Raw genomic sequence first — 71,883 nt, 5'->3', positions numbered from 1 at the left:
TTAGTTTCTTCAGTGAACTCATCCCAACATGAGTAAGTCTTCTATGCCATAGCCACCCAAGTGTTGTTTTGGTGAATAGGCATATCTTCAAGTTTGCATCTTCGGAGGTGAAGTCCACTAGATATAGGTTGTTGTATCTAAATCCTTTGAATATCACATGATCATCATCCTTCTTGGATACAACAACCTCCTTCTTAGTAAACAAGCATTGGAAGCCAAGATCACATAATTGTCCATAGGATAACTAGTTGAAACTCAATGAAGCAACATATAGCATATTGGAGATGGAATGATCATTTGATATTTGCCACTTTGCCCAATCCTTTGACCTTACCCTTTGAGTTATCTCTAAATGTGATTCTTTCTTGTCCATCTACTTCTTTATCTAGTGAGGTGAACATACGAGGATCACCGGTCATATGTTGTGTGCAACCACTATCAATAACCCAATAACTTCCATCGATCTTGTAGTTCACCTACACACAAGAGATCAAGCTTTAGGAACCCAAACTTATTGAGGGCCCTTCACCTTCTCAATAAGTGACTTTGCAACCTAAATTTTCTTAGGCATATTCTTGTTGGGAGGACCTAAGAACATCACTCTCATCTTTTCACTAGAATCCTTTCTAAGCATGTAGTGAGCATTGAAGACAAAAGGTCTAGCATGCTTGGGCAAGGGTTGTGGTGGTGGAGTTTGGCACTCATGAGCAAAGTGACCTTCTTGTCCACACTCAAAACATCTCTTTGGCTTTGACTTTGACTTATGTTGTTGTTGAGCTTGAGCCTTTTTCTCTTGATTTGCCAAGTACCCAATGCCACTTCTATCCATCTTTATGACGGTGTTCATTAGTAGCTCACTTTGAAGATGCTTGCCTTTAGTGAACTTGCTCAATCCAATCTTAAGATGCTCTTTTTCCAACTTGAGCTTCTTGTTTTCTTCCTTGAGAGCATCATTATTTTTCTCTTCCTTGAGCTTCTTGTTCTCATCTTTGAGCTTCTTATTTTCAAGGATCAAACCATCATCATGAACAATAGTTTCTAGCACAATAGACTTGGTGGTTTTGAGTTCTTCAAGATCTTTCTTGAGCTTTTCATTGTCATTCTTGAGCTTGACAAACTCATCATAATCATTGGCTTCAATCACTTGCTTGCCCTTGCTACTAGAACTTTGCTCAATGCTCTCAATAATCAAGTCATCACATAATGTAGCTATATCAATCTTAACAACATCATTAGTAGCATCATGTGGCTCATTGGATAAGAATTCTTAAGCAATAACGAGATTATCATGATTAACCTTAAGAGTAGTATATTCTTCTCTTAGCTTATTGTGGCTAGTGATGAACTCATTATGTGTCATCTCAAGTTTATCATGTTTTTCTTTAAGCTCTTTCTGAGAAGATTTGAGCTCCTTGAGTTTAGATGATATAGCATCATTTGCTTCTCTAAGTTCAACACTAGCCTTTTCTGCTATATCATATTTGGCTAAAAGAGAATCATTTTTAGCTTCTAGCTTTTCATTTTTAGCTCTAGTTTTTATAATGATCTTAGTGTATTGTTTTAGCAACCTAGCAAGATCATCATAAGAAGGTGATTTATATTCATCATCATCACTATCGCTATCATCATCACTAGCATGCTCATCATCACTACTATCATCATTGTTAGATACCTTGCGGTCACCCTTGGCCATAAGGCATAGGTGTGTAGAGGATAATGACGGTGGTGGCGATGAAGATGATGAAGAGTTGATAACAATTGTGGCCACCTTCTTGTTGTCACTATCATCATTGGATGAGGCACTAGATGAATCAATGTCCATGAGCCAATCACCGACAATGTATGCCTTTCCACTCTTCTTCTTCTTATGGAAGTCCCTCTTCTTGCCATCTCTCTTCTTGTATGGCTTGTTCTTCTTCTTCTCTTCTTCTTCTTCATTGCTTGAGTCATCTTTCTTACCCTTGTATTTGTTCTTGAACTTGTCTTTCTTAGGCTTAGTGCATTGGTGTGCTAGATGACCAAGTTCTCCACAATTGAAGCAATCCATCTCAGAGATTGGCTTCCTTCTAGAGCTAGTGAAGAACTTCTTACCATCAAACTTGATGCCACTCTTGTTGAATTTCTTTAGCATCTTGGCAGTCGTCTTCACCATGAGAGCAAGACTTTCATCATCAACTTCATCATCACTTGAGCTCTCATACTCAAGTCTTGCTTTGCCCTTCTCTTGACTAGCTTTGAATGCTAAGTCCTTATCTTTCTTCTTGGTAGATGATGAGCCATCTTGTGGCGTGATGTGCATGTACATCTCATGAGCATTGATCTTTTCCAAGATTTGTGTCGGTGTAGCAGTAGAAAGATCACCTTGATGAAGCATGGTCACAATATGCCCATATTTATCAATGGAAAGGACACTCAAGATCTTTCTTACAATATCGGATGGTTGCATTTGAGTGAGTCCAAGCCCATTGACTTCCTCTACAAGAACATTCAAACGTGAATACATTTCATTAGCACATTCTTTAGGAAGCATTTCAAAAGAGTTGAGCTTTTTTATGACAAGATGATAGCGTTCCTCATGCTCACTCTTGGTTCCCTCATAGAGCGCATAAACATCCGACTATAGTGCATGGGCGTCTTTGTGGTTCCTCACCCGATTGAATACATCTTTGCAAAGGCCTCTAAAGATGGTGTTTCGAGTCTTTGCATTCCACTTCTCGTAATTTATATCATTGCCTTGTAGGTGAGTAGAATCCTAAGGTTTTGGGAAGCCTTGTGAGGCGGCTCTAAGAATACCAACATCTAGAGCTTCTAGATACGCCTCCATGCGAATTTTCCAATAAGGAAAATCATCTCCCTCAAAGATAGGAGGAGGTCCATCCCTGTGAGACATCTTGCTCTAGGCGGTTAAGCCTAAATACGTGAGCACGAGGCTCCGATACCAATTGAAAGGATTAAGATGCCCAAGAGGGGGGGTGAATTGGGCTAATTCTAAATTTCTTTGTAATAATTAAATCCTATGGTTAGCCCAATTAACCCCTTGTACCTAGAAAGTGTTTCTAATTGTTCTACCATACAAAAGACTTACAACCTAAGTTCCAATCCTACTCTAGCATGGCAATTCTATGAATGTAAAGACAAGAATTGAATTGCTCAAAGTAAATGCTCAAAGTAAATAGAGAAGAAGGAATGCGGCGATGTTTTGCCGAGGTATCGGAGAGTCACCATTCCCCACTAGTCCTCGTTGGAGCACCCGCGCAAGGGTGTAGCTCCCCCTTGATCCGTGCAAGGATTAAGTGTTCTCTATGGGTTGATTCTTCGACACTCCATCGCGGTAAATCACCCACAACCGCTCACAACTTGAGTTGGGTCATCCACAAGCTCTTCAGATGATCACCAAGCTCCTAATCACCACCAAGCCGTCTAGGTGATGGCGATCACCAAGAGTAACAAGCATGAACTCTCACTTAACCATGGCAAGCCTAATGAGAACAGTGGATGCACACTTTGCTACTCTTGATCTTCACTAATGAGGGCTCTCTTTGGGATTCTCAAATCCCAATCACCTCACTAGGACCTTGCTCTTCTTGGCACTCTCAAACATGTTTCTTAGCTGTTGAAATGAGCAAAAGTACCCCCACACACGAGTAGAGGTTGTATTTATAACACCGACTAAAAAATGAACTGTTATGTGCCTCTGCAGGGTGACCGGACGCTCCGATCATATTGACCAGACATACCGGTCAGTACACCCCAAACTCTAGTGGTTAAGTGTTGACCGGACGCTGGCTGGCGTCCGGTCAGCACTGACCGAACGCGTCTGGTCAGCACTGACCGAACACGTCCGGTCACGTTTTCCCTTCACTAGAACCTTATTGATGTCGACTGGACTCTGGACCCCCAGCGTCTGGTCGCTTGCTGAGCAGCATCCGATGAGTAGTCGGAACCTGATCAGTGTCTGGTCAGCATTGACCGGACGCGTCCGATCAGGATTCTCCCTCTCTGGGACCTTACTAGAGTCAACCGGACGCTGGCCCTCAGTGTCTGGTGACTTGACCTCACAGTGTCCGGTCACTTCCAGATGCTTTCACCTTGGTCAAATGAACAGACCGGACCCTAAGCCAGTGTCCGATCACACCGGAGCCAGCGTCCGGTCAGTATTTGACCCTCCATTCACTTCCAACTCTCGATCATATGTGAATGAAGTTTGCTCCATTAGATCAAAGGGCTATTTTGGAGCTACCTAGTGCTAGTTTTAACAAGTGTGCACCACACCTAACTCACTAGACTCACCTAGGTTAAGCTACCTATTCATACCTCCCTTAATAGTATGGCCAAAGGAAAAATAAAGTCCTAAACTACTCTAAGTGTCTCTCCAACTCTAATCGACACTTAGAACTAGTCCATCCTTAACCTTGTCGTCCATCCTTTAAAAACCGAAATGATTTCCATCGTAGGGGCATGACAACCTTGATTGCCCATTCGATCTCCATTACCATAACCTAACTTAATTGTTTCTACAAAACACACATTAGTCACAGTAATCACGTATTGTTATTAATCACCGAAATCCAACTAGGGGCCTAGATGCTTTCAAGCACAATGGGAAGTCCTTGGACCTTCTCCCAAATGGACTTGTTAGCACATGGGTAGATCTTGGGACCATATGCAATCAGAAATCTTGCTAAAGTATAGCAGTCATGGACCATTGTTTTAGTGGGTATCCTTTCATGCCTTAGTCAAGAAATGGCATGTGAACAAGGTATACCAGTGAGATCCCACCTTCTATAGTCACATTGTTTCAGCCCAATGTTAACTACTAACTGATACCCCCTATCCTGCACCTGAAATATACCATGTCCAGAAGGTGCTACAAAATAAGTATTGGTAAACTCTGAATTCTTCTGAAGTTTCTTCCTAATCTTCAGGCAGATTGGTCCCTGCCACACTTGTCCAACATCTTTCTCCTTGCTGTAGTACCTACTCATCAGTTGGCCCTTGATGTGCTCTAACATACCGAGAATTGGCATTTCTCTAGCATCCAATATATAGTTGTTGAAAACCTCATAGCTATTGTTTAAAAGTATGTCACACTTGCTGTAAGTGCTAAAAAATGCCCTCACCCAAGTGTTTGGAGCCATCCTTTCTAGCCACTCATATGCCTTCTGGTTTAGTGCCCTCATTTTTTCCATGTTTCTATTCCATTGATCCATAGTGGTGGACCTAGCACATTTCCAAAGTTGTATCTTCAGGTTCTCACCTTTGAAGTGCTGCTGGAAGTTGTTGTACAAATGTCTAACACAGAATCTATGCTCAGCTTTAGGGAAAACTTTGCTACATGCTGGAATGAGGCCCTGCACATAGTGAAAAAATGAATTAGGTCTAGAATATCAGGTAAATAACAATAAGATTTACTATAACAACAATGAATAATCAAGTTCTCACCTTTTGTTTGTCTATCATAAGTGTCCATGGATGTGTTTTCAATGCCAAGGTCTGCCTTCAAAGTTTCTAAGAACCATTTCCAAGTTGCTAGTGACTCAACTTCAACAATTGCTAGAGCTATTGGATAAATACAATCATTAGGATCAATACCTATAGCTGTCAGCATTATCACCCCATATTTGGTTTTCAAGTGACATCCATCCAAACATATTAAAGGTCTGCAACCCTCAAGGAAGCCCCTCTTGCAAGCATCAAGTGACATATAAAGTGAGGTAAAAAGATTACCATTAAGGTTTAGATATAATGTGCTGCCTGGATTGGTCCTTCTTAGCTCTTGAGCATAGTCCCATATTTGCTTATATTGCTCTGCTTCATCACCCATTACCCTTTTCATTGCTATTCTTCTAGCTCTCGCAAGCTTTGTCCTAGCTGGTGTTATATTCCACTCTTTTTGCACTATTCTAGCAAAATTTCCTAGTTTCATCTTCTTATCAGCTCTGAAAGATTCCAAGTACTTATCAGCACGCCAATTGGATGTGCACCTCTTTAATACCCACTTCTTGTGGCAGTTGTGCTCACCACAAAAGTCTATCATCATCCATGAGCCCTCCTATCATCTGAAGCATACAAATTCCAAGGACATCCTTTCTCACATATGGCTCGCAGCCTCTTCTTCTCATTCCTTGGCATCTTAATATCCACCTTGTGCTTCATACTATATTCTGTAATAGCCTTCCTTAGCAACTCTACAGACTCAAAGATCATTCCTACTTTGAACACTAGATTGACCAAGTCTTTATGCTTGAATGACTTGAAATTGAATGTGACATTGTTTTCAGCATCAGAGTTTGGAACCATTAACCCTTCATCATCAGTTGAGAAATCCTCATCACCTCTGCCCACCACAACTTGAGCTCTCTTTCCCTTGGGTACCTTCTTTCCCTTGGCAACTCCTTAATCAACCACTTGGTCATCACCATTATCCATGAATAGATCATCATCTTCATTAGCTAGATCATAATCACTATCTTCAAAATATGAGTCATCTTCACTAGAACTATGCTGCACATAATCTTCATAAGTTGCATCCACATCATCAGGAATATTGTTCATGTTCCTATTCTACACTCCCACTCTATAGGGGCTCATAACCTTGGGCAGTGAACTTATTGGGTTTGCCATAATGTCATCCCAATCCAAGCTAGCTAGAGAGTCATCATGATCAGCATACGAAATAAATGTCCTCACTCTACCTACCAGAGAGGCCATCACCAAGGTATCTGAGTCACTAAAAATCAACCTAATGCCATCTGAAATGTCTTTCCCGAGTAAAAGCCGGTACATCTTCAAATTTGGGTTCTTCGGGTAGTGAAGCATGAACAACTCATTAAACCACACTGGAGACCAAGTGCCTGCCTCACAATGATCAAAGCAGTGAACTTGAACACCAACATAGGCCCAATTAACTTCTGTTCTAGTAAAAAAACCTCCATGATGCATCTCAACCATAAACTCACCACTATCAGCTCCTAAAATTAGAAAAATTGCTAACAAATTAGATCAATCCCAAACCCTAGACGAACCAAAATCATAAAAGATGGTAAACATTTGTCATTCCGATTCACAACACCATCTAACTACATTCAATGCGAAGACTAAGATTACCACAAAATGAGCTCAAGGGGATTCACTCACCATACACAGGTTAGCCTTGCCCTTTCGGCCGCAACATCACCACCATCGCATAGATTCACCATGACCACCACAGGAATCCAAACACCACCGGGCTTCGGCATCACTCCTCCGCCGTGTTGGCCTCCTAACTCGCATGGTGATTGCCTCCACTAGCGGCTGCCCCACGCGCTCCCCACGAGTTCGTGTGACCGTGATGGCAGACTCGAAGAGGTGAACTACTGGGAAGAGGATATGAAAAGAACTAGGGGGCCTCTCTGCTTATTTGCACGCCCCAAACTAGGCTCATGCATGGCTCATGTGTGCTTGGACATAGTCAGCGCCATGTTGTCCATGTCACGTCGGTCAAAACCTTGTTCTGATGAGTTATGGACCTAAGTGGCATACTTAAACAACATTAAGGTGCCAGAAGTATGATTTGAGAGTTTGTGGACCTAAGTGGCATCCCAAGACAAGTTCAAGGGCCTATGATGCATTTACCTCATTCTGCACCATACAACATAACATGTCTAATCGCCGTCCTATAAAACTTGCCTTTTAGCTTCTATGGTACCCTTTTGTCACATAGGACACTAGATGTTTGGCGCCACTTCATCCACCCTGCTTTGATTCTATGGCTAACATCTTCATCAATATCCCTGTCTCTCTGTAGCATTGATCCTAAATATTGAAAGGTATCCTTCCTAGGCATTACTTGACCTTCCAAACTAATATCTTTCTCCTCTTGAGTAGTAGTGCCAAAGTCACATCTCATATACTCAGTTTTAGTTCTACTGAGTCTAAAACCTTTAAACTCCAAAGTCTCCCGCCATAACTCTAGTTTCTGATTCACTACTGTCTGGCTTTTATCAACTAGCACTACATCGTCCGCGAAAAGCATACACCAAGGGATATCCCCTTGTTTGTCCATTATGACCTCATCCATCACTAAGGCAAACAGATAAGGGCTCAAAGCTGACCCTTGATGTAGTCATATCCTAATCGGGAAGTCATCCGTGTCTCCATCACTTGTTCGAACACTAGTCACAACATTGTTGTACATGTCCTTAATGAGCCCGACGTACTTCATTTGGACTTTATGTTTGTCCAAAACTTACCACATAACATTCCTTGGTATTTTATCATAAGCCTTCTCTAAGTCAATAAAAACCATATGTAGGTCCTTCTTCTTCTCCATATACCGCTCCATAACTTGTCTTATTAAGAAAATGGCTTCCATGGTTGACCTTCCGGACATGAAACCAAATTAGTTCATAGAGACCCGCGTTATTGCTCTCAAGCGATGCTCAATAAGTCTCTCCCATAGCTTCATAGTATGGCTCATCAACTTAATTCCCCGGTGATTAGTACAACTTTGAATACCCCCTTTATTCTTGTAGATCGGTACCAATATACTTCTCCTCCACTCATCAGGCATCTTGTTTGATCTAAAAATATAGTTGAACAGCTTATATAGCCATACTATAGCTATATCCCTAAGGCATCTCCACACATCGATTGGGATACCATCCGGTCCCATCGCCTTACCTCCTTTCATCCTTTTCAACGCCTCTCTAACCTCAGATTCTTGGATTCTCCGTACAAAGTGCCTATTGGTGTCATCAAAAGAGTCATCCAACTGAAAGGTTGTGTCCGTATTCTCATCATTGAATAATTTGTTAAAATACTCTTGCCATCGATGTTGGATCTCATCCCCCTTCACCAATAGATGCTCCCTTTCATTCTTAATGCACTTAACTTGGTTGAAGTCCCTTGTCTTTCTCTCATGAACCCTAGCCATCCTATAAATATCCTTCGTACTCAAATGTTGGTAAAGATCCTCGTACGCTCTACCCTTTGCCACACTTAAAACTCGCTTTGCAGTCTTCTTTGTCACCTTGTACTTCTCTATGTTGTCCACACTCCTATCATGGTACAAGTTTCTATAGCATTCTTTCTTCTCCTTAATAGCCCTTTGGACTTCCTCGTTCCACCATCAAGTATCTTTAGCCTCGCCTCCACTTCCTTTGGTTACTCCACACGCCTTTGAGGCTACCTTTCGAATGTTGGTTGCCATCTTCTCCCATATGTTGTTTATGTCATTTTCTTCCTTCCAAGAGCCATCATTGATAACCTTTTCCCTGAATACCTCTAACGTCTCCCCTTTCAGCTTCCACCACTTTGTTCTTTTAATTTTAGTTTGTTTATCCCTACGGGCACGTACCTAAAAATAAAAGTCTACCACCAAAAGCTTATGTTGAGAAACAACACACTCCCCTAGTATCACCTTGCAACCCAAGCATGTCCGTTTGTCCTTTCTTCTTATGAGGACAAAGTCAATCTAGCTAGAGTGTTATCCGCTACTGAAGGTCACTAGATGAGATTCTCTCTTTCTAAAGAAAGTATTGGCTATCATCAGGTCTAAAGCTACCGCAAAGTCCAAAACTTCCCCTCTCCTGATTCTTACTACCACACCCAAAACCTCCATGAACTACCTCGAAACCTGCGCTTGTAGTACCTACATGCCCATTAAGATCTTCTCCTATAAAAAGCATCTCACTACTAGATTTATATAGTTGAGTAATATGTGCATACTTAGAGAATTTGATACTTGTCAAAAATTTATTTGTAAAGAGTTAATAACAAGTAGTAGACAAAAATCATATATTGCATTCCATGTTGTGGCTCTCACACCGACACAATTAACATTTAAGAAGTTATCCTCATTCACAACAGATAAATTACTAGCCAATACTCCCTTTAGAGCAACCACAATGTTTGCCATAAGGTAGTCCATAGGATTAAAATATTTGCTATCAGCTAGGTGGAACATTGTGAGACCAGTCCATAGGGTAGTCCATAGCAAAAGGTACCCATAAGCTTATGGACTACCCATAAGAAATAAAAAATATTACTTTTTCTCACTCCTTTCTCTCTCTTTCTTGATTTTGCACAGGATTGTAAAGAGAGAATTTTTTATCTCATAAAGAGAGAATTTTTTATCTCATATGAGACCCATCTTATGGACTACTTGTTGGCTAAAACATTGTGGAAACAACAATAGCTATAATCCACTGACACAAAAGCTACCCATATGGACTGCTTAGCCCATATACATTGTGGTTGCTCTTAGATTGCAAGACCTCAATTCACAATTTATAACATCAAACAATGACATCACAAACTAAGGGCCCCTTTAACATCAAACAACGACATCACAAGCTAAGGCCCCTTTAGATTGCAGGATAGGAAAAGAAAAAACTCAGGAATTGAGATGACATTATTTCTCAATCTTATTAGTTACATGAGATGGCCTTTGGCGAGAGCTCAGGTGAAACATAGGAAATGGCCGTTGCACCCAGTTTTTAAAATCTGAACTACACGGCATTGAAAGCAAAGCTAGTTACCTGTACACATGTGCTAGTTGTTACTACAAGTGCCAAACTGCATATGGGAGTATTTGGACTCTGGGACTAAAGTTTAAGAGGTGTCACATCGGGTGTCACATTGAGTGTTTGGATAACAATAATAAAATAAATTACAAAAATTATAAGTAATCCACGAGACGAATTTATTAAACCTATTAATCCGTCATTAGTACATGTTTACTATAGCACCATATTGTTAAATTATCGACTAATTAGACTTAATAGATCCGTCACAAATTAGTCTCAATATGTGCATTTAATTTCATAATTAGTCTATATTTAATACTCCAAATTAGTGTCAAACATTCGATGTAATAGGGACTAAAAATTAGGAGGAAAAATCAAACTTACACACACATGTGTATGCCTTGCATACATTTCCTTTGCTGATCTGCGATCCCTAGAAACCCCCCAACACCATCAGGTCCTCTCCAAGCATACAGTACCTTTCATTCTGTAGAAGCCCCAACACCGTCAGGTCACCTCAAGCACATCAAGAGATCTGATCAACCACTTCATATGGTGAGACATAAGTCTCATACTTTCGTTTTCCTTTGCCGACACAAGCACTGCAAGTAAAATTGGATTGTTTGTTGCACTTTGTCAAAACATCAGGTATTTACGGATAATCCGCATAGAATTTATGGATAATCCATATCCTCTAGATTTTGCCAATTCTATATTCTACCCCGCATCCACGTACATTCAGATTCGGATTATCCATATTCGTATGGATATTAAAAGGTCTTTTTTGTACCCTTAAATTTCGGATTCAGAATCCCCCCAAATTAAGTCAATGCATGATTCGGATTATCCATATAACATTGAACATGTTTTTATGAAAAAAAATAAATATAAATCTGTACTTCCCGAAATGTCTTTGTGCCCTCCGTATCTCTATGTGTGGACTCATGACTGTAGTACGTCATTTACCTTTCTGTCGGGTACCATAAAACAGGGTACCCCGAGCGTATACCAAAAGAATCACTTAAACCCCATAAAAAACAAACCCAAAGGGTAAGCCATTTGTTAAACCCCGGCCTCGTCCGAGCCCATCGGCTCTCCGCCTCGCTCCTGGCCTCGCGCGGGAGGTCTCGGCGGCCTGCCAAACCTCCGCCTCGCGCGAGGCCTTGCACAGGGGGCCTCGACGGAGAACCGATTTTTCGTCTTGCCCGAGGCCCCGCGCGTAAAGCCTCGGACGAGATGTCGATTCTCTGTCTCGCTCGAAGCCGGCTCGGCAATAATCCGTCGCTTCTGCCTCGACCGGGCTCCCCGACAGAGCGTCATGTCCCATTAATGCGTCAACCACTCCCGCAATCTCAGCCGAACGATGGCTCGACACCGCAGAGTGCCCAACGGGACAAGGAGTCGCATCAACGCCATACCGACTAGGACAGGACGCGGCTAGGATTACCGGCCACTGTGTTCTAGTGCTGTGCCCACGATCAGCGCCTGCACTACACTGTGCCACGTAACCCCTGCCCTAGAGACAACGCGGCATGGGGAGTCTAGTCCAGGTCATCATAGCCTCGGAATCAACGTACGAGATCAACTGTTCCCTCCAAGCCTCGGCAATCTACTTCAGAGGCTCAGCAACCTCGGGATTCACGTCTGCCAAGCCTCCCACGATGGTTCGGCCTCGGCACCAACTGAGCCTCGGCTTCTCGCGCAGTCAACACACAGTGACCCGCACGCGACCGCCACGCCTGCTTCGAGGTAACCCTGGACCTCCCACGACGCATAGGATCGGATGTGACCGGCGCGTCGCACTAGTACTTCAAGGACGGGACCACTCCGTCGCCCACGCCGCCACAGTAACAGGCTACAGGGCTCGAACATGCCGCCTCTGTCCGCACGACGCCGTGTAGCTAGCGAATGTATCACCCTGGTCCCCCCTTCAACTATAAAAGGGAGGGACCTGGGCCATTTCTAGGGAGAGACACGGACGATTAGGTCTACGCCCACGCAACGGACTCATGCATAAACACACAGATGAACGCTCGAGCTTCCCCGCTGCCTGAGATCAACATCTCAAGCAATCCACGTCGCCCCACGTAGAGACCTGGGACTAGCTCCCTCTCTCGTCCTGCTTGTAACCCCCTACTACGAGCGCTTCGGTGCAAGGAATACAAGATCGATCTCCCCAAACTGGACGTAGGGTGCTCATTACCCAAACCAGTATAAACCTTGTGTCTCTTTACATCACCATCCGGAATTGGGAACACATAGTACACATTTACTAGTTGGTTGAGGGCCCGCCGGTCCGAAACACCGACAGTTGGTGTGCCAGGTAGGGGCCTCTGCGTGTCAGTTTCGTCGTCCCAACAAGTTCCAGATGGCAAACCCTGTACAACCACTATGTCTCGGCACAGTGATCTGGTTCGGGAGCCTAGAGTTCATGTCTCTAGGATGTGAGTACGATATGGTACTTCTCACACCTCGAGCCCCACCGACCGATGACGACATCACACACCCATAGCCTAGGCACAGACGGCGCCCGGGCGGCCACTCTCGCTGCGCTCGCCAGCCACGACGCGAGCGAGGTCACCCCAACACCACGTGAACTCAGGGCGACATGCCGCTCTCCATCGATGTCCCACGCCCAGCTATTGGCACAAGGTCCCTGGTTGGGGACCTATCTAGCTTGAGCCTGGACAAGGGAAAGACGCCGGTGGCATGCAGCAACGCCCCATCATCAAGCTCTGTCCCGCCACCTCCTAAGGAGCCAGCTCTGGCAAAGCAGAACCCGGTGATGGCACCATCTCGGTACCCCTTCGGGTTGAGAAATGCCACCGCCTCCTATGCTTATGCCTATGCTTCTACTCATACAAAGCCCTCGAGACACCACCAACGTTTCGCCCTTGACTTCGGTACCACGACTTTGACTCACTCCCACGCTGACTCCTCAGAGGAGGACGAAGCGTGGGCCAGAGCGGATTTCTCCGGACTTTGCGACCCTGAAGCCATGCGCCGCTTCCTGGCCGTGAGTGACTATTGCTTCGGCTACTCTAACTCTGATGACGAAGGTGCTTACAATCCCACTCGTGAGTGCTTCCACGTTGGACTCAGGATGCCATGGTGAGGCATGCCCTCGAGGATTGCACCATGCTCTGTGTTATTACGCCAAGCTCGGGCTCCCCGATGACGACGCCAAGAAGAGAGGCACCAGCAACCGGGACGACGATAAGGACGAAGGGTTCCCCGAGGTGCACAACGCCTTCATGATCTTCGGCGGACCCTCGGCGTGCCTTACGGCACGCCAGCGAAAGAGGGAACGCCGAGAGGTCTTCTCGGTTAAGGTGGTCACTCCCCGATACCTCGACTGGTCTTGGGAGGCGATCACCTTTGATCAGGATGACCACCCTAACCATGTCCTGAATCCTGGGCAGTACCCACTCGTTGTCGACCCGATCATCGGCAACACCCGACTCACCAAGGTGTTGATGGACGGAGGCAGTGGACTCAACATCCTCTACGCCAACACCCTAGAGCTCCTGGAGATCGACCGGTCATAGCTCCGGGGTGACGTCGCGCCTTTCCACGGCATCATGCTAGGGAAACGCACGCGCCCCCTCGGGCGCATCGACCTTCCCATTTGCTTCGGCACCCCCTCCAACTACCGCAAGGAGGTCTTTACCTTTGAGGTGGTTGGGTTCAAGGGAACCTACCATGTCATCCTAGGGCGACCGTGCTACGCCAAGTTCATGGTGGTCCCCAACTACACCTACCTCAAGCTCAAGATGCCGGGTCCCAATGGCATCATCACGATTGAGTCCACGTACGAACATGCATACGACTGCGACGTCGAGTGCATCGAGTACGCCAAGGCTCTCGTGGAGGCCGAGACTCTCATCGTCGACCTTGACCGACTCGGCAGCCAGCTACCCAAGCCCAAGCATCGAGCCAGGGCTTTTGAGCCCACGGAGGCTGTTAAACTCATCCCAGTTGACCCCGCCTGCCCCGATGACCGGGCGCTGAGGATCAGCGCCACTCTCAACATCAAATAGGAAGCCGTGCTCGTTGACTTTCTCCGCGCGAATGTCGATATGTTCGCATGGAGTCCCTCAAACATGCCGAGCATACCGAGGGAGGTCGTCGAGCATGCCTTGGACATCCAGGCTGGCTCTAGGCCGGTGAAGCAGCGCCTATGCCGATTCGATGAGGAAAAACGCAGGACCATCGGCGAGGAGGTGCAGAAGCTCTTGGCGGCCAGATTCATCAAGAAAGTATCCCATCCAGAGTGGTTGGCTAACCCCGTGTTAGTCAAAAAGAAAAATGAGAAGTGAAGGATGTGTGCAGACTACACCGGTTTGAATAAAGCATGTCCGAAAGTCCCCTTCCTATTACCTCGAATCGATCAAATCGTTGACTCCACTGCGGGATGCGAGACCCTATCTTTCCTTGATGCGTATCCCGGTTACCATCAAATCAAGATGAAAGAGTCCGACTAGCTCGTGACTTCTTTTATCACACCATTTGGCATGTACTGCTATGTGACAATGCCTTTCGGCCTTAGAAATGCAGGGGCCACATACCAGCGGTGCATGACCTAGGTGTTTGGCGAGCACATTGGGCGAACCGCTGAGGCCTATGTGGATGACATCGTGGTCAAGACTAGAATGGCTGGGGATCTCGTCGATGACCTAGAGATAGCCTTCAACTGCCTCAGAGAGAAGGGCATCAAGCTCAACCCTAAGAAGTGTGTGTTTAGGGTCCCCTGAGGCATGCTCTTGGGATTCATAGTCTCGGAACGCGGCATCAAGGCCAACCCGGAGAAGGTCTCGGCCGTAACCAGCATGGGACCGATTCGAGACCTCAAGGGAGTGCAGAGGGTCATGGGATGCCTTACGACCATGAGCCGCTTCATCTCGCGCCTTAGCAAAAAGGGCTTGCCTCTGTACCGCCTCTTGAGAAAATTTGAATGCTTTTCTTAGACCCTCGAGGCCGAAGAAGCCCTCGCCAAGCTCAAGGCACCGCTCACCAATCCTCCTGTCTTGGTATCGCTAGCCAGGGACAAGGCCCTCTTACTCTACGTCGCCGCAACAACCCAAGTGGTCAGCGTGGCCATGGTAGTGGAGAGGCAGGAAGAGGGGCACGCTCTACCCATCCAATGACCTATTTACTTCATCAGTGAGGTGCTTTCCGAGACCAAAATGCGCTACCCCCACATCTAGAAGCTAGTCTACGCCATAGTCCTAGCCCGGCGCAAGCTGCGTCACTACTTCAAGTCCCACCTAGTGACCGTGGTATCATCTTTCCCCTTGGGAGAGATAATCCATAACCGGGAGGCCTCGGGTAGGATAGCCAAGTGGGCCGTTGAGCTTATGGGGGAAGCTTTGACTTTTGTGCCTCGAAAAGCGATTAAGTCTTAGGTCTTGGCCGATTTTGTGGCTAAGTGGACCGACACCCAACTGCCACCTGCTCAAATTCAGACGGAGTGCTGGACCATGTACTTCGATGGGTCCCTAATGAAGACCAGGGCAGATGCGGGTCTGCTCTTCATCTCGCCCCTCAGAGTACACATGCGCTACATGGTTTGGCTCCACTTTGCCGCCTCCAACAACACAGCCGAGTACGAAGCCCTCGTCAACGGCTTGCGAATCGCCATCAAACTTGGGGTACGACGTCTCGACGTCTGGGGTGACTCACAGCTCATCGTTGATCAAGTCATGAAGGAGTCAAACTGCCTCGATCCCAAAATGGAGGTGTACTGCAAGTTGGTACGTCGCCTAGAAGACAAGTTCGACGGTCTTGAACTCAACCACATCGTGCGGAAATACAACGAGGTCGCAGATGAACTAGAAAAGATGGCATCGGCATGGGCTCTAGTCCCCCCAAACGTCTTTGCTAGAGACCTCCACAAGCCTTCCATCGACTGCACCTTGGCAGTAGAAGAGGGCCCGCCGGCCGAACCCACCATAGGGCTCGATGCCCCCTCTACCGCCAAGACTCCTTTAGCCAAGCCCGAGGTCATAGAAGTCAACACGGAGCCTCCCCAGACCAACCAGGACACGGACTGGCGAGTCCTGTTCCTTGATTGGCTCGCTCATAGAGAGCTTCCTACTGACAACAGCTTGCGCGACAAGCCAAAACTTACGTCCTCTGCAACAGCGAGTTATACCGGCGAAGTCCATCTGGCGTCCTCCAACGATGCGTCACCACCGAGGCAGGCCAGGCCCTACTTTGGGACTTGCACACGGGGGCTTGCGGGCACCATGTGGTGCCTCGGACACTCATCGGAAACGCCTTCCGCCAAGGGTTCTACTGGCCGACGGCGGTTGCTGATGCCACCAAGTTAGTATGCTCCTGCGAGGGATGCCTGCACTACACACGGTAGACGCACCTCCTGGCCCAGGCCCTCCAAACCATCCCCATTACATGGCCATTTGCCGGGTGGGGGCTCGACATGGTCGGGCCTCTATAGAAGACCCCTGGGGGCTACACCCATCTGCTGGTAGCAATCGATAAGTTCTCCAAGTGGATCGAGGCTCACCTGATCAATCAAATTAAATCTGAGCAAGCGGTGCTGTTCTTCATGGACATCATCCATAGGTTCGGGGTTCCAAACACCATCATCACCGACAACGGGACACAGTTCACCGACCAAAAATTCTTGACATTCTGCGACAACCACCACATCCGTGTGGCCTGGTCGGCCATAGGACACCCAAAGACAAATGGCCAAGTAGAACGCACTAATGGCATGATCCTACAAGGCCTCAAGCTAAGAATTTACAACTGGTTGAAGAAATTTGGCAAGAAATGGCTCGCTGAACTCCCGTCGGTCATCTGGAGCCTGAGGAACACTCCAAGCCGAGCCATGGGGTTCACACCTTTCTTCCTGGTCTATGGAGCCGAGGCTATCCTCCCCACTGACTTGGAATATGGTTCCCCGAGGCTACAAGCCTACAACGAGCAAAGCAACCGCACCACCCATGAAGACGCCCTCGACCAACTGGAGGAAGCCAGAGATGTGGCGCTACTACATTCGGCCAAGTACCAGCAAGCCCTACGACGCTATTAGGCCTAGTGCATTTGAAGCCGAGACCTGAAGGTAGGCGACCTAGTGTTGAGGCTAAGGCAGAGCAACAAGGGCCGCCACAAGCTGACCCCATTGTGGGAAGGACCATACATCGTCGCCCAAGTGCTGAAGCCCGGGACCTACAAGCTAGCCAACGAGAAGGGCGAAATCCTCACCAACGCTTGGAACATAGAACAGCTACGTCGCTTTTACCCTTAAATTTCCAAGCATTGTATACATCATTTCTCGAAATATAATTAAGAAGTGTTCTTCAGTTGTTCTAATTCCTCGAGAAATCCCCCAAGCCCCATCACGGGCCTCGACAGTGCGATAACATCATAAGGGAGACATGACTCTGCTTTTGTAGAACCGAGCCTCCCTCGGGGGCTAGATGGGGGACTCCCCCCTAAGTCCCACACACCATTTTTTAGTTGTTTTTTGAAAAAATTCCTACGCCAAACTTTCTAGCACGCTCTGACGAATCGGTTGTGAAAAACCCATGGACCAAAAGTCTGTCTCAGGGCCAGAAGGCCGGTAGAGTCACGAGACGGCCTACGCCTCTAGGCTACGGCACTCCCTCACCACCTTTCGCCTAAGGAGATGGCTTAGGTTCCAAAGAGGTTTTTTTTTGCAAAAGACATCTGATCAGAGACAATAGAGGGCAGAGGCTCAGAAATACAAGAAAAATGATTAAGATGCATGAGTACTTTAAAAAAAAGGCCTCGACGGCCACAAGCATTATGATACAAAGTTAATCCTTATTCTATTTACATGGCCTCTTAGGCCTAGGTCAAGGCTCAGAGCCTCCAGCATCGGCGGACGGCGGGAGAGGGACCACCTCATCTTCGAACAGCTTGGCCAGCACCGTGCCGGGGCCCTCCACCGCCTCTATCAGCTTCGCGACCACCTCGTCGGCCTCCTTGTCATCGTCAGGCAGGACGTAGCCATCGCTGATGGCCTGGAGGTCAACGACGATGTAGTGTGAGGCGATGACGGCCAGCGTGCGCTTGACACCTGTGTGCAGCGCTCCTCGAAGCCGCTCGTGCACTTGGCTGCTCAACACGATCAGACGGCTCCTAAGGGAGCTGCCTGACTGAACCCCCTCGACCTCTAGGGCCTCGCAGGCAGTACGGGTGGCACCTTTCAGTGCGTCATGCTCCCCGATCTCGGTCTCGAGCACCGCCTGCACAGCGATGGAAGCCTCGGCTGCCCGGGTGACCTCCGCCTCCAACTCTGCGCCACAGGAAAAGGAATGGGGTTAAGCGCAAAGGAAAATAAGCCAAATAGGGACAAAAGCCTATGGGACTCACCCTTGGCCTTCTGCTCCCAGTGTCGGGCCTCGACCCGAGAGGCCTCGGCTTTCTCCTTCCAGCGCTGGGCCTCGACCCGGGAAGCCTCGGCCTTCTCCTTCAGGTGCTGGGCCTCGACCCGAGTAGCCTCGGCTACCCTGGAAGCCTCGTTCCCTAGCTCTGCATCACACCAGGAAGTTAGGGGCCGAATACAAGAAAAACAAACTAAATAAGGGGAATGAGACTCACCCTCGGCCTTCCCCCTCTAGACCACAGCCTCGGTCCGAGAGGCCTCAGCCACCTTAAGGGCCTCATCCAAGGCACCTTTCGTTAGCTGGTGCGCACTCTGCTCCACCCCTAGCTGCCCAGCAAGGACCTTGCTCGAGGCCATGGCTTCTTCAGCCCAGGACCTAAAGGCATCCCGATCACCAGCCACGCGGGTCAGCTCCTCCTCCAACTCCTTGACCCGCGCCACCAGAGGGGCGACCTGCTCCTAGGCCATGGTCGCCTCGACCTTCGCATTAGCACAACAAAGGCGTAGGTCCTCCACCTCTATGCTCTGCACCGATAGGAGCTCGTTGGCACCGGCAAGAAGGCCCTTCTGCCGCTGGAGTTGGTCCCAGACGTCCATCTCCCACCGGAGAAAGACCGACTTCCTGAGGGACCGAGCCTCGAGCTCCTAGGGAAACAGAACAGGGGTCATTCACTACAAGAAAACTTAGAAAAAGACAACACCGCATGAGAAAAGAAAACGCGAACCGAGGTGACTCCGGGCAGATCGTCGGCTACCACAGACAACGCCGTCCATAGTGACTGCTTCGCCAGCTAGCGGTACTGCTCGAAGGTGTCCCAGCGCCTACCCTCGACCGCGTCCTCGAGGGCGAACAGAGGCTCCGCCTCAGGGTCATCCTGGCTCTGCCACAGGACACGCAGGAGATCCCACCCGTGAGGCTCAGGTCATACCTGCGCGAGGGCCGAGCTTCCCTCGCCCGAGGTCGGAACTAGCTGTTCCATAGCACCGGCCACCTCGGCTTCAACCATCTCCTGCACCCAAGAAGTATCATCGGAGGAGATCGGATGGACCTCCACCTCCCGGGCGCTCTCCCGCAACGACAGCGGGCCTTGAACCAAGGGTGCCACCGAGGCCTCTACCGCCTTCAACTCCACTTCCTGGGCCGATGGCCTCGCCGTGATCATGTCAGCCTCAGTGGTCTCGGGGGCTCTGGCCTCCGCCATCGTGGCCTCGGTGGTCGTAGGGGCTTCGGCGCCCACCGCTGTGGCCTCGGTGGTCTTAGGCGCCCCGGCCTCCGCCGCCTCGGCCTTAGAGACCCTAGGGGCCTCGACCTCGGTGGCCTTGGCAACTAAGGGCACCTCGGCCCCATCCAACTCACGGACCTCGCCCTCATGGGGCGGAGGCGCTCCCTCCCCCGTCTGTGTTGGGGCCACCTCGGTAGCCCCTCCTTGGGTGGCCAGCTCCTTCGGGTTAGCCCTCGCCGATGCCGCGCCACGTTGTAGGGCGGCTTGCACCTCCACCACCCAGTGGGCAATGGAGCCAGGGTTCACCTTGAGTGCCTTAAGGGGCGCCAAGGTTGGCACCTCCGTAGGTCGCTTCCGGCTAAGGACAAAACACTTATAGGGTCAGCACGAGACAAAAGAATGAACAGGAAACGCTGCGGCTCCACCAAAAATACGCTTACCTCGAGCGGGGCTGCAACCGCTTCGGCACAGCGACCCTCGTCTGCAAAGGTGGTGGTGGCGGTGGAGGCATGGCCTCTGTATCCATCGACGCCGACCGGTCCTCGATGGACCCTAGTGCCCCCTCGGTCCTCTACGGGGGCAATTGCGTCACCCCCACCGCCACCTGCTCCATCGCTATCGTCGAGCCCACCGGGCTGATGGCACGCTTTCCTAGTGCCCACACCTTGGGCGTGTCGGCCTCGGCCCCTAGGTGGGCGATTGTCGACCCCAGGGTAGCTCCTCCTCCCCCTGGAAGTGCTGGGCTGCTTGCCAACGCTGCGGGCACCGTCTCCCCGATGTCAGGGAGATGGTCCAGAGGACCCCGCCCCATCTTGCCCTCGTCATCTCCGTCTAAGGCATCCGTCGATAGCGATGGCGACGGGGACTCCTCCAATGGGAGACTATCCTTCCTTTGCTACCGGCGACGCTTATCTAGTTCCTCACGCGCGAGGATCTTCTTTGTGCACTTCGCCACCTTGGCGTCCTTCTGCCTTTTCTACGCCTCGGCGTGCACCCGGTTGACCGCCCGCCGCCTCGTGTCCTTGGGAACGGGCGGCGGGGAGGCTCGCACGTCCCTCATCCCCTGCTGGAATGGCAAACACGGGTAAGGGAACAAGAAACAATGAAAAACGGGGAGGCCTCGGGGGCTGCAGCGGCACGTGACTTACCAGCGAGAGGAACCCCCACGATGGGCGTATCGCGAAGGGGGTCAGGCCACCACCCCTCAGCTTTGCCTCCACCGTCTCCCTCACCCGGTGAAGAATTTCCTCGTCGAAAAGGGCGGAGGCAGAGATCCAGATGTCCTCGATCGGCTCATCTGGCCTCATCTCGAACAGGCGCTGCCACCGAGCCATCAGCGGCAGTACCCTCCGGTGGTGGAAGGCGGCCACAACCACAGCTGCAATAAGGCCACGGTCTCGTAGCCTCTCCAGCCCCTCCAGGAGCGGCTGCAGCTTGGGCTGATCCTCTCTCGGGACGCCATACTTCCACCTCTCCGGGCAGCTCCCCACGATCTACCCGGTGTAGGAGGGAAGTCCACCATCGTCATTATGAAGATAGAACCAGCTCGTGTACCATCGGCGATTGGTTGACGCGAGCTGGGCTGGTATGTAGAGGTGCTGATGGTCCTAGCGCACTTGGAGAGTGCAGCCACCGGCCCTCACCGCCTTCCTCATGCCCGACGTACCCGTTGGCTTGGTGGTGTGCCCCGCCCAGAAGAGGTGGAGCCACAGCTCCCAATGGGGAGCAATCCCCAGATACCCCTCGTAGACAGCAACGAGGATGGCCGCCTACGCGATGGAATTGGGGTTGAAGTTGTGGAGCTCCATGCCATAGTAGTGCGGGAGCGCCTGCATGAACTGGTCCGCTGGAAGGCTGAGGCCGCGCTCGTAAAAAGACACGAAGCTCACGATGTAACTGTTGCGAGGCCTCGGCTCTGGCTCACCCGACGGAGCGATCCACTCTGGCCTGTTGGGGTCGGTGACCGAACGAAGAAGCCCGTCGTCGACGAGCGACTGAAGCATCTCCATGGTGATGTCGGATGGACTCCAAGGGTCCGCCTTGATGACGACGATGTCGCCGACCATGAGTGTAGTGGAGGGTTCAACTACGGCGGTTGTCGACGAAATATGGTCGGCAGTCCACCGAGGGGGGTGCCCGTGGTGGTAGATTATCGGTAGGATGCGTGTAATCAGGAACCAGATGGTGACACAAGGCGCAGAGACAGCGATTTAGACAGGTTCGGGCCGTCTGGTCGACGTAATACCCTACGTCCTGTGTCTTTGGTGTATTGTATTGAGATGTATACAGATTAACCTCTATGGATCTGTCCTCTAGGGGACCCTTGCCCCTCCTTATATACTCTGAAGGGACAAGGTTACAAGTAAAGTATCCTATTTGGTACTATTACAATGTCTAGTACAACTTGTAGCCTTGCGATGTACAACTTGATCTTGCGGGCCGGGCTACCTCCGGTGGTGCGGCCCATGTATACCCATGAGGGTATAGGGGGTCTATCCCCCACAGCTAGTCCCCGAGCGCCTTGTATCCTTCGAGTAGCGCCGTCTTGAGCTTGCCAGAAGGATGTAAGGGGCTCAAGATAAAATTTGAAAAATATTTCCCCCGAAGTGTGCCCACTTGTATTTCTGAAAAGAAATGTAAGTGCGTCTTGAAGCGTAGCGTCTTTGATCATCAGATCGAGCACATTCACCGCAAGGTGAAGTGTGCCCACTTAGTCCCCGAGCCTGGTAGTAGGTGACGTAGTCCCGTGGTGCCAGGGTCTAAAAAGAATTCCCAGTTAAGTTGAGAACCTAATCGTCGTACAGGCGATACAAAATGCCCCGACAGGTGCATCGTACCGATGTAGTCCCCGAGCTTGCTGGAAGGTGAGGTATAAACCTTGTAGCAAGGTCTAAGTGCGAAAAAAATATCCCAGCTGTATGCGAGTTGCCAGTCGCATGTAGCCGAGACGCAAAGTCCCCGTGTGTAGGTCAAGAAAAGAGCGACGAAGTCCCCAAGCTGTGGTCGAAGAGTGATCGAGGCAGTCTCTGAGCACAGGTCGAGGGGCGAGCGACGAAGTCCCCAAGCTGTGGTCGGAGAGTTGTCGAGGCAGTCCCCGAGCACAGGTCAAGGAGCGAGCGACGAAGTCCCCGATGGCGATGAAATTTGGTCGGTGGCGATGAAGTTGTCCGGTCCTCGAGCTTTCCGACTTGTCGCACGACGATGGTCACGGTTGTCACAGCGCCGTTCTTCGCGGCAATCATCATTGCGACGTGGTCTGGTGATCGATGTGGTCGGAGCTCGACAGAGCCGCTCGGGACGTGGTCGGAGACTCGGACAGCTCACGATCGGCGATGGTGTAGATTTGTATGTGGTCTTCATATTTGGAGTCGGTGATGCTTTTCATCTTCTGCATGGAGTCGACGCGTAGTCTTGATCGGATCTTTTGAATCTGGTGGTAGTTCGTAGGGGCAGCTCTGTGCATGTATACGCACGTGTACGAGCACATGCAAGTCTCAGCTCAACAATTGATTAGCTTGTATGGAGCTTGCATTGCATGGCACTGTAGATGTGGCCTTTGCTTGCTGATGATCATCTCGCATGGACGTGCACATGTGGACTTGACGCAAGGGCATGTACATTGCCTCCAATAGCGACATGTCGCGACTTGATGGCAGCGCCGCTTGCGTGCAGTCTTGTTGAGATCCATTGGACGAAGATTCTGAGATTGGCCCTGTATGCGAGTCGTCAGTTGCATGTAGTTGAGACGCGAAATCCCCAAGCTGTGGTCGGAGAGTGGTCGAGGCAGTCCCCGAGCTCAGGTCGAGGAGCGAGCGATGAAGTCCCCAAGCTGTGGTCGGAGAGTGATCGAGGCAGTCCCCGAGCACGAAGTGGTCTGGCCAAAAGTCCCAGAGCACGGAGTGGTCTGGCGAGTCCCCGAGGGTCCCAGAGCACGGAGTGGTCTGGCGAGTCCCCGAGCACGAGGGTGGTCTGGCCAGAGTCCTCGAGCACCGTAGTGGTCTTGGCGAGCCCCGAAGCATGAGCTCGTTTGACCGAACTATGTTCCTGAAAAAATAAACACGGAGAGCGGTAGTACATGATGATGTACGAAATATATTGACCTCTCTGTAGGAGGTGAAGTAAACACTTGGTGATGAATTATACTTGGTGTAATATTCGAAAAATAACATTAGCTGTTTTTAGCCCTTTTGTTATGTAGCGGCGTAGCGCGATGTATTAACCTGTCCTGGAGAATGCGCCAGCTCTGGGCTGACCAACATCTCGTAGCGCGAGGTACGGAACGCTGCCGCGCGTAGAGTGCCAGTGTTACCAGGGAGCGACTACCGACTACCCATAGCGCAGAGGGCGGACTCTCATGCACGCGTGGGGTGGAGCCGGAGACAGTGCCGGCTCTGGGATTCTCAAGCAGGAAGGAAAACGTATCGGCGAACCGTTGTAAAAACTTATACATGTTTTGGATTGTATGTATGGAGAAAATTCGACACGGAGCGCACCCTTAGGGTGGTCGGCGGAGGTGTACGATGATCGAAGAAATTTTCAATTAAAAATAATACTTAGCTTTATTGACGATCGGTGGATGTAGTTGGCGTGTTGCGATGTTCGAGAGATGGCTTGACGTGGCTCGCTTGTGGCTCGGCGCGGCTCGCTCAACGGCTCGACGTGGCTCAACACGGCTCGTCGTGACTCGCTAGATAGCTTAACAGCTCGCTGTCTCCCTTGATGGCTCAACGAGCTATGTCTGGAGCACGATAGATACATGCATGCACATGCACGTGCAAGTATCCTAGACATTCGTAGTTAGCTTGCATGTACGTGTGCCCGCGGTGCTGATCTCAGCTCTTGAGCGTTGGCTCCGACTAGGCGTATCGCCGAGACATGTATCGAGCTTCTGATCCAATCTGGACTTGCGGCGATGGGCCCAGGCTGTTGGAGAATGTAGCCAGGGAGGCAACGAGTGCAGCGTCGTGCTAGTCGATGATGGAGATCCGTCAAGTCGACGATGGAGACCCGTTCCGATTATCATCTTGCATGTAGTAGATCGCGCATGATCTTTGCATGCTGACGTCATCTTGCATGATGCTGTAGATCGATTCTCACGTTCACAATCGGGCGATGAATTCATCGACCACCAGTCAAGCTCCGACTTGTGGATGGATTTGATGACGGCAGCCGCGCACGATGTTGAACGCCGCCACCGATTTGTCGTAGATGTTGTTGAAGGAGGCCGTCGCAGCAAGATGAGTTGCCGCAAACGACGTTGGTCTTGAGGTACGCCATCTGGTTCGCCATGGATCAGCAACTTGCTTGATGTTGGTTAATACAATGGTACATAACCATGTACGTATTAATTTCCGAACAATCATGCATATGTGCAAACTGATCCGTACGGTCGACCAGCTAGCTTTGCACGACCTCCTTGCTGGCTTGCCGTCGTTTGGCTGCTTGCTGCTAGATACGCCTGGTCGGAGTTCTAGCACCTGCCAGAAATATTTACGTAGATGTAGATATATCCAATATATATGCATAGAATAGTTAATTGAAATAGGAAACATGACTTAGCTTGTTCCATATTGATATACGTGACCCACACATGGGCATGCTTGCATGCAAGCCGAAGGATCGTTACTGTCCTTAACGAACTTGCGTGGTCTTTGGTCGACGTGGTCGGAGCTCGGCGGAGCTGTTCGGGACGTGGTCGACGTGAGCTCGGACGGCTCGCTCAGCGGCTCGATCGCTTTCGACATGGCTCGTCGGGTGGCTCGATGCGGTTCGCTCAGCGGCTCGATGGCTCTCGACGTGGCTCGCCGGGTGGCTCGATGTGGTCGGGCGACTTGTTGCATGGCGGTGTAGATCAGATCCGAATCGTAGTTGGTAGGAGCAACTCTGTGCATGTATATGCACGTACATGAGCACATGCAAATCCTTGTTTGCATGGCTGATGCATATTGCCTTCTCTGGTGATTGCTTGGAGCCTCCTGCACGTATGCAGAAACTTCGTCGTCAAGGCCTTTTCCAATCCGTGGCCTGGCCCCTTCCTTAGCCGCACGCTACGGAGACGTGTGGACCCAGGACTGAGTCTGATCTTGCATACTAGTCCGAGCTGGGCTCTCAGCCTGGTCATGGTGCTTGCCGATGACGCTTTTGATGATTTGTCCGAGTGCTTCACGAACAGGACGAGGCGATCGCACCGGGCCCTGGCGCTTTGCGTATCGAAGCACGCGAGAAGCTGAATCGTCGCAGACGATGACGATGAGGAAATTCCCGTACAGAATCGAAGGTCGATCCCCGAGAACGTAATATTGATCTTGAGGTACGCCATCTGGTCCGCCATGGAATTAGCGCGCACAACCCCTAAAAGGGGGCCCCTACCTGGCGCGCCACTGTTGACGAAATATGGTCGGCAGTCCACCGAGGGGGGGTGCCCGTGGTGGTAGATTATCGGTAGGATGCGTGTAATCAGGAACCAGATGGTGACACAAGGCGCAGAGACAGCGATTTAGACAGGTTCGGGCCGTCTGGTCGACGTAATACCCTACGTCCTATGTCTTTGGTGTATTGTATTGAGATGTATACAGATTAACCTCTATGGATCTGTCCTCTAGGGGACCCTTGCCCCTCCTTATATACTCTGAAGGGACAAGGTTACAAGTAAAGTATCCTATTTGGTACTATTACAATGTCTAGTACAACTTGTAGCCTTGCGATGTACAACTTGATCTTGCGGGCCGGGCTACCTCCGGTGGTGCGGCCCATGTATACCCATGAGGGTATAGGGGGTCTATCCCCCACAGCAGTGAGTCCCTCTCTCCCTCTCTCTCTCTGCCTCACCTCTCTCCTTCTTCCTCCCGAGGCTCTCTGCTCTAGCGATGGCTCAAAGGCGGCAAAGCTAATGCAGGCAAGGTAAGGAGGGGAGGGGCGAGGCTCATTGCGTATTTATGTAGGATGAAGGTGAAACGGACGAGCGACGAAATCGGGGAAGTTTCCCTCAGATCCGGCGTGGTTAATCCCGATCCGATTTTACCGCCCACGTGCCCACCCTTTCCTCATTAATCGTGGGAACAGTTACGTCCCATCCACTGACACCACGTCGCGTCCGACCGCTGCAGCGGTAGGCGTCATTCCGCCTCCCCGAGAAAATCGTCTCAAAAGGCGCGCCAGCCGTTGTCAAGCCGATGGGGGAGATATCCCCCACCCTATTCCTTTCAAACGAAGGAACTGGGCGCCGAGCCCATTACGGTCCAGGGGTTCGAAGGCTGGGCCCCTAAGGGTTTTGATAGCTGCCCTAGGGCAACAGAGTCAGGGACGACCGCGGGTGAGCCCACATGGGGCCGAGACCCAAGCAAGTGAAATGCTTGGGATGCCCTAGGTCATGTCCGAGACTGGCAGGGAGGTCTCCGAATGGGATCCCACCGTAGGGAGGCACCGAGCCACCGGGGCCCAGCGAACGGCCCTGGCACCCACTAGAAAAACCCTCTGGTACTCTTGGAGTACGTCTCTAGACCGCTAGCCAACCCCTAGCGAATGGGGCACGGGCCTCCACTCGGACTCACTCGATAACAGCTCACCGGAAGTGCCACCGCTCGCGCCCATCGAGGGTAGCTTGGCATATTCCACCCCTCCTTCCGAACAAAAAAAAAGCGCGAGGGTCATACGAAAAGCCAGGGGAACCCCTGATGGCCCTCTTGCTCCGTGCAGAGGCTAAGGGGCTCTTCCTGTAACCTTGCCGAGACCCAACGACCCAGGCTCGCATTCAAGGGGGCTCGGCAAAACAACCCCTCCTTCCGAGCGAAAAGGACACGCGAGGGTTGTTTAAAAAGCCAGAGGAACTCCTAACGGCCCTCTCGCTCCGTGCAGAGGCTAGGGAGCTCTTCATGTAGATATGCCAAGACCCTGCGACCTAGGCTCACACCCGAGGGGGGCTCGGCAAACAAACCCTCACATGCGAGGGGCGTACAAAAAGCCAGGGGAACTCCTGATCGCCCTCTTGCTCCGTGCAGAGGCTCGGGGGCTCTCCCTGCAATTTTGCTGAGACCCAGCGACCCAGGCTCGCACATGAGTGGGCTCGACAAAAAACCCCTCCGTCTAAACGAAAAGGATGTGCGAGGGTCAAACAAAAAAGTCGGGGGGACCTCTAACCGCCCTCTCGCTCCGTGCGGAGGCTCGGGGGCTCCTCCTGCACCCAAGACAAAGACAAGCGACCCAAGCCCGCACTTAAAACTCGAGAAAAACACGATAAAGGGCATCGAGCCCGTTACGGTCCAGGGGTTCGAAGGCTGGGCCCCTAAGGGTTTCGATAGCCGCCCTAGGGCAACAGAGTCAGGGACGACTATGGGCGAGCTCATACGGGGCCAAGGCCCAAGCAAGCAAAATGCTTGGGACGCCCTAAGTCATATCCGAGACCGGCAAGGAGGTCTCAGAATGGGATCCCACCGTAGGGAGGCACCGAGCCATCGGGGCCCAGCGAACGGCCCCAGCACCCACTAGAAAAACCCTCTGGTACTCTTGGAGTGCGTCTCTAGACCGCTAGCCGACCCCTAGCGAATGGGGCATGGGCCTCCACTCGGACTTACCCGATAACAGCTCATTGGAAGTGTCACCGCTCGTGCCCACCAAGGGTAGCCTAGCATATTCCACCCCTCCTTTCGAGCGAAAAGGAAGCATGAGGGTCGCACAAAAAGTCAGGAGGACTCCTGATCGCCCTCTCGCTCTGTGTAGAGGCACGGGGGTTCTTCCTACAATCTTGCCGAGACCCCGCGACCCAAACTTGCACTTATGGGCTCGGTAGATACGATAACATCCCTCGGTCAACATGAGAAAAAGACCCTAGAGGAATGAATCCACTCCCCTAGGGCCTCAGGGGCTACACCCGGCGGGTGCGCTCGCGCGCACCCACCGAGGCCTAAAAGTATGAAACACTATTTCGCCAGGAGCTACCGCAAGTCAAGCCTCGTCAAAACCTCAAGAAGAGCACTCACACTCTCCCTGAGGCTCGAGGGCTACTGTCGGGTACCATAGAATAGGTTACCCCGAGTGTATACCAAAAGAATCACTTAAACCCCATAAAAAACAAAGCCAAAGGGTAAACCATTTGTTAAACCCCGGCCTTGTCCGAGCTCACAGGCTCTCCACCTCGCTCCTGGCCTCGCGCGGGAGGTCTCGGCGGCCTACCAAACCTCCGCCTCACGCGAGGCCTTGCATAGGGGGCCTCGACGGAGAACCGATTTTCCGTCTCGCCTGAGGCCCCACGCGTAAAGCCTCGGACGAGATGTCGATTCTCCATCTCGCTCGAAGCCGGCTCAGCAATAATCCGTCGCTTCTACCTCGACCGGGCTCCCCGACAGAGCATCACGTCCTATTAATGCGTCAACCACTTCCGCAATCTCAGCCGGACGACGGCTCGACACCATAGAGTGGCCGACGGGACAAGGAGTCGCATCAACGCCATATCGACTAGGACAGGGCGCAGCTGGGATTACCGACCACTGTGTTCTGGTGCTGTGCCCACGATCAGCGCCTACACTACACTATGCCATGTAACCCCCACCCCGGAGACAACATGACATGGGGAGTCTAGTCCGAGTCATCATAGCCTCAGAATCAACGTACGAGATCAACTGTTCCCTCCAAGCCTCGGCAATCTACTTCAGAGGCGACAACCCCGGGATTCATGTCCGCCGAGCCTCCCACGATGGTTTAGCCTCGGCACCAACTGAGCCTCGGCTTCTCGTGCAGTCAACACACAGTGACCCGCACACCGACCGCCATGCCCGCTTCGAGGTAACCTTGGAGCTCCCACGACGCACAGGATCGGATGTGACCGGCGCGTCGCACCAGTACTTCAAGGACGGGACCACTCCATCGCCCACGCCACCACAGTAACAGGCTACAGGCTCGGACATGCCGCCTCCGTCCGCACAACGCCGTGTAGCTAGCGAATGTATCACCCTAGTCCCCCCTTCAACTATAAAAGGGAGGGACCTGGGCCGTTTCTAGGGAGAGACATGGATGATTAGGTTTACGCCCACGCAACGGACTCACGCATAAACGCACAGACGAATGCTCGAGCTTCTCCGCTGCCTGAGATCAACATCTCAAGCAATCCACGCCGCCCCACGTAGAGACCTGGGACTAGCTCCCTCTCTCGCCCGGCTTGTAACCCCCTACTACGAGCGCTTCGGTACAAGGAATACAAAATCGATCTCCCCAAACTGGACATAAGGTGCTCATTACCCGAACCAGTATAAACCTTATGTCTCTTTGCATCACCATACGGGATTGGGAATACGCAGTACAAATTTACTAGTTGGTTGAGGCCCCGCCGGTCCGAAACACCGACACTTTCCGTTTATGTTTCTTTTTCGTTTTGGTTTATTACTAGTCCGTATTTCCATTTCTATTTCATTTTTTTTGGTTTAGGTACGTACGTCAAAAAATCAGAAAACCTAGGGACGGACCAAAATAAGCGTATTTTATATAGTAGGAATAAAAAAAAGTTGAAAAAACACTTCGCTCTTTTATAATATTATATATATTATAGTCAGAGAGTAGAGATATCTTTATAAAAAACTATATACGTAGAAAACTAAAAATTACATGTAATTTGAAAAAGATGGAGTAGCAAATTGAAAAAAAATCCATCTGGAGCCCAACCGTCCTCCACCTCCCTCGTTTCCGTCTCCCTCCTCGCGTTCCTCTGTTCCGTTCGCCGCCGCCGCCGCATCCGTCACCTCCACACCGCATGCGCTTGCTCTCTCCCTCCCTCCCTGCCTGCGACGACTAGGTGGGGGTACCGCCGCCGCCGCCCTACGCCAGGTGCCGAGGCCTTCGCCTATCTCTTCGCCGGCGAAGAGCGCCCACCATGTATTCCCCCCCCCCCCCCCCCCCTCTCTCTTTCCTGTCTGCTGTGCGAAACTGAAATTGAGTTCTCAAACTCTAACCTCAAGCTATTTGTTTGTTTGATGCCTACTAACTTCTAACTTTTTCCAAAAATTATTGGGTGTACATGTGTACACCCATGTCCCTTCACTAGATCCGCCCCCGTGTCAGAACAGAACTGTTACCTACAGAAGGCTACACTGGCCTGCTTATCCTCCACAATTTCCTATTATTTTAAAAAAAGGCATTATCTGGATTATTAGGGCTACACTGGCCTGCATGGTACATTCTCTGATATTGAAGCTTAGGTCATCTTCATCCTTAACAATGAAATGGTATTGATGATATTTCTTTGATAGTTTGATATTGTATTGTGTCTATGGTGCAATCGTTTTGTTTTTTAGATTAGATTTAGATGTTTTGGCTTAAAGTTAGCTTACTTCAAAACTTCATATTTTCGAAATATAGATGAGTGTGTTATGCCTGACATCTGCTATAAAGAGTCACTTTAAACACGTTGCAACTATGTTATTGCTATATGCCAATAAAACATATCCATGTGGGTGCTAAGTGTAATCCAAGTTTTGATCTTACATGGGTGTTTGTTCATATCCTTGTGTTATGCAATAGTTTTACTGACTTGCCATTGCATGCTAATGTTTTTTTTTCTTGCAAAGTGTAACACATTGTATTGATCCTAACACAACTTTTTACACTTTATGGATGACAGGTTGTAGGAATCCTACTGTCTTGATTAAATCACTATCGCATCATCTAATATGGAAGTTGATGACGACGTGGAGGAGGATGACATAGATTTTAACCCTTTCCTTAGGGAAGGATCTCCGTCTGAGACCTCATCAAACCTTACCTCAGAAGCAGAATGCGAGGAACATAGTTCTGAAAATCGACCAAGTAGTCAGACATATCTGCAGAATACTGTAGTTAATGAAAATATAAGTGACAGTGCACTTCCTCAAAATAGATTGTCCTCTCAAGATGTTGTCAATGAAATATTTCCAGAAGAAACGTCTACCCAGGTTAATCTTGAGAATGATGAAGGCCGCTTGAATGGATTGGAAAAAGATGTTTTAGCAAGCGAAGCTGCTTGCTCTCCAACAGTGCAAAACCCTCACCACCTATCTCTCGAAATTAGTGAGGAAGATGCAATTTGCAGACGGACGAGAGCAAGATACTCACTAGAAAACTATTCACTTGAGGAATTGGAGACCTTTCTCCAGGAATCAGATGACGATAGTGGTCTGCAAAATGTTGATGAAGAAGAGGAATACCGCAAGTTTCTTGCTGCTGTCCTGTCTGGTGTAGGCAATGACACACAGGCACTCCAGGGGGACGATAACCAAGATGAAGATGATAATGATGCAGACTTTGAGCTCGAGATTGAGGAGGCCCTAGAAAGTGATGGTGATGAAAATGTTGAGAACTATGACGACACAAATCATAGAAAAGAGAAAGATGGCCGTAGGCCTCAGACTAGGCAGAGGCGGCCATTAACCGAGTTGTCTGGGGCTGGTAGCTATCGTCAGGAATCCAATAAAACTCATTTAAGACCAATTGTGCCATATATTCCATCTGCATTGGTGACTCCTGCACATGCTTTTGGATGGCAATATGCTACCCAGAATGCCCTTTTCCCTTCATCCTTGAATTCACTAACGCGTGCACCTTTAGCATGTGGATTTACTGATCAGCAGCTCGGGCAACTGCATGTGTTGATATATGAGCATGTTCAGCTCCTTATCCAAACATTTTCCCTATGTGTTCTTGATTCGTCTAGACAAGATGTGGCTAATAATGTCAAAAAGATGATAGTTGAGTTGGTTGGTGCTCGTGATCAAGCATTGGCTAGGAGTGCTCCTCAACGGCATATCTTCTTTGAATCCAATCATCTCTCGTCTAGTTTTGTTTCTTCTGAAAATTCGGAATGCCAATGGATTCCGTTAATCAAGAGTCCGATTATATCCATCCTTGATGTCGCACCGCTTGAGTTGGCCCTCGACTATTTAAGTGATGTTGCAACTGGTAAGTTCAAGATTGGTACATGGGGCAATTTTTTATACTTCACTTATTTGTTGTCACCACTTGATTTGTGACTTTGCTTTCATATTGAGATTACAGCTGTCGTGAAGTATAGAAAAAGTCATGTGGATGGCACTGCTGACAAAACCCGCAGGAAAGAGCCCCTGTTTCCTTCACCAGTGATTAACAGTTGCAAAGAAGTGAATAATGTTTCTCAAGATAGATCAACTAGTGTGCCTACAGCATCATCTCCTTCATCTGGGCAGTTGAAGCAGAAGAAATCGTTGGCTGCTACCCTGCTTGAGAATATTAAAAAGGATACAGTTGCTCTTGTTCCTGCTGGCATTGCAAGATTAGCACAGAGGTTCTTTTCACTTTTCAATTTTGCACTCTTTCCTCATAAGTCACCTCCTTCAGCTATGGCCAGTAGAGTGCTTTTCACTGATGCAGAGGACAGGTGTGTTTTACATCTTCTCCAAGATTTCTTTTGAAAGTTGTGCATGCTTCCGTGCCTTCTTGACTAAAAAACAAAGAAAATCAAGAAATCTGAATACTTAATTTTTGTTGGGCTGCATACTATTTTTGTTTCTGTATTAGTGGTGTTGGTTTATGCAAATTGTGTGTTAACTTCCTCATCAGCTGTATCACAGCTATTCCATTCATCCTTTTTTTCAACTTTCCTCAAGACCGCCTCCTTTTGTATGGTTAATTGTATCATGGTTGCTTCGTTGTTATTACCACTTGCCTAAAGGACATCATGTAATGCCCTCCTCAAGTGTATAGTTGATATGATGCTTGTCACTTCTTTACACAGTTAATTTTATAGTATATTATCTGCTTGCAGATTATTAGCTCTAGGAATTCTGGAATATAACAATGACTGGGCAGCAATACAAAAGCGCTTTCTTCCTTGTAAATCAAAGCATCAGGTATTTTTTCGTTACTCCTTTTGATTGCAAAATTTGTTTCAAGATCCAAAAGTTCTTTAATTTCTTTTTATGATTTGTCAGGCATAAATCAGTAGTTCTTTTTATCATCTATTTAGTGAAGATTGACATGGCATGAAATAGTTTATTTTAATCTTAATCTTGTCATGTGGGGCAAGTCCTTCACAAGGTGCAGCAAGGGGCTAGCAACCACATCAGGCAACAGCAGTGGCTGTTCATGCCAAACAGGCAGGTCTAGGACTTAGCTAGGAAGGTTAGCAATTTGAGAGATTTAAGGAATAAGAGAGCAAATTTAGGAGTTTGTTTGAGAGCTGGCCGGAGGCCTATCTAAGCCACTCGACCAAACAGAATCAATCAAGAATGAATTAGCCTAATCTCTATCTCCTCTTCTTCAACAAAATAGGGAGCCGAGGGGAAAACCTTGCTCCAACCTTGGCCGAGACTACGATCTCGAGGCTCACTGCCCACACCTCCATTGCCGCCGTACCGCAAACACAGCAGCCATAACAATCTAACAATTTTTTTTTGAGAGTAATGAAGGACATGAAATGGCTTCAAGGAATCAGTATTAGAAAGAGGAGTTGTTTTGACTGTATTGACATGGCAATGACATTTTTGACCTTGCTGGCATTACTCGTGGCCTAAAGTTGATGTCTGTTCTCAGTACTGCCAAAGCAGGCTCAATAAAGATTCTGAAGTCTGAGCATTTTATTGTCACAAAGGTCTGTTGTCAATTTAGTTTGCTTTCCTTTTGATCGCACAAGCAAGTAAGCTTGGATTTTTCTCCATCTAATTTTCTTAATGAAATTTAAAGCAGCTCTCCTGCTCATTCGGGGTGGGGGATCCTTTCTATAATGCCTATTGGTTGTCTTATAAATTGGTAGTTGCTCATGGTATTTGAGAATTCCTTGTTCTGGACTTGGGTATTATGCCTGCTGAATGAAATATTTCTTTGGTGCAGATATTTGTGAGACAAAAGAATCGTAGCTCCTCCAAAGCTCCTGATAATCCAGTTAAGGTAAATGTTTTCCCCTTCATTTACTGTAAGATAAGATGCTGAATTGATTTTCATGTGCCTTTTAGGGTTCAACATTATGGTCAAGGTGTCCATTGAGTTGCATAGTAGTGTTATCAGATTAGCAGTTCATGCTAACAATAGCAGTATGTTGTTCTCATTCTATATTGTGTAGTATTGAAGTTCTGGTTTTGAACTGGTCTTTAAACAATGAAGAGAGTGCTTTATAAAATCCTGTATTGTGTAGGTAGCGAAGTTTCTGCCGCAGCACTTACACTGTTGATAATTTTTATCTATCTCATTTTGATGTCTATCATTTTGCTTATGTGCCAACAAAATAGTAGTATGTTATTTAAATTTCTTGACAAGATTTGTGGACAATATCACCTTTATTTAATAACTTACTCAGTAGCAAACTGGAGAGATGGTTTTTTACTACTCTCTTAGTGGCACATGTTGCTCTGCTTGTGCGTGGCGCTATATTATTCAACCTCTGGCTACTAGATTTTTTCAAAGAGTAAGTATATATGTTGTGAAAGAGTTTGTCTGCGTGTTGCCTTGTTCTGACACTGATTTGGGTTGGGTTGATTTGGCCATGTTGTGTATTATCACTCTTAGATCTCTTCCCGCCCTAAATTCCTTAACTCTTTGCCAAAAGAGATGGGGAAAAGAACCTCCTTTTCTTACGCTTCTCTTTCTCAGAGAGATGGTGAACTTGCCCTACTGAAGCTGTGAATGATAACATGGGGGGGGGGGGGGGGGGGGGGGGGGGGTGTACACCACAAGAATCTCTAAAGATTATGGAGACAAAGATTACGAGAATTGGAATTGCGCAACCGAAAGTAATGGCACAACGAGCTGCCAAAGAGCTTACTTGAGCTTTAACCGTGAAAACTAGACTAAGCAATAAAGTACCTCGTATTTTCCCTTCTGCTTCTGGCTGTCTCGCAATACCTTCTACAGCCTGTCCTGCAGCAGTACCTTGACCAACTCCGGGCCCAATAGAAGCAAGCCCTACGGCCAATCCAGCAGCAATAACGGAAGCAGCAGCAATTAGTGGATTCATGGTGAGTTCCTCGTGTCAAAAAAATGACAGATAGGAAGGAGGGCAGGATCAGAGATAGATATTCTAGCTGTAAGCGGAATGGGCATGATAAAATACAAGGAGGTCTTTCGAGAAAACATTCCATTATACGGGATGGGATCTAGCTCTAGACAGAATTCTTGAAGTGCCATTGGTGAAGGCAAGGCCAGTGAGACTACTATACGCGTTTTCCGAGGAGCAACATGAGACTTGATTTTCCTCTGGCTACTAAGATGTTTCAGTTCGCTAGGTAGTTGGCAGAACAAAGGAAACAGGAATGAGAGATTAGATAAAAATCTAAGTACCGAGAGGAAAGAATATCTGTCTCTAGAACGATAGAGTTCCCTCCCCGAGAGGTAAACTCTATCTCAAATCACACAACCCATACCTAACTCCTGTTTAGAAACCTGTGCTTGCCAGCTTATCCTTTTTAGAAATATGCCTATAGCAGGGAAATGGGATTAATGCTATCTGGTTACGGCAAATAGCCTACTTCCGGTACAGCACACGTCCGAAGGAATCAATGTTGGACTTACCGGATCGTTAGCCATTCATGCGAGAATTGATCACTGGTGGGGATCTATAGAGAGTCCGTTTTATGAAATATCTGAGAAAGCAAAAGAAAAAAAAAGAGAGGTAGCTTTATTTATCACCAAATAGAGATGAAATATTATAGGATAGCAGCAGGAAATTCTTTGTCCTTGAATCGTGTATTATCATGGTCAATCATCAGGATATGATAGATTTTGAGCTCATGACTGCTATCAGCAAAACCCAACATAAGCTTCAAAATAACTATATTCTTATCTGAATTAATGCAGGATGTGCGCCATATGAAGACATCTCCACTTGACAGTCGAGGAGAAAGAATGTATCCAGGAGGTGATATCTTGTGACTGCATGCTATCTTCAATTTTCCATGCTTGATTTGTGTCGCTTAGTTTCTTCCATACTGTGATTTCAGGGGCTGAGGATATTCAAAAACGACTGGACATCAGTTTGGAGGTTTGTAGTGCCACATAGAGATCCTTCACTGCTCCAACGTCAATGGAGAGTTGCAAGTGGAGTCCAGAAATCTTACACTAAAAGTGATGCTGAAAAAGAAAGAAGGCGAACATATGAAGCAAAGAGGAGAAAGCTTAGAGCATCCATGCCCGATTCACACTGTGGACAAGAGGTTAGTATGTTTCTTTAACTTAGTATATCCAAATAGTATCTTAATCTCCATCTAAAGTGATCTCATTAAGCATAATTTTTGTATGCTTTCATCACAGGCTGATAACAATGCTTCTGAAGATGTTGAAAATGATGATGATTCATATGTCAATGAAGCATTTTTGGAAGACACAGATAGTAGGAGCATGAACATGATGCCTTGTCAACTGTCCTTATCAAAACATGCTGGAAATAGCATGATGATACAGTCAGGCACAGGCTGTCGATGAAGAATGTGGTGCTACATGTGGTTACATTGAACCGCAGAAAGGAAGTTGTGCGAAACTTGATCTAACCACCTCATATATACCTTTTATGTACTGCCCTTCTGATGGCCCATCATATTTGAGAACACCTTCCACTGCAGCTCCAGTGGTATCATGTGGATCTCTGGACCAACTGCCGGCTTCCAAATTGAGTAAAGAGAAAGGTGGTTGTGTGGTCAAGTTGGCTCCAGACTTGCCTCCTGTGAACCTTCCACCTTCTGTCCGTGTCCTATCTCAGGTGGCATTTCATCCGAACGCAACACACTTTCATGGCACCTCGGATCATGCAGCAAAGAATATGTATCCTGTGCCACCTCTGGCCTTTACAGAAAGTGCTTATAGACAGCTAAATCTGTTCCCTGGTCACAGAGCTAATTCTAGATTGCAGCAGAATGAGATCTCTAATGATAATGCTACGGAGGATGGTGCTGAGCAAGATTTGCAGATGCATCCTTTACTGTTTCAGTATTCTCAAGATGTGGTTTCGTCATATAGTCACCCGGTTCAAAATCTTATTAATCAGTCAAGAAAATATGATCTTTTCCCCTTTGAGAAACTTCGAGTTGAGAGAAGTAACAACCAGACTACAGGTTCCACCGAAAATGGTACTGTAAATGCTAACACTATCGACTTCCATCCTCTCTTGCAAAGAATGGAAGTTGATGTGCATAATGAAGTAGCAGAATATGATAGTAACCTTGATTACCATCAGTCTGATAATAACATGAGCGAAGTCCCAGTAGATGACCAGTCAACAGCTGGGCAAGCATCCACAAGCCCTTCTGAGAGGGAGACAAGTATTGACTTGAACATTCATTTATGTTCTCCAACGGCAATAAAAGATTCAAATGACTTCAGAAGTAGTTTTAGCAGATCAAATGTTCAAGATGAAGTTTCTAGGAAGGACAAATCAAGTGTTCCAGAGCTCGAGGTTATAAATTCCTATTTTCATCATTGTATTCAAGAACCTAATGAAGAATCAATGCAAGGAATTGTAATGGAGCAAGAAGAATTAAGTGATTCCGAGGAAGATAGCCAGCATGTTGAGTTTGAATGTGAGGAAATGGATGATTCTGAAGAGGAGCAAGTTGAGGGTCCAGAAGCCTCTCCAATTCAAAATAAGGTGATATTTGTAGATATGCCTGTTAGTATTATAATGTTTCAGTTCATGATCCTAGTATAGCACTGTATTATCATCTTAAAAAATGGCATGGCATTGGAAAAGATGTTCTATTTTTTGTATTGCTGTGTTCTTCTTTAACATGCCAGGAATATGAGCATACATGATTGATTTTGCTTTCTTGGTCATACTTAATTTGTCAGAAATTTTCTTCTCTGTTTATTACTCTTTTATTTCAGTTTTCTCTTTTTCTTCTGATTTTGTATATGTTTAAATATTTCTTGTTCAGGGTATCTCAGCATCAGTTGTTTTTGGGGAATTTCATGTTAGTAGTGACCAGAGTCAAATCCAGCAAGAATCTGTTCAAAAGGATAAACAGGGTGCAAGCTCGATGCAGAAAACACAAGTTCCTTCTCGGTCAGTGAGGGCTAAGCTGAAGCCGGAAACTAAGCGCACAGGATCTAGGACGAGCCAACGCTCCTCCACTTCTCGCATAGCTGAAACTAGCCGGAGCAAAACCAGAAGTTATAAAGTGCCACAGGGACAGTCAAGTGCTGAACGCAAGCCCAATGATTCAAGAACTCGAAAAACTCCGGCCCCAAGATGAAGGCCAATTTAGCATTTTATTCCTGTGCTTGCATGTGCCATAGGCAGAATGGCTCAGCTCAATCTGTTGTCACTCCGTTGTTGAGTTGATTATCATCAACGACTATGCAGCGCATGCGACCAAACGAATCTCTGTGTTCATTTAGCTTGAATTGTCATGTGAAAATAGCAGCGAGAGGAATGTACCAAATCTATGGATTTCTCCAGGTGGATAGCAAGACTGAAGTGCTGATCTTGGCCCAGTATCTGGAACATATGTTTACAGATCATCAAATTGTTGGTGACTGAGAAAGCATTCCCATGGAATAAGGTTCGAAACAGCCATGAGACGAATTCCTGGGATTGACTTCGGAGTTTTGTACCTTGACGTCCTCAAAGATTAATTGTAATGTGCCTTGTAATTTCAACCAAACAGGTTAGTTGCTGTATTCATCGTGTGTACTGTGAATAGAGAAATGTATCCAGGCCTGATACCTTGTTTTTTTTTGTGTGTGTTGACCGTTGATAGAGTCCCAGCTTGACAATGCTCGAACCTCGAGGGAATTAGACTACATATATGGATTGATCCTACATCCTAGGAGTAAAACAAATTTACAATCTTAACATTCAAGATTGTACTCCCTTTGTCTCAAATTATAGATCATTTTGGCTTTTCTAGGTGAAGGGCGGGCTGTGACTGGAAGGTTCTGGGTTTGAGTCGTGGTCTTCTCGTATTGCGTAGGCGAGGGTAACACTCTTCCTCACACCCCGTACAAAGCGGGAGTTCTCTGCCCTGGGTACGTTTTTTTTTTTGGCTTTTCTAGGTATATGATTTTTGCTATGCAATTAGATATATGCTATGTTTAGAACAGAGGAGGTATCTCCTTATGTATTTTTCTCCTTTCAAATGGTGTGAATGGAAAATGCAATATACTGTGAGGCATCATTGCTTCTAAGTCTTAACTGATCTTCAATACATGTGCCACTAGCAACTCCTGCAGTAGCTAGTGAATGCTCATGCCTTTGAAATGTTTTTTTTTTCCTGGCAGTGGCAATGACTTTGAACTGATTCAGGAAGGTCTCTTTCAACATTTGCCGACGAAACCAAACATCATGTTGTGAAACGGTGTCTCTCAACAAACACCTGTTCACGAAGTGATCTCATCCATCAATTACAAGATTAGTGGATAGGATTAGACAGTTAGTTTTACTCCAAAGGGCATGTCCTTTGGGAACAGTCATGCCCCTTCATGACACCCCTCACTTGTATAAATATTTTTCAGAGATCAATGAAAAAGACAGTTCTCCCAAATCTTGTTCATTTACATTCACGCTTTAACACGTTATCAGCACTTTTGCTCTACGAGCAAGAAGAATAACAGAGGTCTGTACGACCAGCGGGAAGACGCGAAGGCAGTTCTAGCCAAGAACAAGAAGCGTTCTTCACTGGAGAATGGAAGTGCAGAGTTCGACCATGAGACGCTTGACATTGACAATAGCACTCACGGATTATCTTGATTTGCTTCTTCCGTGGCTTCATCGACCAACAGAACCAAAAGAAAATTGATGGTTTCTGTCCCGATTGCATCAAAGCACTGTAAGATGCAATTTAATTTTCATCAATTTATGATATTCTTACCTCGATAGGAAGTTGCAATCAATCTGTTGTTCGGCACACTCCGTCCCCTTGCCACCAACTGGTGCCCTGCCTGCACGCCATGCTTGCGGTAGCAGTAGCGTATGCACCTTTGCCGTTGACATCGCAGTTGTGCCAAATTGGCGGCGTCTCGAGCGAAGTTTTCGCTGGAGATCGCTATCGCTGATGACCCGGCAGGCGGCGGCGATATCCACGCACGCGACGCTGTGCCCGCTTGGTCCCGTACCTGTGGGCCTTTCACTGTGGCCGGCGGTCCCCGCGACCTCGCGCCGAAAGCCCCCATGGCCGACCAGCCCAAGCTGGCGGGCCCCAGCCCACAACAGCACCCCAACGTCCGGTGCTCCCGCGGCTGGCGCCCTGCTTCTCGGCGGCGGCGGTCGGCCTTCTCAAGACCACGCGGCCAGGCGGCACGCGCCAGTGGCCCCCATGCCCGCGGCCTCGCGCCGGTGGCAGGCGGCCCCCGCGCCAGCGGCCAGGAGGCTCCTATCGACTTGGCTTGCACCTCGCTGCGGCCTCACGCCGATGGCCGGAGGCCAGCCTAGCGGCGGGCCGACGGCGTCCACCTCAACGACCGAGCGACGGTTTTCTCCCGAGGAGAAACCGTCCGTCTGTGTGGATAAGGTTCTGTACTTTTGCGGAAAAGACGTTGCATTTTCTATAAAATAAATAATTATCCTTCTAGATAATTATGTACTATACCTTTTTTTAATGTTTTAGCCCACAGGTTAAAACGTTAATCGCAGATCTTATTATCTGTACTTTACAATGTAGTCTTCTGGCTACTAGTATATTCCACTGATGCTTTATTTGCCGCATGCAAATATATATTCTAGATCCACAGATCTTCAAAAAATTGCATAAGTGATAAGTTTTGTTTGCTTCTGAGCCATAGGTTCAACGTAAATTTTTAAATTTACAAGCAAATAAAATTGTTGTTTGGTACTGTTCAAAGAATTCGCCCTATGGCATTTCAAATAAACATGTACTATTAGCATTACATTGTTCAAAATGTTTGTTCAAATTGACAAACTCAATAAACATGTGTTATTATTACATTGTTCAAAATGTTTGTCCAAATTGGCAAACCCAATAAACATGTAATATTATTATTACGACCCTTGTATTGCAATTACTTTGTTATTTGCAATTTTCATTTTATGTTAAGCCCATTTATGCTTTATTTAAAGCTTATAGCGCTTACATTTTTAATGCAAAATCCATTAAGTGTATTACCTCATTATTTGTATAACACAAATGTTCCACATTGTATGTTGGCCATACACAAGGTAGCGCCATAGTTGCTACTGTGGGATCTACACTAAATTCTTAGTGACTATCCTCAATATGCGTACCCAACATCACAAATTGGAACATATGGTCTATATCTTTTCACAAAGATGACTACCATTAATCAGCATTCCTATTGGCCATACACAAGGTAGCACCATAATTGCTACTGCGGGATCTACACTAAATTTTTAGTGACTATCCTCAACGTGCGTACCCAATTCGTTTGCGGATTAACTAAGGTCTACATCAATCTTTTGATGATTACCTTAAAATGTGTTTATACAAATTGCATACACCACTAGGCATCTACTGTTCAATAGACTATGTCTATATTATTAGAGGTCTATATCTTATGATGACTACCTCTAATGTGTTAGCATAAATGAGGTTTACACTATTAGAGAGATAGATCTTGTCTCCTATTTATTTTGCATTAATTAATACAGCATCACCATAGCAATTTAAATTTACCCTTAGCGTAAATTCAGAAAATCTATGGTTTAAATCTTGTTAGAATAATAGCCAGCAAAGAGTTTGATCTCTTGCTCTTGATGGTCACCATTATCTAACATGGTCAATGGACGTAATGTTAAACTTGATGTTCTATGGATTCATGGCAATATTTGATGCTCCTCATAAGAGAGCATCACCACTTATGATCAATTTAAATACGGAGTTTTATTTAAATAAAGCACCGTATACATCTAGGTCACACGTATGTGTATCTCAATGGGTGCAAATCGAAGCACTATATGGCTAGCTTTTAATGAGTGATACGAACAACACAAGGCAGTCATTCTGCCCAATGCCAACTATGATTGGCCACAACTTTATCTCTAGGATCATAAGTCCACTTGAGAATATAATTACGTTGTTCCAAAATATCCCCCAATATTATGTTTTCGCGAAAGGACATAACTTACCAAATGTATTCTAGATTAATTCCTACATTACTTCAGGTCTATGTGTATGATAAACTCTTATCGAGGAATCATCATTAGCATTATAGTGATGCTCTATCATCTAAAGTACATTGAATTTTCAGAATCATACAAGTTCGATGCCATGTAATAATGCCATCCAAAGAACTTTAATGGTAAGATTTAACGCAAAAAGAAGTAGCAGCCCTATGCATTCCTTAGGGTCAAGGCACTTCCCAAATATGACAGAACCATATTCTGTCCCAATTGTGCATGTTACAGCCACACAACTTGAAAATGTTATGCCTTGAAACATTTAATTGATCGGTATTACAAATCCATTGGACATAAATATCCGGCTCAACAATAAAGATATGAAGCACGCTTCTATCTTCAACCTGACACCACCAGGAAGGCTAGTTGTTCATAACAAGTTTCATGAAGAAACCAAGTAGCAACCAAACACTTAATTAATAAGTGGGTCTTATGAGCATGGAGAGCACGATCATCGAATTTACTTCGCTTGATCCATTTTGGAGACCAAAATTTGTCTCCCATTTACAAACATACCTAGTTTCTACGTCCCATTTTAGTGTTATAATATAAAATATTGTCATCAATTTCAATTGAATATCACAATAATGTGCCATCACATTTGATATTCCATTAATTAACATGTATGTAATCTATATACCTGCAAAGAATGTCATTATATTCTTCATGCTATATATAGACTTATACGGGAGTCAATCCAAATGCAAAGAGGAATTTTGCCTAGTGGATAGTTGCACCACAAACTCTATATATAGGGAAGCAAAATATTCCTAAACTCTTACATAGAGACAAGAAAATATTTTGTTAATCGCTTGACATGATGTCATGATAGTGGGCTTTGGTCGTGCTACTATCATACTCCCTATTGGTACTCAAATAATAATCATGAATCCATTCTTGTATTCTGATTCCATAATGTACCCAATTAAAATTATAGAGATATCCGTCAATGTGGTTTTCATATGGAAACCCCAAGATGACAACTAAGAGGAGTATTTTTCTCTTAACAACGGATATGGTAATACTTAAACAAGACATCCTCAGTTGGATTTGACTACACATACATAACATATATCCAATGTTGCGTATAAATAATTCTCTCTCTTGATGTCAATAAGACTTGGCACATTTACCTTGGTTATTCAACTATAGAGATAACTTGAGAATTATTGTCAATTCTATTGGTCATAGCATCAATATGAGCCACTATATTTCTTGAAGAAATTCAAGAACAAACTTGTGACTCTATTTATCATTTTATGGACCATAAAGATACTATGTAATGCACATTTATGCATCCATAATATAGTCCCAGGTGTGTCTCTTAGTCATGAGAACCATCACTATACCAAACTCATTGCTTAAAATCTTTAATTTAGAGTAAATTATCCTGGACGCGGGATCAAATCCATTTTATATGGAACTGTTTGGTTTTTGGGCACTATATATCAAGTACCTTATGTCCATACCAATAATGGTTTTATTGAGTCTCTTATTAAGAATCAAATTGCATGACATATTAAAATAGAATTGTAATTTATCAGAACTAAGTTGTTTTCATGCGGCCTTACACACCGCATCGTTAATTCAAATTCATCAAGCTGCATTTATACAACTCCCTCCGTTGCAGTATGTATGTGAAACTTTGGCCGCAGCCAAACATTTCCCATCTGCGCATCGAGTATGTTTTCACATACCCATATCACCACCCCTAACATACCAATGGGCATTAGGGATCCTAAGAGGTAACTCTGCAGGGGATTTATAAATTGTCCGTATATTGATCACATTTGAGGATAATTCTAGGCATTAGGGGGAGATTTATACCACATCAAGAATGCCAGGAATCAAAAGAGCAATCCTCACATTCACGTACCAAAAATTCTAAACCTAATCATTTAGAATATCTTATATTTGCATCATACTACAAAGAATCTGCCAGAAACATTTACTGATAATAAGGGTGTCATAAAATCCTCTTATCCTACTTATAATGCGCCTGAAAGAATGGAGGTACCAATTAAAACCATTCAACTCTCACTTTCAAAGAAGAGGGGGAGAAGTACGGCCGCTCTTAAGGATAATGCTCCAAGTAAGCATCCAAGGATATCGAGGACAATATCCTCCAAATCAGTAAATCCAAGTCAACCTCAAGTTGGTAGACACCCAAAATGGATGAGCATCCAAAACCTGGATCAAAATCTACCCGGATCAATGGTGCACCCAAACTCTGATCCTGGGACATTGGAACACCTTGACTCCATATGGGAAATGACTCGGAGTCCAAAAGAGTTAATATTTTCACATGCTATATTGATTTCAAGAACTGAATCAATCATTTAAAGACTACAAATTGTCGCGGCATATACTCCTCAAAGATTGCCTTTTTACCTTACTGGATCCAGACCAAAAATCCTAGGCAGAGTGTCTTCACACTCAAATTTGGTCAAACTAAAAGGTGGCAATTAAGGAGATTGCTCTTGTTCAATGATGAGAAGCATTACCACAGTAATATCTTCCCTCACAGAGTTTCTTTTCAGAAGCAAGGTGGTGAACAATGAGAGCTTGTAGCATATGGTTTCACGCAGAGACCCAACATAGCATACCCCATGGTATGTGTGAAAATAAAGTTTTTCAAATTCAATAATTGGCGGATCAAATGAATTTGATAGATTCGGACGTATAAGTCCCAATGGACTTCATATTCTGAATCCAAATACAAATCGCAACATACATTGTGTATAATTAAGCATGATTGCGTATATTGGTTATTTTGATATCATCATGATATAGAAATAATTATGCAATCATTTGAGATACAATTTCCATCATGTGGATTCGAGATGGAGGATTTGGGTAAGACCAAATGTTGCTAGGCTTATAACTTGAGCACCGTCCTTCAGAGATTTTAGTGCATCAATCAGCCTATATCCAGAAAATATTAGAGAAATTCAATATGGACAAATCATATCATAACAATACCTCAATGGTTGTTCGTTCTTTAGAAATAGAGAAAGATCCATTTAGACCATGGGATATTGGAGAAAAGATATTAGGAACCAAGGTTCCATATCTTAGTGTCATTGGAGCACTTATGTATCTTGCAAATTGCACTAGGCCTGATATCGCATTTGCAGTAAACATACTAGTTAAACATAGTGCCAATCCAACTCACCGTCATTAGACGGGAGCGAAGCATATCCTCAGATATCTTTGTGGCACAAAGGATCTTGGTTTATTCTTTAAGAGAAATCATGATTCCAATATGATTGGATACACGGATGCTGGTTACTTATCTGGTCCCATCCCAAACTGGATTTGTATTCTTACATGGAGGTACAACTATTCATGAAGTCTTCTAAACAGACTCTGACGGCGACCTCTACTAATCATTCTGAAATTATTGCTCTATACGAGGCATCACATGAATGTGTATGACTTCGCAGAATAATTAACCACATACAACATGCATGTGGTATTGGTTTAATTGAATCACCTACAATTATCTATAAAGATAATTTCGTTTATGTTACATAGATGCAAACAGGTTACATAAAGAGTAATGTCGCTGAGGACATTGCCCCTAAGCTGTTTTATTTCCCATAAGTTATGAGAAAGCGGGGAAATAAACATCTTGCAAATCTAGTCATGTGATAATCTCGCTGACCTATTTACTAAGTCCTTATCAACTTCTGTGTTTTAAAAATTGGTACATGGAATTGGTATGCGGCGACTTCGAGATTTGCCAGAATCAGGGGGAGACATCTACTAAATGTTGACCTGTACCAGCATCATATTATACTCTTTTCTTTCACAAGTTTTACTTGCAAGGTTTCTTGTCAAAGTTTTTAATGAGGTAATATTAACATAAGCATGTGTCATATTTCCTATTTTCCCCACCGGGGTTTTTGTGGGAAATATCAAAGACACATATTGCCCTCACAACTCATCCATGGTTTTTCCCTGAAAAGGTTTTTCATGTGAGTTATCCAAAAGGCAATACCAATAATATGTCGTCATATTTTCTCCTAATTTTCCCACTGGGTTTTTATAGGAGTTTTAGCGGCATATTACTTTATATTGCTCCTCATATTTTTCCTTAAAAGGTTTTTGGAGGAGTTATCTTTATGTCGTATCTCCAATATTTTTCCCCACTGGGGTTTTTAATGGGATACCAATGACATAGTGATTTACTTAAATCACAAATAAATATGCTATTTTCTCCTTATTTTCCAATAAGGTTTAATGGAGTTTTTATGGCATATCATATATTCCTTAGATTTTTCCCATAGGGTTTTTCGAGGAATTTCAGCTTACAGCTGCATTGATCTCAAGGAAGATTCGATCAAGGGGGAGTGTTGTGAAACGGTGTCTCTCAACAGACACCTGTTCACGAAGTGATCTCATCCATCAATTACAAGATTAGTGGATAGGATTAGACAGTTAGTTTTACTTCAAAGGGCATGTCCTTTGGAAACAGTCGTGCCCCTTCGTGACACCCCCTCACTTGTATAAATATATTTCAGAGATCAATGAAAGAGACAGTTCTCCCAAATCTTGTTCATTTACATACAGTTCTCCCAAATCTTGTTCATTTACATTCACACTTTAACACATCATACAAACATGGAGGCTGCCTAGGTCTCTGATACCATGTTGTTTTGGTGGGAAAGGACCAGACAGCTCCATGCAGGAGCCACTGGGTACACAAAGAGGATCTCATTTGGGTAATTAAGGTAGTTACCCTGGAACAACCAAACAAACACAATCTGCTGTTGTCAAAACACACACACACACACAATCTGCAAAGGGCCTAGGCCCAACTGAGCCAGCCAGACAACCAAACAGGCCTTGTGACACCGTGCAGGCCCCGATGGTCCCACTTATCAGTACATCGCCGTCAAGCAGTCGAGGCCCACGTGCGCTCCACGCCCGTGCCACGTGCCCGTACGCTCCCGTCCTGTTCCTGCCACCGCCATGCGGGCCCAGCGTCGGCATCAGCCTCCGCGCGCGCCCACCAGCCACAGCACACCGCCTAGACTTATTTCATCCATCGTCAGAAACTGGTTTCGCACTTTTATTAAAATGGTTTACCATTATAAAACTGATGTAACCCGCTAAAATATATTTTGAATAGTTTTAATTCGTGGAAAAAAAGACACATCCTTCCATTCCTACCTCTACCTGCATTGTTCCCCGCATTCGTGGTCAAAACGGATCCCTCGAGCCAGAGCATGCTCTCGAGCGCGCTCCTGGCGCGGAGCATGACGACGGCGCAGCCGGGCGGGTCCTGGAACCACCAGCCGTGGAGGTCCCAGAGCACGTTGACGGGCACGCCGTCGACGAACACGGTTTGGTTGCCCCGGAAGTTCCAGCGTAGGCGGCGCGCGTGCACGGCGCGCTTGCCGTCGACGCTGACCCAGAGCTCCTCCTCCCCGGGCCTGCCGGAGGCGCGGTAGCAGCCCACGGCGACCTCGTGCTCCGGTGTGCCCTCGGCGAACCGGACCCGCGCGGTGTGCACCGCGGCGCCCGACATCTGCCCCGGCGCCGCCGCCACGACGATGCGGTCGGCACGGGACACGGGGCGGATGGAGCGCGCCCGTGGGTTCTGGCCCTCGAACTTGGCCTTGACGAACTCCGCCGCCAGGTCGCCCACGGCCAGCACCACCTCGGCGCCGGCGACGGCGACGACGTAGAACCCGGAGACCGGCTCCGGGGACGAGGACGGGGAGGAGGACGAGGCCGCGGCGTCGTACCTGGCGGCAGTGAAGTCCCAGAAGAGGGCGAGCGGGGGTTGTGTGCCGAGGAGGAGGAGGAGGGGAGGCAGCAGGTGCCCTTGCGGCGGCGGAGGAGGACGGCGGGGGACGACGCGGTGGGGCCGGCGAAGGAGAGCGCCAGGGCTCCGTGCGGCGAGTGCGACCAGGTGAGCCGCAGGAGGAGCGGCGGGAGAAAGCAGTCAGGGGTAGAAGTGGAAGGACCTCGTGAAAATATATTTCGACGGGTTACACCAATTTCGTAACGATAAACGAGCGAAACTATTTATCGGACGGTAAAAGTGCCAAACCAGTTTATGATCGGATGAAAATCGGATGAAATGCCAAAGGCTCTGCTGCAAACGACGCAACGACGAGACGAGATGATATGGAGAGCGACGAGGAGTAACAGAAGCCAACCAACCACGGGAGGAGACGAGACGAGACGGGAAACAAAAACACAGCGCAGGCAGAGAGAGAGACGTAAAGCCGCCGCTTCGTGCGCGTCGACGTCACCTCGCCGCCGGGGGCCGTCTAGCCGCCTGGGTCCCCTAGGGCTCCCTTCCCTCGCCCGGACTGGGCCGGCGCCGGACGGATCGGGAGCGCGACGACCTGAGAGGGGACTAGCTGGGATGGCCGGGAAGAAGCGCAAGGCGGAGGCGGCGCGCCTGGAGGAGACGGACCGGGCGCTCTACGGGGCCTTCCGGGGCGCCGCCAACTCGCTCTCGCAGCTCTACACGCTCGCCATGGGCGCGCAGAAGGCCTCCTTCCACGCCGGCGAACGCCACGCCATGGTACGTCCACGGCCCTCCCTCGCTCCTTCCCTCCTCCCCTCCGGCGGCGGATTGGGGTGCCTGTTGGGTTCCGTTCCCCGGTGGGCAGTGGAAGAGATTTGCGTCCTGGCGGCGGCCACTTCGGGCCCACCCGATTTTGGGGGCGCTTGGCAGTCTCTGTGGTGTGAATTCCTGTGTTTTAGGCTCGATTGGTTGGGAATTCCGATGGTGACGCTTCCCCCTGTGGGGCGGAGATTGGATCTCTCGGGTCCAGTTTGATACTGATGTCGATCCGTTGCTTTCCATGCCAGAGGATATGATGGCAGTAGCAAGTATATTTGACGCAAGTTCTGGCTGAATTTCGTGGATGGATGGATAGGCTGCGCATGATTAGTTTTTATCCACGTCCACTGCCAACATTTGCTGAGATTAATCTCTCTTCGTACTCGATCCCTAGCTCGTCCTGTTGAGTGTTGACCTCTGTTCTCGATATCCTATTCAATGTCACACCTCCTTACAAAATTGATTGATAAAACAACAACTGTTGTATTGCCATTTGGAGTCATTCCGCTTGGAATTTTACAAGCTCTAATTGCCGCTCCTTCTATAATTAGCTGCTTCTGTGTTACTTTAGCTTTTCCTTTCTCGGTGGAAGCGGCTGTGGGCGTCTCACTTTGTGCTTTGCAACTTGCAAGCCTCAGATTAGGCTTGGTTAGGTTCAGAGGGAGGGTGTGCAATCGGAAAACAGGCGGGAGGGGCTAGAGACTTTACTTTTGGGGTAGGTTACTTCGGGAGTAGTACCAAGGATGCATCCTTTTCTACTTTACTTTGCTTGTGCACTGCTATATGGAAGTCTCACCATTCAGGGTACTGCTGTACTGTTCCAGTCTAAGTACACATTTCTTGGCACTACAACTTGTAGTATCTTTTATTGTGGTTTTGGTGAGAGGTTGCAGTGCTTCATTTCTATGATAGGTATTGTTTTATGGTCCACATTGTTTTATTGTTAGGTAAAAAATTAACATTTTTTTTCCAGACACAACAAGTTAGCTTTAGTAGTGCAGTATGGTAGCTAAACGTGTATGCATATTTATTAGACTAAATCTCCTCTTATTATCTCATCAGATGGATAGTCCAGTATACCCTCATGCAACTGGAAACTAGTGAACAGTCAGTAGTGGCATCTAGTTCACAACTCAGCATGCATTTCCTCAAGTGGTTCTTGGCACCACATCTTTTGTGCATAATCACTTAGGGCATGTACAGGAGCGGAGCTGAAACTGGGCTCCAGCCCCTGATTGCCAGCTGCTGTCATCTCACCAAGTGCCATCACCTGGAGGCTAGGAAGAACTGCAGATGCCTCAAGCCCTCCTCCAGCGCTCTGCATGCTCCTAGTTCTTTTGGTTGAGATACACACGTAGTGGATGCTAGCAAGGCGTAGATCCAGATACCTGGCTGTCCTATATTTGCTCGAGGACCTGGGTTTGTATGCTTATTCTACTAATTTCAAATCATTTGCTGGATAGTGCTTTTTTTTCTTGATGTACCATTGGGCCATTGGCTGTCAGGCACCATCTGTTATCACCAGCACCACCATGCTTGCCCTATATTGTGCCCTCCTGGCACCATGATAAGTACCACAGGATCTTGTACATTGACTCTGTGCTCTTGTGCCTTTGAGGCCCAACGCACCCACCCATACCTCAAATTTTACCTCATGCTCCACCACTGGGCATGTACAGTGCACAGTTGCTTAAATAGATGCTTAAAGAATGTATTTTACATCATCTATCATGTTCACAAGAGTCCTAATCTACAATGAGAAAGTATATTATATATGCTTAATTAGTTTGAAAGCGTCAGCAGCCTATTTATGCGCTCATCTGCCCCTTGCAAGAAACAGATGGACTAGCTATCTTTGTAATGCTACTTGGCCTACCCCGATGTCTGCTGCCTGGTCGAGCGTCATGCATCTGTGAGCACTCGGGCTGAGTTCCAACAAAACAGACACAACATTCCACTAAGCGCCTGCCACATAATAGCATTAGACATGGCTTTAGAGAGTTCTAGGCTTTCAACTAGTTCATTGCCACGCATTGAAGCACAACACGTTCTCGAGGTACATGCTCAGGTTGTCTACAAATTGTGATTAGAATTAAATAGGTAGAAAAATAGTGTAGTTATTTCATTTCTATGAGTGAATACTTGATTTCACACTTTTACAAGGTGATGATTGCACCCTCTGGTAGCATGATTTTAGCTTTTTCGCAAAACTATATGTGAATGTCAAATTTGGTAACTGGAGCATGCTCTTGCCTGAAATTTTTATTCCAAACTGCCTTTTCCCCAAATTTAATGACCATACTGATCTTTGTTCATTGTTATTATTTATCCATCTTCTGTAATCTATATCATCTCTCTATGCGCTTTAATTTTTTAATAATTAACATGTCACACCATTTGAAAACCAGTTAGCAGGTGTGAGATTTATACAACAGGGCTTTGTGATACTGCTTTGATGTTCCAATTTGGGGATGATGTATGGTATTTCAAATTTTCTTTTTGGCATAATGTCCAAGGGACCATTTTCCACGTCCTGGAATCCTGGAATTAATGTCAAACTCAATACTAACTATTAAGTTGGCACTACCCCAGGACTCGCATTTGTTTCTTTTGCTCTGGTGTTTGTAAGGTGGAAGTATTTTTTTTGTCTCAATCACGCATCCTTTTCACGAAAATGCAGTGATTGTAGGCAGATAGTGCTTATCCATGCGCCCCCCCCCCCCCCCCCCCCACCCCCCACCCCACCCCCGCGTAGTAACTAAAACTCCATTTTCTTTGGTTGATTCAGGAAAAACTTTATGAATGGATCCTGAGGCAGCACGAAAATGGTTTGAGGCTAACAGTTGCTGATGTAGCCTCCCATATCCAGGTAAGTTTGCAATCATTCCTTTATATTTTTCTATCGAATTTGAAAATGGAAACCTGGTAAAAACTTTGATATATTGCCATTTCATAGATCATGTTTAGCTCTAAATTATGTGCTAAGTGCTACTGACTTGTTGCCTTAACGAACAATTATTTTTTGACAAATGAGATGAGATAACTTGCCGTTGTTGCAGACTTAACTTTGATCCTGTTCCTATCCTCATTATTTTCTTTGCCTTTTTACATCTCCAGTCATAGCATGTTCACATACGGTTTGACCATTGTTCTTCCTTCTGCACATATTCAGGCAAAGAATGATTACACACTTATGTATCATCTGTGTGTGTAGCATGAGATTCAGTATGGAGGTGACAATGCATCAGCCTCTCCAAGGTCACAATACCCTAGCCAAAGCACTGCACCTACAGTGCACATCCCCAACACAAGCAGCCAGCAACCATCGCCAAGCTTATTTGCTCCAGGAAACACTGGGTTGACACAGTCCAAGAATTCCATGGTCTTTTCGAACGCATTATCCAGCCCCATCCGGCGGAGCCTGCAACCTTACCACCTAGAGCAGGGTGGGGACGCAGGGTACTTCGCGAACGGCGCAAGCCGTGACGTGAATCCCACGGCTTCGAATGATTCGTCCATGGACATGCACCCGGACAGCCCAGCTCATGACTCCTACTGAGCAGCTCCCTCCATGGAACCGGAAGAACAACACTTAAAGTGGACGAAAGTCTGCTGTCACAGCCTCCCAAGGCCTAGTAGGAATATTCAATTTAACACCTTCCGTAGCCTCTTACACTAAGTGTGTAATGTCTTGTGTTGTTGTTACTACTACTTACCACCTGTTGCTTTGCCAGGATACTGTAATTTGCATGTACTATACTGTACCATTTGATTTATCTGTGCATATTACTGCTGTTGGTATGTGACTGAGTTCAGGAAACGAACCATTGGAAAGAATGAACAACGTGAACAGTTTGTGATGGCCTGGGTGGTCTTGATGACACTGAAGCTAAGCAGTCTTCGTTTTTGTTCAGACTGAAACTGCATACGTATAGCTGTTGGATTGTGGTGAATGAAGGCAGCAGCCAAATTAAAACCACATGGCTCTGCTGTGCTTTCTCGTGTGTTGTTACTATAATGATGTATTGTTATGATGTTCTATGACGATGAGACCCAACAGTGGTGTCAGACGGCACGTAATGTAAATGTAATCACTTGGAAGACATTTGTCAAGACTTATCGCTAACTGCAAATATGTGTAGGATAATTAGGCCCTTGGTTCATTTTCTTTATCTGATGTTGTAGATCAAGTTTTTAATGATTAGTTCATATTTTTGTCCTTCTATTTAGCATCCAAAACAGAACTAAAGTGTAGTTTAGGTGATCCAAACACCCCCTTTGCTCACAGACTCTAATAGAATTAAACCTTTTTTCTTCAGAAAAATATTGCGTTCTAGACATAAGCAGGTGTGCTCTGGGTTTCCATATCTGTGTTCAACTCGACATCAGAAATGAATTAAACTGCAGTACCAAATTATTTTCTATTCTGAAAAAGGAAATGAAAAATCAGATCTTTGATGAACTCGAAAGCAGGCCTCAACTCACAGTTGTATTCCTTCTTGGAACCTGTCACTCTGTCGGGCCGAGAACCACGGCCCACGGCGTCACTACCCGTTGCTGCTGCAGGCTGCTTTTCCATCCACGACTGGCAAATTTTCTTTATTTTAGCCTTTTTTTCTTCTAAATTAAATAAGCTAGCGACACGTGATTAAATACATTTTTCAACAGGTAACTGATTTGGTTATGCCAATGTGCCTGACGTGAACCATCTTACAACTCGGTGAAGACGTCACTGACGTCAGATCCTCTTTTAAACGATAAGGGCGCTTTTAGAACGCACGAATTTTACAAGAATCAATTCACTTTTAACAGAAAAAATATAGAAATAGAAAAAAAAGCATGCGTTCCAAAGGAAGCCTAATTGGGTTAACCTAATCCGCTTCACGTGGCTCATCTCCCGGTGACGGATCCTGACTTGTAATCGAGGGTTGCCAAATTGTCTATAAATGACATGGTAACTAGCTTTATTAGGGCGTGTTTGGTTTCACCTCCTAAACTTTAGTCGTTGTCATATCGGATGTTTGGATAGATGTATGGAGTATTAAATATAGATTAATTATGAAACTAAATACACAGATTAAGATTAATTTGCGAGATAAAATTTTTAAGCCTAATTAGTCCATTATTTGACAATGTGGTGTTACAATAAACATGTGTCAGTGACGGATTAATTAGGCTTAATAAATTCGTCTCGTGGATTACTGACGGATTCTATAATTTATTTTTTTATTAGTATCCGAACATCTCATACAACACTCCATATGACATCCCATAAGATATGAGATATTTAGTCCCGGCATCAAATACCCCCTATAATCACAGTTTTGTGGACTTGTGGTCGGCTACTATTGGGTCATGCCCAAGCCAACCGCAAGAGAGGCTGACTAACGGGCGAATGATCATGGGGTTGAAAACTAGCGATCGATTTTCAGATATCTAAAATTTTCCTTTTTAGAAAAAATAATTCCCACCGATTCCATTTTTTATAGCCAGAAACATACGCAGGCACCCGTGCGTACGCTCCCTTCGCCCGCTCCCTTTGCTTTGTGACGTAATAGCTGATGCAGCTAGAAAAAAAAAACAAAATATTTATTTCAAAATGCTATAACATCTGAACGGTGTATCCGATTTTAATTCCGTCTACACCGGTGTATTTTACACGACGAGACGAACAAAACTAGCCCCCACTTGCATATGTTTCGAAGATTTTTCTTTTTTTTTAATAATTTATGTGTACTTGCTTATAACATATAACTTATGTGAAAACTTGAAAACACAAGAGTTGTGAAACACAACTCATTTATAAAAGTCATTAAACATAAAGGAATAAACTAACTTATAACTTATACCAAAAGTTAGAAACACAAAAGTTATAAAGCACAGCTTATGTATAAAGTTATCATACACAGCTTGTGTATATAAGTTACTCTGTATAACTTGTATACATAAGTTATTCAATACAAGTTGTATGCATAAGTTATTAGTTACGGAGTATAATAAGTTCTATCTTACGGTATAAGTTAATACACATCAATTGTTACTAGAAAAAAAATTATTCGAAACATATGCAAGTGGGATCTAGTTTTATTCGTCTCGTTAAATAGAACACACCGACACAGACAGAATTAATTAAAAACGGTTACATCGTGTGGAAGTTATAGCAATTTACAAATAAATGTTTAGCTTTTTAAAATGACATCACACACCATGCAGACGTCACGTCGTTCGCCCAATTGGTTCTCGGTGAACAACCGCCACATTGGAATTGGGACCACAAAACTGTGATTATCCGTGCTCCCCAATCAGGACACCCGCAATGGTATAAGTTAGTTAGTAGCTCTAAGTCAACATCTCTAATAGTGTTAGCTCTTAGCAATGGCTTATAGTAAAATTAGACCCACATGACACTCTCACATAATCTTAGAATGTATACATGAGCCTAGCTCTTCAAGAGCTAGCTTTTCTCTCCCTTTTATTAAAATATTTAAAAATGCTAAGAGCTAATTTATGAGTTAGCCATTACAAATGCTCTAACTAATGTCTTGTGTAGAACCTCATAAAATCGCTCCTCCCTAGTACGGTCCTACCCCATCGTGCACCCACACTTCACCCATACCCCTCTATCCTATTGCGTAGTGCTCCACTTCTAATGGGCGTGTTCGGCTGGCTAGCCGGCTGGGACTTGGCTGGCCAGCGCACTAATACTGTTCATGTAAACAGTGTTTTTGAACAGAACAATATTTTTTCTTCACAACAATCAACCGGAATAGTATTTTTACTTATTTTTCAATTCTGCTGAACAGCCTCAATTTATTCATCTCTCTCTCTAATGCTAGCGTAGGAGCGACGGTCGTGCACAGATGAGGTAGCCCTACCCCACTCTCCTCTCTCCTTGTCCTCGACCGGCGACATTGATCAGGTTAGTTGCAACGAGCACTCGATACAACACTGTGCTGCCGGCATGGATCTAGCTGAGTAGATGGTTCTGATCATTGATAGCGGGATGGATTTGTGTATGTATGGATGATTGGATGTAAAGACGTGTTGATCATTGATGTACGTTTGGTGTGTGTTTGTGAGTTGGAATTAATAGGCTGCCGGGTTGGTACGACTACACCGTGCCTCAGTGTGCCATATCAGAGTGGGCTAGAGGCTGGCTAGGCCATGCTACCTATTTGGCCATCTATTAGCTTGGCAAGGTCTTGTTAACATGTTAAATTTGGTGGTGCAATAAAAGGGACTTTCAAAGAAATAAATTTTGCACCTGGTATTATCAATATTAATTTTAGATTTTAATAAATGTTTATATAAATAAAAGAAAGTGACACGAGGCCGGGCTTGTCGTATCAAAAACAAAGGAGAGATTTGTGAGTAGAAAGAAGTGTGAGATTTAGATTTTTGTCCAACTCCATCCCACTTTGGCAGTCGTTCACCGACAGCATGTCTTGTTTCCTTTGCCCTCCCGTTCCTTTTCCTTTTTCCTTTTCCGTCTAGTCCACGTGACGACTGCTTCCACGCGCCTATCTCTTTTCGACTTATTTTTTTAATCAAAATAATATTTTTTAATAATAATTTAGCCGAACAGTATTTAGCCTAAGTTTCACACCACCTAACGGCGCGTCTCATTTCCTCGTCGCTCTTCTCTTCGATCCCCTCTCCTTCATCCAGATCACACCACCGTCGCCTCCGCCTGCAAATCCATACCTAGACTCGAGCTGTTGCTGCGAGCGAGCTCGGGTTGGGGTTCAGTTCTCTAGGGTTTCGCCTGCCTGCTCGTGGCGCGAATCGCCTTGGACCTTGGCCTGTCGGGTTAGGGTTGGGTCGCGGCTGCAGGGGCCGTGGGCCGGGGGGTGCGGCTGATGCAGCGATTGCCGGCGCATCGGGTGGCTGTAGCGGCGGCGGGGCAAGGGATATCCTGTGTGGATTCTCCGACGATGGCCGCAGACGCACTATCCATCATCCCGGGCGCCGTGCTTCGGAACCTATCTGACAAGCTCTACGAGAAGCGGAAGAACGCCACGCTCGAGGTGAGGGATTCGATTCCTCGCGGTATTTGGTCTTAGAGCAATCGCCAGGGATTTGAGATGGAATTTTTGTTGCTGTGGCCTTTGTACAGATTCAGGGAATTGTGAAGCAGCTTGCAACGGCTGGGGGAGCATGAGAAGATATCAGCGGTTATCTCGCTGCTCACCAACGATTTCACATACTCGCCACAAGCATTAGTTCTGTATGTTATTCATACATTAATCTCGTAGGATTTTATGCAGTTGTATTGTTGCCATCAGTTGAAATGGATATTGGGGATCTAGAAGAAAGATCAGTGAGAGAGATTGCAGGGTTCTACAAAATATTTTTCATTGATATGGTTAGATCTTGGGAATGGATATAAATTTATTAGATGGCATTGTGTGCTCATGTTCAAATCATATAGTTATTAGTTTAATACAAAGCTTCTGTTACATATACAAATAAACTGTTATTGTGCCACTTACATGTCTACCTAGCAGAGAAACTCTATTAACATGAATTATGTTTAATGCGTACATTATATTGTCCGTGCTATTATTCTGTCTTGCCAATTTGACTATACAATAAACTCTGTTGCTTTGTGCTTCCAGCAAATTGTGCCTCCTGTGCTTAATTCTTTCCTGGACCAAGATAGTAGAGTGCGTTACTATGCTTGTGAAGCGCTATACAACATAGCAAAGGTAAGCATTTAGTTCAGTGATGGAACATAAATTGTCTGTTTGCTTTACACTAATTGAAATTCTACCTTTAGGTTGTCAGAGGGGATTTCATCATCTACTTCAACAAAATTTTGGATGCTTTATGCAAGCTTTCTGCAGATTCCAATGCTAATGTTCAAAGTGCAGCTCACCTTCTTGATAGGCTTGTCAAGGTATAATCGTCTGGACTGTACTCATATATCTACAACTTGTCCCTTGTTTCTCTTCTTAATTATCCCTGATAAGATAATTATTTATTCACCAGGATATCGTAACTGAGAGTGATTGGTTCATGTATGTTGCGTATGATTGCCTTTTCCTTATTAGTGCCTTGATTGTTTTAACGTCAGTATCGATTTCTGATTGGCCCCATATCTTGCTTTTGCTCTTTAGTATAGAAGAATTCATATCGCTCTTGAGAGAGCGCATGAATGTGTTGAATCCTTATGTAAGACAATTTTTGGTGGGGTGGATAACAGTGTTATACAATGTTCCTGATATTGACATGCATGGTTTCCTTTCTGATTTTCTCGATGGTAATCCCTCTCTTTTCTCCAAGTGCATTACTTTTATACTTTTATTGAGTGCTCAACAACCTTTCTATCACTACCCCTGCAGGTTTATTCAATATGCTGAGTGATTTCAGTCATCATGAGATAAGGCAACAAGCTGATGCAGCACTTTCTGAGTTTCTGCAGGAGATAAAGAAATCACCAGTAAGGCTGCTCTATATCGCTATCAATCTTTTAACAACTTAGACGTAAAAGACATTGTGGGATACCTATTCCCTAAGTTATTATCTTTTTATTTTTTGTATAAACTCTTAAAGGTTGTCTTCATTTTTTATGCTTTCAATGCTGATTATCATAACTACATGAAAAGAATGTAGATTATGGTCGTATGGCTGAAATACTCATTCGGAGGGCAGGCTCTACTGATGAATTCACTCGGTTGACATCTATCACATGGGTAATTTGTCTTTCATGTTTTTTCTGTGATCTTAAAACCTAGAATCTAACTGCAGAAGCCGTTTTAGTATTTGTAAGAATGCCTTGACTTATGGCTTATATATCCTTTAAAGTGTAGATAACGAGTTTGTGAAGCTTGGTGGGGAACAACTTGTTCCTTATTATGCGGATATATTGGGCCCTATCTTACCGTGCATATCTGACGAGTAGGAGAAAATCCGAGTGGTATTTTCCTGTCTTATGCTTTTGATTCATACAATTACTACAAATGTAAACTGTGTGGTGTGTGCCTGTTCAGGAATAGCACTTACTTTAGTTACTGACTTCGTTGTTTGCAAGGTTGCACGCGAAACAAATGAGGAACTCCGTGCTATAAAAGCTGATCCAGCTGAGGGATTTGATATCGGAGCAATTTTTTCAATCGCAAAAAGGTTCTCTATCAAGTCCTTGGAAAGAAATTATGTAGAACTGTTAGGCATCTATCTGTGTGGTAATTTGAGTTGTTTATGCTCTGCGTGTGCTGGTAATTTGATAATTATATCAACATGGTAACTTGTAGTTATTAAGTTTAGAGTAAAGTTTACTACCGGTCCCTAAACTTGCGTCGCTGTGTCATTCCGGTCTCTAAACTCTCAAAACACTGATCTAGGTACCTCAACTTTGTTCGGGTTTCACTGTAGTCCTAACGGATCACCGTGTGGGCCTTTAACTTGTTTAGCCGTGTCATTTTGGTCCCAGCCGCCATGAACGAGTAGGATCAGCGCGCTCTGGCCACAAGCTGCGCTGCTGATGGGTGCCCAGGCTCCCTCGGGCGAGGAGGCCACGGCGGCTGTGGGCGTCGTGGTCTCACCGGGCTTGCCACGCCTTCCTTTCTTGCGGCCAGGCCAGAGAGGCTGAGCTCGTCTCCTGCCATCTCCGCTTCCATATGGGTGAGCTCCTGCAGCTCCGCACACCAGCGAGCAAACCAAGCTATCATCCCCGGGCACCTCCGCAGGCAGGCCGCAGCGTGCACGCCTTGATGATGGTTTGGCACCACGTCGGCTGATGATGATGAATATCTGGTGTTGCCATCGTCGTGGAAGAGTTGTGGCCACGCCATGTGCTGTTGCTTTTCTGCCATGGTGTCCTCGATGTCGTGTATGCTTTGCATTGCACATACCAGTATATGTACCACGCCATATACTACGATGCTCCATATACGTTGCATCCCGTAGCGCTTGGATTGGTTCATGACGATGTTCACGACTCACGAGTGGCATCAACACATGACGGCGGCATCACCAACGTCGACTACGGTGAGAAGCACATCACGGTGCCCCGCCAAGTCGACATGGCGCACGCGCTCGTCCGCTCAGCGCTTCGTCCTGCTCGGCGACATGAAGCAGCGCCTTTACATGAAGCGCACCATGAAAAGGGTCGACAACATTTTCCAGCCGGAGCCCGTCGTTCGGCAGCGACTCGCTCTCCGGTGACAGGCTTGGCGAACTTAACATGTCGATCGGCAGCCATTCCCAATCCGTTAGCTACACGACCGAGAGGATGCCGCTGCTCAGCATGCTGTCGACGCCGTACGTCGTCAGGGACATGGCCGTGCCGAGGGCCTTCATGTTCTCGGGGCTGGTCGTAGAAGATGGTGAGCAGGACGAAGATGGTGAGCGGCCGCTCACGAAGCTCAGCCTCCGGCTCTCCACCGCAGCCATGGAGCGTAGGTGCGTGGGCAACGGGACCGAGGGAGAGGCAGGTGGAGGCGCCTAGTGGATTTAGACCCGTTTGGATGATTAATGTGACCTGAACAAAATTAAGCCTAGATGAACGTTTTGAGAGTTTAGGGACCGAGATGATACAGTGACGTAAGTTTAAGAACCGGTAGCGGACTTTACTCTTAAGTTTATGTCTAACTTTTTGCACATAAGTTTTGTGTAACTTTCTGGACATAACTTATATTTCAAACTTTTCGTACATAACTTTAATGTCTAACTTTTTGCACATAACTTATTGTTATTAACTTTATGTCTAACTTTTATGTCTAATAACTTTCCACACATAAGTTTTATGTCTAACTTTCAGGACATAACTTTATGCCTAACTTTTTGCACGTATCTGTTATGTCTAATTTTTTGACATAGCTTGTAGCTATTAACTTTTATGTGTAATTTTTTTCACATAAGTTGTTTGGTTTATTATATTTGCACATAACTTGTTTTTATTAACTTGTATGTTGCACTTGGTTTATTAAATTATATGCTTAAGTTTTGTTTTGCAACTTGTATGTCTAGCTTTTTGTTCTCAAATGGATATTTAATTAGCCATTTTGATAAGGCTTTTTTTATATGTTTTGTTAAATCTTATATGCATATTTGTCGGTTTGCACTTCAAAATGGCAAACTTGTTCCAACTGATATTTGTCATGACTTCTCATAAAGATGCATTGTATACAGTCTAGACAATGCTGACCTTGTAAGTTTTGTTAATTAATTAAATTCATTCCATATTTATCTGTATGTTTGGCTTTGTGATATACATGTCCTTTTCTGTTTAAAAATGAGGAGAAATGTTATGTTTATGAATTGATTTGTTTTTGTCCATATTCATTCCATATTGAAATTCATAAAATCTATTTGTTTATGTCTAAAGGTTTTTGTCCCAGCTTGCATGAATAGATATTGGTATGTCGTTATTGCAAACATGAGGGAAAATAGATTTGAAGTCATATGTCCATTTAATGACTTCAATATTGTGAAAGAAGATGCTCTCGTAATTTTCTGTAACTTTTACAAAGTCTTTAAGTGTTCATATTCAGTATCGAGAAGAGTGTGATGTTTTACAGGATGGGTATTGCTTTTGCTAGTGCGTCCAATTCAACTAGCCAGTATGCTTCTTTGACTTTTTCACTGATTTTTAAAAAAATTCATCTCATTTATTCAACCTTTAAAGTATTAATATTTAAAAAAAATCATTATTTGCAGAAATGACAATGGAGTATTTGTTCTTCAATTACTTAAATCTTATGATTGTCAGACTCACCTTTATTTCATAGAGGTATTATTTTGTGCTAAATGTATGAAAACTAGTTATTATATCTAATTTTGTTTGTTTGTCAAGTTCTATTTTTAAAACTGTGATCATTTGATTAGGACATATTGTCTACATCTTCAGATTAGTTGACAAGATGTTTTCTAAATTTTTATATTATGTAGGAGCATGCAAAGCCTATTCGTTAGGCATTGACATACTATTTGTGCACCCATGAGGAGAAACAATTCTTGTTACCTGCAATACGAGACATAGCTGAGCAACATGTAAGATTTCATATTTGTACCTTTTATTTTGTCTTTGATGGAATCCTTATCTTTGCTCAACTTGTCAGGGTATAAAGCTTTCAAATTCTACTTTAACAACGTATAACAGGTATGATTTTCTATTTAACTTATTACATGCATTGCTATTGAAATAGTTTCTTCTGTTTTTATGAGATTGTGTAATCAATTGTGCTTCTTATTTAGCTCTATACATTTGTTCTATATAGTTTTTTTTGGTGCTATGTTAAATAATAGAGTTATTTATCTATTTTTTCATGTCTATGCTAACTAACTTAGTCGATTACCTTATTCTACAGAGTTATGTATCTAACTTGTGCTTTTATGTGTATGCTACCTAACTTATTTGACTAAGTTACTGTAAGGCTCCGTTTGGATGTCGATATTGGAGGCATTGGCATTGAATTGGCTTCAATACCAAATCAGAGTAGTATTGGTATTGGGTTACAATACCAAAACCATTGTTTGGATGCAGATGAAATTGCTAGATGGAATCGTAAGGAGCTAGTGAATATTGATTCGTGTTTGGATGTTTCATACCATGGCATTTGAGAATTGACCATCTTCTCCTCCTCTCCACACCGGACCACACTAGCGGTGGTGCTTTCTTGCACCACCCACAACTCATCGGTCCCGGGCGGAGCTCCCCCACGCCGCCCGCGCCTTGTCGAATGGGCACTGGAGCGGCGCGAGGACGAACGGTGGAGGAAGGACGGGGGATGGAGAGTGGGGCGTTGTCGGAGTCAAAGGGGAAGGGGCGCTGTCGGAGTCGAAGTGGCACGACCTTGCGCTGCTGTCACCTCCCCATCCCAATCCACCATGGCTAAGCGACCGAGCCCGCCACTAGACCAAGGTCCCCTTCTGCGTCCCCGCGCCCCACAGACCGAGCCCCCCTCCGGTCTCTGCTCCCCTCTACCATGCCTACACGACTAAGCTCTAATCTGCACGGATCGAGCCCTCCCCCACACATGTCAGACCTAGGGAAGAAGGCGAGGGAGGTCAGACCTAAGGAAGAAGGCGAGGGAGGTCGGACCTAGGGAAGAAGGCGAGGGAGGCTGGACCTGGGGAAGAAGGTGAGGAGGCCGGACCTGGGGAAGAAGGAGAGGGAGGCGTTCGGGGTGGCGAGCTTGACCGGTAGACACGGTGAAGAGGACGCCGGCGCTCGCGCGACTAGTCACGGAGAAGATGCCCCAATTCCACTCAATACGGAGGGGTGCGACTCTGTATTGGGATAGGCCCCTTTCAGTTATAGTTCAATACCAAGGAATTAGGTTTCCAATGCCAAATCTCAATTCCATGTGCATCCAAATAACAGTATTGAGGAAAAACTATTTCCAATTCCAATGTCTAGGCTCGAATATCTACATCCAAAAGGGGCATAAGAGTTATGTGTAACTTTTGTTTTCATGTGTATGCTACCTAGCTTATTTGATTAACTTACTGTTAAGAGTTATGTATTTAACTTGTGTTTTCATGTGTATGTTAGATAGTCATCTTGCTTTTCCTATTAATTTATGTTTTTTTTCTTTTTGTTGTGAACTTTTATTTTGTATTTGTTATTTTAAATATTAAAATATTTTACATATCATCGAATTGAAGAAACAGATATGCTCAATGTCATAGTTATAGATATGCTGAGACTATCGCTGCAGAAGTTATGAAAGTCATTATTTATCTAGTTTTGGAAGTTTGCATCATATTATAGAATTTGTTGTGTAATATAGGTTGTAAAAGTTACTTTTATTTTGCTCCCCACCCTTTTCTAAACCCTTTCCCAATGTTCTCGAATGATTAGTTTTTTAAAAGAAAAAAATGCAGATAAAACCTAAAGAGAACTAGTATATTGCCCATGCTAATGCTACGGTGGTGTCTAGAAAAAAATAACAAAACTAAAATATACCAAACCTGCCACCACTAACAAAAAAAAGTTCTTTGTTTTCTTTGAGAAGGCAAAAGAACCAACAACTCTCAGATGGCCTTTGCCAATGCCAATATAGCTTTTTCTTTCGGCATCCCATAAGCTCACTTGTGTACAAAATGTCACTCAAAAAATGAGAAACAAATGCTATGGCCGTGCTAACTCTATGGCAACATTCGGGCAAATGCAAAATAGAACTTAAATATCATTATCGAAAAACTCTTGACAATACTGCAAAATATCATCGTTGGCTTGAAAATTTGAAGACCAACAAATCAAAAGTGTGCTAACAGATTGGGCTGAATGAACTCTATTCTTTCCATCTTGATGATACAATTCTTATTTTCACACAAGCAATTTGATGCTAGACACGATGTTGGTTCATTAAATTGTGGTAAGGAGTTAATCAATCCAACCGGGGAACAATTAGAAGTATCTACAGGTGTTCTCTAGGTCCTTGAACCTTAGTGTCAGCTTCTTCATGAATCCAATTTTGTCCTCCCCGTTGTACAGCACGACAGCCGCCTTCTTCTTGGCCTCCTTGAGATCAGGCGTGATGGCATCCCATGCATCCTTGAGCGGCCTAATGTCGATGAGCTGCACGTTAAGCTCCTCGAGCAGCAGCTGATAGCCCGCCCTGGCGGACACAACAACGTAGGGCTTGGAGCAGCAGCCGCCGCCGCTGCCGAGAAGCAACAAAACAATCTTGACAATATAAAAAACATAATTTGAATCAGTTTCGGTGACCCAATAATTAATTGATATCATTATCAAAAAAATAATTAAATGATAAACCATAAAACATCAATGTACCAACAAGTAAAGAGTCACATCCATAATACAACATACTAACTAAATTAACAGCAACCATTTTAAATAGAATAATGGAGAGAAGCGGATATTGTGTGGGAATACCTAGATTGAGATATTAACAAAGAAAATTTTGAAAAAAATGATTTCCTTTGGTATATGGTCACAGTAACAAGCACTTAGAACTGAGGGAGCATATCTGGTGCATGTTGTTTCAAGTTTCTTTTCAACTATATTTATGAATTTATACCTATTTTATTTTATTAAACAAATTCCTACCGTTTATAATAAACAGGTTACCTTTAAAATAAATTTAGTAAATACAAAATACCATTCCAAAGCATAGAATCTAATTCATTGACTCACAAGAATGGAAACGGTCTTCTTAACATTATTACTCTAGTGTACAAAATTGATATTTCTAGCCATCAGAATATAGTATTCAATGACGCAGAATGACGGAATAAAAAGGAAATCCAAGTTGAAAGCATCTAGGCCCCTAGTTGGATTTCGGTGATTAATGACAATACAAGATTACTATGACTAATGTGTGTTTTGCAGAGGTAATTAAGTTAGGTCATGGTAATGGAGATCGATTGGACAATCGAGGTGGTCATGCCCCTACGATGGAAATCGTTTCGGTTTCAAAGGATGGACGACAAGGTTAAGGATGACTAGTTCTAAGTGTCGATTGGAGTTGGAGAGACACTTAGAGTAGTTTAGGACTTTGTTTTTTCCTTTGGCCGTACTATTAAGGGGGTATGGACGGGTAGCTTGATCTAGATGAGTCTAGTGAGTTAGGTGTGGTGCACACTTATTAAAACTAGCACTAGGTAGCTCCACAACAGCCCTATGATCCTATGGAGCAAACTTCATTCACATATGTTTGAGAGTTGAAAGTGAATGGAGGGTCAAATGCTGACCGGACGCTGGCTCCGGTGCGACCGGACGCTGGCCGCAGGGTCTGGTCAGTTCATTTGATCAAGCATATTGCGTTCGGTGCGACCGGACGCTGAGGTCCAGCGTCCGGTCGACTCCAGTAAGGTTCCAGAGAAGGAATTCTACGACCGGACGTGTCCGGTCAGTACTGACCGGACCTTGGGGGTTCAGCGTTCGGTCGAGTACAGTAAGGTTCCAGTGAGGGTTTAATGCGACCGGACGCATCCGGTCAGTGGTGATCGGACCCTGCCAGCGTTCGGTCAACACTTAAACACTGGAATGCGGGTTGAACTGACCGGAGCGTTCAGTCAACATGACCGGAGCGTCCGGTCACCCCGCAGAAGCTCATAACGGTTCGTTTTTCAGGCTACCTTATAAATAGAAGCTCCACTCGTGTGTGGAGTTACTTTTGCTCATTCCAACAGCTGAGAAACACGTTTGTGAGTGCCAAGAAGAGCAAGGTCCTAGTGAGGTGATTGAGATTTGAGAATCCAAGAGAGTAGCCTCATTAGTGAATCAAGAGTAGCAAAGTGTGCATCCATCTTCTCATTAGGCTTCACGTGGTCAAGTGAGAGTTTGTGCTTGTTACTCTTGGTGATCGCTATCACCTAGACGGCTTGGTGGTGATTGGGAGCTTGGTGATCACCCGGCGGAGCTTGTGGGTGATCCAACTCAAGTTGTGAGCGGCTTTAGGTGATTCACCACGATGGAGTGTTGAAGAATCAACCCGTAGAGAGCACTTGATCCTTGCGCGGATCAAGGGGGAGCTACACCCTTGCGTAGGTGCTCCAATGAGGACTAGTGGGGAGTGGCGACTCTCCGATACCTCGGCAAAACATCACCGCGTTCCTCTCTCTCTCTATTTACTTTGAGCATTTACTTTGAGCACTTACTTTGAGCAATTCAATACTTGTCTTTACATTCATAGAATTGCCATGCTAAAGTAAGTTTGGAACATAGGTTGCAAGTCCGTTGTGCGTTAGATTAATAGAAACACTTTTCTAGGCACAAGGGGTTAATTGGGCTAACTGTAGGATTTGATTATTGCAAGAAAATTTAGAATTAGCTCAATTCACCCCCCCTCTTGGGCATCTTGATCATTTCAATTGGTATCAGAGCCTCGTGCTCACGTTTTAAACTTAATCGCTTTGAGCAAGATGTCTCACGGGGATGGACATCCTCCTATCTTTGAGGGAGATGACTTTCCATATTAGAAAATCCGCATGGAGACGTACTTAGAAGCTCTAGACGTTGGTATACTTAGAGCCGCCTCACAAGGCTTTCCAAAACCTCGGGATGCTACTAACTTATAAGGCGATGAGGTTAATTATGAAAAGTGGAATGCAAAGGCTCAAAACACCATCTTTAGAGGCCTTTGCAAAGATGTGTTCAATCGTGTAAGGAACCACAAAGACGCCCATGCACTATGGTCGGATGTTTGTGCGCTCCATGAGGGAACCAAGAGTGAGCGTGAGGAACGCTATCATCTTATAATTAAAAAGCTAAATTCATTTGAGATGCTTTCCAAAGAAAGTGCTAATGAGATGTATTCACGTTTAAATGTTCTTGTAGAGGAAGTCAATGGGCTTGGACTTACTCAAATGTCACCATCCGACGTTGTGAGAAAGATCTTGAGTGTCCTCCCCATTGACAAATATGGGCATATTGTGACCGTGCTACATCAAGGTGATCTTTCCGCCGCTACACCGACACAAATCTTGGGAAAGATCAATGCTCATGAGATGTACATGCACATCACGCCACAAGATGGCTCATCCTCTACAAAGAAGAAAGAGAAGGACTTAGCATTCAAAGCTAGCCAAGATAAGGGCAAAGCAAGACTTGAGTATGAGAGCTCAAGTGATGAAGAAGATGATGATGAAAGTCTTGCTCTCATGGTGAAGAAGACCGCCAAGATGCTAAAGAAGCTCAACAAAAGTGGCATCAAGTTCGATGGCAAGAAGAAGAAGTTCTTCACAAGCTCAAGAAGAAAGCCAATCTTCGAGATGGATTGCTACAATTGTGGAGAACTTGGCCATCTAGATCATCAATGCATAAAGCCCAAGAAAGACAAGTTCAAGAACAAGAACAAGGGCAAGAAAGATGACTCAAGCAATGAAGGTGAAGATGAGAAGAAAAAGAACAAGCCATATAAGAAGAGAGATGGCAAAAAGAGGGACTTCTACAAGAAGAAGAAGAGTGGAAAGGCCTATATCGTCGGTGATTGGCTCACGGACATTGATTCATCTAGTGGATCATCCGATGATGAAAGTGACAATGAGAAGGTGGCCACCATTGCCATTGACTTATCATCTTCACCGCCACCATCGCTATCATCCTCTACACACCTATGTCTTATGGCCAAGGGTGAACGCAAGGTATCAAATGATGATGATAGTAGTGATGATGAACATGCTAGTGATGATTATAGTGATAGCGATAGCGATGATGATGATTCACCTTCATATGATGATCTTGTCAAAATACTAAGAAAATACACTAAGATCATTAGAAAGAGTAGAGCTAAAAATGAAAAGCTTGATGCTAAAAATGATTCGCTTTTAGCAAAATGTGATACATTGGAAAAGGCAAATGTTGAGCTCAAAGAAACAAATGATTCTATATCATCCAAACTCAAGGAGCTCAAATCTTCTAAGAAAGAGCTTAAAGATAAACATGATAAACTTGAGTGGGTGCACAATGAGCTCATCACTAGCCACAACAAGCTAAAAGATGAATACACTACTCTTAAGATCAATCATGATACTCTTGTTATTGCTCAAGAATTTTTACCAAATAAGCCACATGATGCTACTAACTATGTTGTTAAGATTGATATAGCTACATCATGTGATGATTTAATTGATGAAAGCATTGAGCAAGGATCTAGTGGCAAAGGCAAGCAAGTGGTTGAGTGCAATGACTATGATGAATATGTCAAGCTCAAGAATGCAAATGAAAAGCTCATGAAAGATCTTGAAGAAATGAAAGGCCACAATACCATTGTGCTAGAAACTCTTGATCATGATAAAGAGTTGATCCTTGAGATTGAGAAGCTCAAAGAAGAGAACAAGAAGCTCAAGGAAGAGAAGAACAATGATATTCTCAAGGAAGAGAACAAGAAGCTTAAGATGGAGAAAGAGCATCTCAAGATGGGATTGAGCAAGTTTGCAAGAGGCAATCATCTCCAAAGTGAGCTACTCATGAACACCGTCATGAAGATGGATAGAAGTGGCATTGGATATGTGGCAAGTGTAGAGAAGAAGAAGGCTCAAGTTCAACAACAATCAAAGTCAAAGCCAAAGCCAAAGAGATGTTTTGAGTGTGGACAAGAAGGCCACTTTGCTTATGAGTGCCAAACTCCACCGCCACAACCCTTGCCTAAGCATGCTAGACCCTTTGCCTTTAATGCTCACTACATGCTTAGAAATGATTCTAGTGGAAAGATGAAAGTCATGTTCTTAGGACCCCCTAACAAGAATAGGCCTAAGAAGATTTGGGTGGCTAAGTCACTTGTTGAGAAGGTGAAGGGCCCTCAACAAGTTTGGATTCTTAAAGCTTGAATCTCTTGTGTGTAGGTGAACTACAAGACTGGTGGAAGTTATTGGGTTATTGATAGTGATTGCACTCAACATATGACCGGTGATCCTCGTATGTTCACCTCACTAGATGAAGATGTAGATGGACAAGAGAAAATAACATTTGGAGATAACTCAAAGGGCAAGGTTAAAGGATTGGGCAAAGTAGCAATATCAAATGATTATTCCATCTCCAATGTGCTATATGTTGCTTCATTGAGCTTCAACTTGCTATCCGTTGGACAATTGTGTGATCTTGGCTTCCAATACTTGTTTATCGAGAAGGAGGTTGTTGTATCCAAGGTAGATGACAATCAAGTGATATTCAATGGTTTTAGATACAACAACTTATATCTAGTGGACTTTACCTCCAAAGATGCAAATTTGAAGACTTGTCTATTCACCAAAACAACATTTGGGTGGCTATGGCATAGAAGCATTGCTCATGTTGGTATGAGTTCACTCAAGAAGCTAATGAAGAATGATTTGGTGAGAGGGTTGAAGGATGTGAAGTTTGAGAAGGACAAGCTTTGTAGTACATGTCAAGCCAGCAAGCAAGTTGCAAATACTCATCCAACCAAAGCTTTCATATCAACCACAAGAGCGCTAGAACTCCTACACATGGATTCATTTGGACCAACAACATACAGGAGTTTGGGAGGGAATCTCTATTGTCTTGTGATTGTTGATGACTATTCAAGGTATACATGGGTATTCTTCCTTCATGACAAATCTAAAGTTGCATCTTGCTTCAAGAAGTTTGTCAAGAGAGCTCAAAATGAATTTGAAGTGAAGCTCAAGAAAATAAGAAGTGACAATGGAAAAGAATTTGACAACACAAACATTGAAGCTTATTGTGATGAAGTTGGGATCAGGCATGAAGTCTCCGCAACTTATACTCCTCAACAAAATGGTGTAGTTGAGAGGAAGAACCGGACTTTGATCACTCTTGCAAGGACAATGCTAGATGAGTACAACACCCCAAAGCTCTATGGGCGGAAGCAATCAACACCGCACGCTATGCATCAAACCGCCTATTCCTTCAAAAGTTCCTTAGCAAGACACCTTATGAGTTGCTCAATGGGAAGAAGCCAGACGTCTCCTTCTTTAGGGTGTTTGGTTGCAAATGCTATATCTATAAGAAGCAACAACACCTAGAGAAGTTCCAAAGACGTTGTGATATTAGTTTTTTTATTGGTTACTCATCAAAGTCCAAAGCATATAGAGTATTTAATCATGCCACTGGCTTGGTTGAAGAAACATATGATGTGGAATTTGATGAATCTAACGACTCCTAAGGAGCACATGAGAATCTTAATGATGTAGGTGATGAACCATTGAGGGAGGCTATGAAGAATATTCTGGTGGGAGACATCAAGCCAAAAGATGATGTACAAGTCATTGATCAACCTTCTTCATCAAGTGTGCCACAAGATGGTGAAAAAAATGGGAGAGTAGAAAATGAAGATACTCACATCTCCCATGAGCAAATGGTGGTACAAGCACAAGATGTTGATGCTCCACAACCTCCTCCTCAAGTGGTCAATAGAAGAAATACACCTCTCCTACAAGATCATCCACAAGATCTCATCATAGGAAGTCCATCAAAGGGTATAATGACTCGATCTCAAAAACTTACTTCATTTATTGCTCATCACTCTTTTGTGTCTTGCTATGAGCCTACCAAGGTAGATGAAGCTCTAAAAAATCCGGATTGGATCAATGCCATGCATGAAGAGTTGAACAACTTCACCCGCAATGAAGTTTGGACTCTTGAAGAGCGACCAAAAGGTGCAAGAGTCATTGGAACAAAGTGGGTGTTCCACAACAATCAAGATGATCAAGGTGTTGTTGTGAGGAAC

At 45.5% G+C, this 71,883-nt stretch overlaps 3 protein-coding genes, 1 long non-coding RNA gene and 2 pseudogenes across 4 annotated transcripts; 4 read left to right on the top strand and 2 right to left on the bottom strand.

Annotated features, from left to right (window-relative positions):
• Positions 1-19,676: 19,676 nt before the first annotated feature.
• LOC136548610 (uncharacterized) lies at positions 19,677-20,634 on the bottom strand. Its single transcript, XM_066540073.1, has 3 exons — positions 20,549-20,634; positions 19,815-20,466; positions 19,677-19,766 (listed from the first exon to the last, which is right to left on the bottom strand). The coding sequence occupies exons 1-3, from the start codon at positions 20,632-20,634 to the stop codon at positions 19,677-19,679; spliced, it is 828 nt and encodes a 275-aa protein (XP_066396170.1).
• A 10,096-nt stretch (positions 20,635-30,730) lies between these two features.
• On the top strand, positions 30,731-39,896 carry LOC136549775 (uncharacterized; annotated as a pseudogene).
• A 6,196-nt stretch (positions 39,897-46,092) lies between these two features.
• Positions 46,093-49,173, bottom strand: LOC136548609 (uncharacterized; annotated as a pseudogene).
• A 97-nt stretch (positions 49,174-49,270) lies between these two features.
• LOC136549774 (uncharacterized) lies at positions 49,271-53,566 on the top strand. The gene is made up of 3 exons (XM_066541183.1): positions 49,271-49,723; positions 52,554-52,634; positions 52,980-53,566. Exons 1-3 carry the CDS (start codon positions 49,271-49,273, stop codon positions 53,322-53,324), a joined length of 879 nt encoding a protein of 292 aa, XP_066397280.1. The 3' UTR covers positions 53,325-53,566.
• A 4,133-nt stretch (positions 53,567-57,699) lies between these two features.
• On the top strand, positions 57,700-60,117 carry LOC136548608 (protein VAC14 homolog). The gene is made up of 10 exons (XM_066540071.1): positions 57,700-57,814; positions 57,931-57,992; positions 58,384-58,473; positions 58,545-58,664; positions 58,757-58,785; positions 58,885-59,027; positions 59,110-59,207; positions 59,374-59,460; positions 59,578-59,684; positions 59,799-60,117. Exons 1-9 carry the CDS (start codon positions 57,700-57,702, stop codon positions 59,590-59,592), a joined length of 759 nt encoding a protein of 252 aa, XP_066396168.1. The 3' UTR covers positions 59,593-59,684; positions 59,799-60,117.
• A 2,327-nt stretch (positions 60,118-62,444) lies between these two features.
• LOC136551644 (uncharacterized) lies at positions 62,445-68,141 on the top strand. Its single transcript, XR_010782641.1, has 4 exons — positions 62,445-62,498; positions 62,657-62,758; positions 62,827-62,867; positions 68,016-68,141. It is a non-coding gene; the product is annotated as an uncharacterized lncRNA (long non-coding RNA).
• The last annotated feature ends 3,742 nt before the right edge of the window (positions 68,142-71,883 follow it).

The sequence above is a fragment of the Miscanthus floridulus genome, chromosome 4, assembly GCF_019320115.1.
Source record: "Miscanthus floridulus cultivar M001 chromosome 4, ASM1932011v1, whole genome shotgun sequence".
In the NCBI taxonomy this organism is placed as follows: Eukaryota; Viridiplantae; Streptophyta; class Magnoliopsida; order Poales; family Poaceae; genus Miscanthus; species Miscanthus floridulus.
Note: the sequence above shows the minus strand (reverse complement) of the source record. Positions and strands in the feature narration are given on the sequence as shown.

Bases quoted from the DNA above. Each gene is read 5' to 3' on its own strand.
- LOC136549774 (XM_066541183.1), top strand. From the start codon at position 49,271: ATGCCAAAGGCTCTGCTGCAAACGACGCAACGACGAGACGAGATGATA. The intron at 49,724-52,553 runs GTACGTCCACGG...TGGTTGATTCAG, and splicing joins CCGGCGAACGCCACGCCATG to GAAAAACTTTATGAATGGAT. The intron at 52,635-52,979 runs GTAAGTTTGCAA...CTGTGTGTGTAG, and splicing joins ATGTAGCCTCCCATATCCAG to CATGAGATTCAGTATGGAGG.
- LOC136548610 (XM_066540073.1), bottom strand. From the start codon at position 20,634: ATGGATACAGAGGCCATGCCTCCACCGCCACCACCACCTTTGCAGACG. The intron at 20,467-20,548 runs GTAAGCGTATTT...TTTTGTCCTTAG, and splicing joins CGGTTGCAGCCCCGCTCGAG to CCGGAAGCGACCTACGGAGG. The intron at 19,767-19,814 runs GTATGACCTGAG...GTCCTGTGGCAG, and splicing joins GAAGCTCGGCCCTCGCGCAG to AGCCAGGATGACCCTGAGGC.
- LOC136548608 (XM_066540071.1), top strand. From the start codon at position 57,700: ATGGCCGCAGACGCACTATCCATCATCCCGGGCGCCGTGCTTCGGAAC. The intron at 57,993-58,383 runs GTATGTTATTCA...TTGTGCTTCCAG, and splicing joins TCGCCACAAGCATTAGTTCT to CAAATTGTGCCTCCTGTGCT. The intron at 58,665-58,756 runs GTATAATCGTCT...TTTATTCACCAG, and splicing joins TTCTTGATAGGCTTGTCAAG to GATATCGTAACTGAGAGTGA.